Below are 58,092 nucleotides of genomic sequence, written 5' to 3' on the forward strand. Positions count from 1 at the left end.
AATTTGAACTATTTTATTCCCTTTCTCAAAAACTTCTTCTGCTGTGTCGCCCCATACAATGATGTCAATGTACTGCAAATGTTCTGGAGCTTCACCCTGTTCCAGTGTGGTCTGGATCAGTCCATGACAAATGGTGGGGCTGTGTTTCCACCCCTGGGGCAGTCGATTCCAGGTGTACTGGACACCCCTCCAGGTGAAAGCAAACTGTGGCCTGCACTCTGCCACCAAAGGGATTGAGAAGAACGCATTGGCGATATCAGTCGTTGCATACCACTTGGCTGCCTTCGACTCCAGTTCGTATTGAAGCTCTAGCATGTCTGGCACAGCAGCGCTCAGCGGTGGTGTGACTTCATTCAGGCCACGATAATCCACTGTTAGCCTCCACTCTCCATTAGATTTTCGCACTGGCCATATGGGACTGTTAAAGGGTGAGCGAGTCTTGCTAATCACTCCTTGAGTCTCTAGTTGACGAATCAACTTATGGATGGGAATCACAGAGTCTCGGTTAGTATGATATTGCCGTCGATGCACCGTTGTGGTAGCAATCGGCACCTGTTGTTCTTTGACCCTCAACAACCCTACCACAGAGGGGTCCTCTGAGAGACCAGGCAAGGTGGATACTGTTCAATTTCTTCTGTCTCCAAGGCAGCTATGCCAAAAGCCCACCGGTATCCTTTTGGGTCCTTGAAGTATCCTCTCCTGAGATAGTCTATGCCAAGGATGCATGGAGCCTCTGGGCCAGTCGCAATGGGATGCTTTTGCCACTCATTTCCAGTTAGGCTTACTTCAGCTTCCAGTACAGTCAACTCTTGGGATCCCCCTGTCACTCCAGAAATACAAATGGGTTCTGCTCCTCTGTAATTTGATGTTATTAAGGTGCATTGTGCACCAGTGTCCACCAGAGCCTTATACTCCTGTGGCTCAGATGTGCCAGGCCATCGAATCCACACAGTCCAATAAATCCGGTTGTCCCTTTCCCCCACCTGGCTGGAGGCAGGGCCCCTCTAATCCTGATCATAGTATACGTTACTCACTTGTTGCAAAAATGATTTGGAAGTCCCTTCAAGAGGATCGGAGGTTAGATCAGGCCTTCTATTCTGTCTGGGGAACTGTCTGCTGGAAACAGGAGCTGCACTTTTTCTGGAGGGATCCCCTTTTGTGTTTGTTCTTCCTTGCAGCTCACGTACCCGTGTCCGTAGTGTTGAGGTAGGTTGTCCATCCCACCTCCTCATGTCCTCTCCGTGGTCACGCAGGTAAAACCACAGGGTGCCTCGTTGTGTGTACCCCCTATACTCTTCCTCTTGAGTAGGGAAACGCCTGCTCCTAATAGCTGAGATGCTGGCCTGTACAGGTGGGGAGTAGGACATACTCTCTTCAAGTTGCTGGACCTTCTGGGACAGTTTCTCCACAGCTGAAACGAGGGGGGAAGATAGGCTTTCTTCATATTGACGGAGTCGTCCAGCCACCTCATCCACCGTTGGTCCCTCTTCACCTCTCCATTCCATCACTGCCAAGGAGTTGGCATATGATGATGGTGCGCTCCGTACAAACTTCCGCCATATGGGCCTTGTGCACTGGACTTCATCAGGATCTGTGGGTAACTGCGCATTATCTGGGTCAAAGTAAATCATCTCTCGTACGGCTAATTCCCTTAGGTACTGGATACCTTTTTCCATGGTGGTCCACTTGCTTGGACGACATACAACATCTTCACTGAAAGGATACCTTTCCCTTACACCTGCCAGGAGTCGCCTCCAGAGGCTGAGGGCTTGTGTCTTTTTCCCAATTGCCTTGTCAATGCCTGCCTCCCTAGACAAGGATCCCAGCTGCTTAGCTTCCCTGCCCTCTAATTCCAAGCTACTGGCCCCGTTATCCCAGCATCGGAGCAGCCAGGTGACAATGTGCTCACCAGGAAGTCGACTGAAATCTTTTCGCATATCTCGCAGCTCACTCAGGGACAGGGATCGGGTTATTACCTCTGGTTCTGTCTCTTCCTCCTGTTCCTTTGATGGCCCTGGTTCATCATCATCCTTTACTATGCGAACTGATTTCTTGGTGTATTTCTTCTTCTGTATAGGAGCAACCGATACTGGCACAGGTTGGTTGTCCGGTTCAGCTGCAGTGCCTGCCACTGGGGTTTGAGTGGCTGCATTGCCTGTCACCAGGTTTGAGTAGCCACAGTGCCTTCCACTGGAGTTAGAGTAGCCTCATTGTCTGCCACCAGAGTTGGAGTAGGCATAGTGCCTGCCACCGGGGTTGGAGTAGGCTCAGTGCCTGCCACCAGAGTTGGAGTAGGCATAGTGCCTGCCACCGGAGTTGGAGTAGGCTCCTTGTCTGCCACCGGGGTTGGAGTAGCCTCCTTGTCTGCTGGTCTGGCTTTCCCCTCTTTCCCCTGAGGGTCCTGCATAGTACTGAGCAGTGTTTGGTAGATACTGGCCAGGGCCCAACACAGTGCCATAAGTTGTGCCTCTCTGGAATAGCCACAGCATTTTCCTTTGAAATATTCTATTACTTTATCAGGGTCCTGTAGTTGTTCAAGGGTGAAGTCCCAAACCATTGGAGGTGAGAAGTTTTCTAGATACCTGCCCATGTTCTCCCACATCCCATGCCACCCCTGACTATCTGGCCTTGGGACAGATTTCTGAGTGGTAGTCTTAAACAGCTGTTTTACCCTAAACAAGACTTGAAAAACATTCAGGAGACATAGGAATAGGAACACGCTGGTTTGAGCTTCCCAAGGATATTCAAAATTCTCAAGAGGTGTTATACCTGACCCAAAGGAGAAAAAGGAGGCAAAAGAGCTGGGGAAAGTATCTCCCCCTGTTTCTCCCATAGATTGGGTGTGATTATTGATAACTTCTGAGAGACGGTAACCAAGGTATGGACAGGACAGCAATACTACATAGAAACCCCAACAAAGCCACTTCAATAGTGATGTTGCCATATCATAAGCTGATATTGCACAGGACAGCAAAATTATAGTCCTGATCCCTCTCCCTGAGATAACAAACAGCATCACAGGGAGTACATACAGCATATAAGAATTTACATAACACAGCCATGTAAATAAACGAAGCAACATTGTAAACGGCAACTATTTAACTAATAGGAGAAATACATATAAGAAATCCGTTTTAACAAGCTCTGGTCAGATCTGTCGTTATTACAACCCTTCGAGCCCCATGTTGGGCGCCAAAAAGGACTGTCGTGGTTTGGCCTCAGCCAGCAACAGAGAACCACACAGCCACTCACTCGACTCCCACAGCCGTGGGAAAAATCAGCAGAAAAGGGCAAAACTCATGGGTTGAAATATTATAATTTAACAGAACAGACAAAGGGAAAAAAGAAAGAAAAGAAAGAAAGAAAAAGAATAAAACCAGTAAAGGAATACAAGAAAGCGACTACAGTACCGCCGCAAAGCGCACCGACCGGACCCGCACCTCCGCAATCCACCCCCAGTGGCGACTGACTCCCCCCCCCCCCCCCCCCCCCCCCCCCCCCCCCCCGGCTAGCTCCTTTTATAGCGGGGCATGGGTCACGTGGTATGGAATACGTGCCTCCCCTGCCGGCTCCTTGGAAATTAACCCCATCCTTGCCGGAACCAGGACAGTGGGTCAATGAATTAGATGTGGGAAGAATAATACAATTTTGCTGAGCACAACATTATAACAAGAAAAACAAAGAAACACACACACACACAGCAAAAACCTGAGAAGACAGGCTGGGCCTGTAATGAGTTACACTCTGAATGCTGTGCAGAAGAAAACAGGCAATCTATTGCTTCTGAAAAACATCCAACCATCATTTTTCTGAGCATCCTTGAGCTCCTGGTTCCTCATGCTGTAGATGAGGGGTTCACTGCTGGAGGCACCACCGAGTACAGCACTGACACCACCAGGTCAAGGGATAGGGAGGCGAGATAGACAGGGGCTTCAGGTGGGTAAACGCTGATGTGCTGACAAACAGAGGCCATGAGGAGGTGAGAGAGGAACATGGAAAAGACTTTGTGCTGCCCCTGCTCAGAGGGGATCCTCAGCACAGCCCTCAAGATCTGCACATAGGACACCACAATGAAAACAAAACATCCCAATGCTAAACAGATACTAAGTACAAGAAGCCCAACTTCCCTGAGGTAGGAGTGTGAGCAGGAGAGCTTGAGGATGTGGGGGATTTCACAGAAGAACTGGTGCAGGGCATTGCCCTGGCAGAGGGGCAGTGAAATGCATTGGCCGTGTGCAGCACAGCATAGGGAAAAACACTGCCCCAGGCAGCTGCTGCCATGCGGACACAAGCTCTGCTGCCCAGGAGGGTCCCGTAGTGCAGGGGATGGCAGATGGCAACGTACTGTTTGTAAGCCGTGACAGTGAGAAGAGAAAACCCTGCTGCAACACAGAAAAAAAAAAAAAAAACAAAAACAACCAAACACCTGAAGAGCACATCCTGAGTAAGAGATGGCCCTTGTGTCCCACAGAGAATTGGCCATGGCTTTGGGGAGAGTGGTGATGGAGCCCAGGTCAAGAACAGAGAGGTTGAGGAGGAAGAAGTACATGGGGGTGTGGAGGCGGTGGTCGCAGGAGATGGCGCTGATGATGAAGCCATTTCCCAGGAGGGCAGCCAGGTAGATGCCCAGGAAGAGCCCGAAGGTCAAGAGCTGCAGCTCCCCAGTGTCTGCATATGCCAGGAGGAGGAAGTGGGTGATGGAGCTGCTATTGAACAGCTACTCTGGGCATGGCGTACTGCTGAAAGAGAAGACATTGACAAGTTAAGGGAGACATATTTGAGCCCATCCTGTGCTCTTTCCCAACAAATCCCCTGATAATTTTTTCTTTGGCATACTTACCTCCATTTCTGGGAGGAGATGTGTTGAAGGACATTTGTCTGAGCAACATGTGCATGGTACAAGGACTAAAGGACAGCAGTAAAATGATGAGGCTTCTGGGTCAATACTTCCTTCAGTGAAAACCCTGACACAGTGTCCCAGCCTTCCTTTCCACAAAACCCATCCGGAGGGGATGATGGCCACAGGGCCATGGTCTCATTGCAATTACAGAGACATGGTGGGATAGCTCGCAGGACTGGAATGCTGTCACGGACGGCTATGTACTGTTTCGGAAAGACAGGCCAGCAGGGTGAGATGGTGGAGTTGCTTTCTACAAGACAGAGCAACTGGAATGTCTTGAGCTCTGCCTGCAGCTGGATGAAGAACGTGTTGGGAGCTTATCGTTAAGAATTAAGGGACAGGCTATGTGGGAGACACTGCTGTGGGTGTTTACTACAGACCACCAGATCAGGAAGAGGAAGTTGATGAGGCCTTCTACAGAGAGCTGGAAATAGCCTCCTGGTCACAGGCCCTGGTTCTCACGGGGGACGTCAGCCACCCCGATATTTGCGGGAAAAGACACAGCCAGGCACACAGAGTCCTGGAGGTTTCTGCAGAGCATTGATGAGAACTTTCTGACACAGTTGGTGGGGAAACCAACGAGGAGAGGTGCACTGCTGGACGTATTACTGACAAATAAAGAAGGACTAGTTGGGGATGTGAAGGCTGGGGGTAGCCTTGGCTGCAGTGACCATGAGATGGTGGAGTTCTGGATCCTGTGTGGAAGAAGCAGGGCAAAAAGTAGAATTCCAAGCCCGGACTTCAGGAGAGCTGACTTTGGCCTCTTCAAAGACATACTTGGAGGAATCCCATGGGCAAAGACTCTAGCAGGAAGGGGGGTGCAGGAGAGCTGGTTAATAGAAAAGCTCCACTTCCTCCAAGCTCAACATCAGTGCATCCCTATGAGTAATAAAGTAGACAGAGGAGGCAGGAAATCTGCATGGATAAGCAAGGACCTTCTGGAAAATCTCAGGTGCAAGAGGGAAGTTTACAGAATGTGGAAGAAGGGACTGGCCACTTGGGAGGAGTATATAAACATTGTGAGAGTATGTAGGGGTGCAACGAGGAAGGCTGAAGCGCACGTGGAAATAAACCTGGCCAGGGATGTCAAGGACAATAAGAAGGGCTTCTCCAAGTACATCAGTAGTAAAAGGCAGACCGGGGAAAATGTGGGCCTGCTACTGAATGAGGTGGGTGCCCCGGTGACGGAGGATGCAGAGAAGGCAGAATTACTGATACCTTCTTTATTTCAGTCTTTACTGGTAAGGCCAGCCCTCAGCAATCCCAGACTCTGGAGTGAAGAAAAGGATCTGAGAAAATGAAGACTTTCCCTTGGTCGAGGAAGATCGGGTTAGAGATCATTTAGGCAAACTTGACACCCAGCGCCCTGATGGGTCACTCCCAGGAGTGTTGAGGGACCTGGCACATGTTATTGCGAAGGTGCTCTCCATCATCTTTGAAAGGTCAGGGGGACAGGAGAGGTGCCTGAGGACTGGAGGAAAGCCAAAGTCACGCGAGTCTTCAAAAAGGGCAAGAAGGAGGACCCAGGAAATGGCAGGCCGGTCAGCGAGACCTGGAAAGTCTGGAGAGCTGGGTGGAGAGGAACATAATAAAGTTCAAGGGTAAGTGTAGGGTCCTGCACCTGTGGAGGAAAAAACCCATGCACCAGTAAAGGTTGGGGGTTCACTTGCTACAAAGCAGCTTTGCTAACAGGGACCTGGGAGTCCTGGTGGACAATAAGTTGACCATAAGCCAGCAATGTGCCCTGGTGGCCAAGAAGGCCTATGGTCTCCTGGGGTGCATTACAAAAGAGCGTGGGCAGCAGGTGGAGGGAGGTCTTCCTCCCCCTCTGCTCTCTCCCTGCATCTGGAATACTGTGTCTAGTTCTAAATACCCAAGTTCAAGAAAGACAGGCAACTGTTGGAGAGAGTCCAGTAGAGGGGGAGCTGAATGTCCCTCCGGCCTCAGGAACACTGCTGAGAGCTGAGATGCCTCATCGACTTGGCTCCATCCCTGCCCTGCACCAGTGGGCATGATCCCCGGCCCGTCACTGCCTCCGTGCTCTGCCTGGCAATGCGGCAGGAATGGGGGTTTCCAGAGGGGAACACGGATACCTCCTGTAGGTCTGCACACCCTGGCAGAGCAATTTCCACCACAGGGATCAGTCTGTCCAGGGTTCAGAGAGGGACAGTCGGTGATGACTTCATTGTGCTTCAAACACTGCTCCCCAGGAGAGACCCCGCTGCCTTGGAGGAGCTGTCAGCCCTGGAGGCGCAGGGACACCTCGAGGGATTGGGGCAGTGTGGGGAGGAGGCAGAGAAAGCCACAGCTGGTCCTCTGCTGCTGAGCTGGGCCGGGCTGCTGGGCCGGAGGGAGCTCCTGGCAAGCGGGCAGCGCTGCAGAGAGACAGCTCTGCCCAGGAGCAGCTCCTCTGCACAGCGCAGCAGGGCTGAGGGCACTGCCTGCAGGCAGCGAGGGCAGAGCAGGGAGGCAGAGAGAGGTTAAAGGCAGTCTGGAGAGGGAGGATGCTGAGGGCGAGTGGGGGGAGAACTCTTCCCAAAGCAGAGCAGCTGCAGTAGCTGGAGAGATCTCCAACAGCTGGCACCTCCCACAGCCCGTGGGATCTTTCAGGAGGACGCTCACACTTCTCTGCTGTGGAAGAAGAGGACATTCTCTAGATTGGGCTTCCCTGCTTCACCATCAGAGGCACAGGGCATGACTGTTGCCTTCTCCCAGGACCAGCCAAAGGACTGTGAAGGTGGGTGTGCAGGCAGGGGTTGGCAGGGCTGTCCTTGCCAGCAGGGTCCCTGCACCCCGGGGGCTGTGTGCCGGGCCAGGGACTCTGCCGCCTGCCAGGGTCAGCTCTCCGCCTGCCAGGGCAGCTCCCCACAACGCTGTGGGGAGAAGCTGTGGGTGGAAGGAGTGACTACTGGCAGGGCAGGGTCCTTCTGCTTTGAAGAGGGTGCTGTGTGGGTCAGGGCTCTTTACACCTCCAGATGACCTCTGGTCATTCCTGGAGGGACTTTTCAAGATGGAGTTCCCTTAATATGAAGTTAAATTTCTTTTGCTGTTTCTTCTCTTGGTTGGCTGGGTGGGCAGTGGCACATGTCCAAGAGGACTTTCAAATGAAAGATCAAAGGAGGGACCCTGTAGAGATAAGGAGCTTTCCTGAGTCTGTGTCTTTGGTTTCCAGCTCTGGGGGCTACAGACAGCACCAGCATCCCTGTTCCAGTCTCACCGGGATCTGTGGCACCTGCTCTTTAGCCCCTGCAAAATCTCTCACTGAGATCCCCAAAATTGGGTAAGTCCTTTGGGTGTTTATGGAAGCTGTGAGCTGCCCTCCAGGATGCCAACCTGTCCCATAGCACCTTTGTGTTATCGGAAAGCCCCACAGAGAAACACAGAGACTCTGTGACTGAGGAAATGCTGTTGGGTGGGTGAAATGAGCCGTGGGTGTCCTTGGCTAGAGGTGGGCTGCTGAGACCTTGAGAAAGGGTGAGACATTTCATAGTCTGAGATGGATCCTTCTGCTCTCAGCAGTGTCTGATTGCATAATAGAAGAGGGTAATCCCCCTCCATCTCATGACGGTGCAAGATGGAGGGACAAACCATCTCCCCTGACTCTGCTCTCTGCCCCAGGCAATCCTCATGTCTCACAGCACTCACTCTGTTCTCCTGGAGTGAAGCAGAAATGCTGAGGGTTTCTGACATCCCAGAACAGTGCCCAGCTGAGATGGGGGAGCTTTAAAATACCCCAAACCTCTCCAACTGCCTTCGGCCATCCCTGTTCCGTAGCAGTGGGTGTTCAGATGTTGAGAAGCCCATCTGCGTAAGAAGTGGATTCATCAGCCAAAGCAGAACACCAGGACTGGCTCCTGCCGCCACTCTCCCTATGAAGTCCCTGCTGCAGAGCAGGGCTGACTCCTTGGCAGCCACTGGGCAGCGCCCTGCTCCTCACGGCACAGGCAGCCAACGCCAAATAGAGCTCCAGCCATGGACGTGAGGAAGGGAGTGTATGCAGCCGGGACTGAGCCCACCGAAAATGGCTTTGATTTTGCTTACAGAAGTCTGCATTGACTTGCTCTGTTTCCCTCCTTGAACAGGTCCCCCTGCCCAGAGGCAGCAAATGTGCAACAGCAGCTCCATCACCCACTTCCTCCTCCTGACATTCTCAGACACTCGGGAGCTGCAGCTCTTGACCTTCGGGCTCTTCCTGGGCATCTACCTGGCTGCCCTCCTGGGAAACGGCCTCATCATCACCGCCATCGCCTGCGACCACCGCCTCCACACCCCCATGTACTTCTTCCTCCTCAACCTCTCTGTTCTTGACCTGGGCTCCATCTCCACCACTCTCCCCAAAGCTATGGCTAATTCCCTCTGGGACACCAGGGACATTTCCTATGCAGGATGTGCTGCACAGGTCTTTTTTTTTTCCTTCTTGTTTGGTGCAGATTTTTCTCTTCTCACAGTCATGGCCTATGACCGCTACGTTGCCATCTGCCATCCCCTGCACTACGGGACCCTCCTGGGCAGCAGAGCTTGTGTCCGCATGGCAGCAGCTGCCTGGGGCAGTGGGTTTCTCAATTCTCTCCTGCACACGGCCAATACATTCTCACTGCCCCTCTGCCAGGGCAATGCCCTGCACCAGTTCTTCTGTGAAATCCCCCACATCCTCAAGCTTTCCTGCTCACACTCCTACATCAGGGAAGTTGGGCTGATTGTGGTTAGTGCCTGTTTAGCCTTTGGGTGTTTTGTTTTCATTGTGGTGTCCTATGTGCAGATCCTGAGGGTGGTGCTGAGGATCCCCTCACAGCAGGGACGGCACAAAGCCTTTTCCACATGCTTCCCTCACCTGGCTGTGGTCTCCCTCTTTATCAGCACTGGAGTGTTTGCCCACCTGAAGCCCCCCTCCATCTCCTCCCCATCTCTGGACCCAGTAGTGGCAGTGTTGTACTCGGTGGTGCCTCCAGCAGTGAACCCTTTCATCTACAGCATGAGGAACCAGGAGCTCAAGGATGCCCTGTGGAAACTGGCCCAATGGACATTGTTTCACTGACAATAACCTGCTGCCCCTTCTCCGCACATTGCCAAAGGCTTATCTTAGGCTGTGAGTCTGCTTTTTTCTCTTGTGATAATCCTGGTTATAGATGTTTTTCTGAGTTTACGCTGCTTGTTTTGAGGCTTGATCCTACTGTGTCTGACCCTTGCACAGATAACAGCTCTTTAATAAAAGGGCACCTCCCAAGTGCCGTGCCTGAAGGATGGGCTGTTCCTCCAAAGTACCTTCCAAGAACATATTCAAGGAATCAATATTTTAATGAATCTCTTCTCCTTGTGTTTTCAATGTTTCTGGAGCTAAGCTCACGGTACTATTGGGTTCCACTGCACCAAATATTCTGGATTTAAAAGCACTCTTCTTGGTGCCCAGTGGAAGGGGAGATGGTCCATGAGCTCCCATTATCTCCTCAGTCTTCTTCATGTATGACAGGACTTATGGCATATACCGAATGTTCTGGAAATGCATTTTTTAGGGGGAGGAGAGGCAGGATTAGGGACTCGACACGTGCCCTTGCGCTGGAACAGATGGAGACTCTGAAGGTGAAACACCCTCAAAGGTAAAGTCCACCAATATAAAGCACTGAATCAATGTGTCCACGCACAAGGACGCTGCAGTGCCGAGGGAGTCAGCAGGGACTCATCAGGCACAGGGAGGGGAGAGTGGGAGACACAGGAGGTGCCTGAGGGAACCCCAGGGCCAGGACTGCTGTGCTGTCCTGGGGCGTGGGGCTGACTGGGGAGACAAGGGGGCAAATTCAGTCAGGGCTGGGGATGAGGCACAATATGAATTCCGGAGAGGCAGAGAGTGACCAGCCTCTTTTTCCTCATTCCCTCAGCACAACCATGAGCCCCGGGGCTGATGGGCAGGCTGACCTCCTTTTCTGCCCCCCAGGAGCTGCTGTGCCCTTGGGAGGATCTGGGGCTGTGCGGTGAGTGCCCAGAGCTCTGCATCAGCCTGCGGCGGGCAGTGCTGTGGGGCCAGCCTAGACTGGGCTGCTGGCCTGGGTTGTCCTGGGGAGAGGGCAGGGGAGGTGGGCAGAGCTGGGGAGGGCTGGTGAGTGCTGGGAAGTGCCTTGGAGAGGACAACGGCAGTGTTAGAGCCCTTTCCAGGGAAGACTGAGGCAAAGAAGTCGTTGAGTATCTCAGCCTTCTCCATGTCCCGGGTGACCATGTCTCCCGGTTCCTTCCTGGGTGCGCCCACGTGTTCCCTAGTCTTCCTTTTGTCACCCACATACCTATAGAAGTCTTTCTTGTTGCCCCTCATGCTCCTGGACTGATTCACCTCTACCTGGGCTTTAGCTTTCCTAACCTGATCCCTGGCTGCTCAGAAAATACCTCCCAGGCTACCTGTCCTTGCTTCCACCTTCTCTAGGCTTCCTTTGTCTCTTTGAGATTGACCAGGAGCTCCTTGGTCATCCACACAGGCCTCCTCCTGTCTTTGCCTGACTTCCTCTTTGACGGCATGTATTGCTCCTGAGCTTGGCAGAGGTAGCGCTTGGATATTAGCCAACTTTCATGGGCCCCTCTTCCTTCCAGGGCTTTGTCCCAATGTAATTCACCAAGCAGATCCCTGAAGAGGCCAAAGTCTGCTCTCCTGAAGTCCAGGATAGAGAGCTTACTGTGTGCTCTCCTAGCCACCTTAAAGATCCCAGACTCTGCCACCTCAAGGTCACTGCAGCCAAGGCTGCCCTCGACCATGACATTCCCCATGGGCCCCTCTTTCTTGGTCAGGACAAAGTCCAGCATGGCACCTCTCCTCATTGGCTCTGCTGTCACTTGGAGAAGGATGAAATCATTAATGATTTCCAGAAACCTCCTGGATTGCCTATGCGCTGCTCTGCTTTCCTTCCAACAGCTATCAGGGTGGCTGAAGTTCCCTCTGAGGACCAGGGCTTGTGAATGTGAGCCTACTCCAATCTGTCTATAAAGGGCCTTATCCACTCGGTCTTCTTGGTACCCCCATGTACTTTTTCCTCTTCAACCTCTCTGTTCTTGACCTGGGCTCCATCTCCACCACTCTCCCCAAAGTCATGGCCAATTCCCTCTGGGACACCAGGGTCATCTCTTATTCAGGATATGCTACACGGGCCTTGCTGTTTGTCTTTTACATTTCAGCAGAGTTTTCTTTTCTCACCATCATGGCCTATGACCGCTACGTTGCCATCTGCCAACCCCTGCACTACGGGACCCTCCTGGGCAGCAGAGCTTGTGTCCACATGGCAGCAGCTGCCTGGGGCAGTGTTTTTCCCTATGCTGTGCTGCACATGGCCAATACATTTTCACTCCCCCTCTGCCAGGGCAATGTCCTGCACCAGTTCTTCTGTGAAATCCCCCACATCCTCAAGCTCTCCTGCTCACATTCAGACTACCTCAGGGAAGTTGGGCTTCTGGTGCTTAGTGTCTTACTAGCATTCAGGGCTTTTGCTTTCATTCTCTTTTCCTATGTGCAGATCTTGAGGGCTGTGCTGAGGATCCCCTCGGAGCAGGGATGGCACAAAGCCTTTTTCATGTGCCTCCCTCACCTGGTTGTGATCTCCCTGTTTAACAGCACTGCCATGTTTGCCTACCTGAAGCCCCCCACCATTTCCTCCCCATCTCTGGACCTGTTGGTGTCATTTCTGTACTCAGTGGTGCCTCCAGCAGTGAACCCTCTCATCTACAGCATGAGGAACCAGGAACTCAAGGATGCCCTGTGGAAACTGATGACTGGTATCTTGTCAGCAGCAGCAATGAACTGCCCATCTTCTACATATCACACATGATGTAACTCATTACAGGCCCAGATTGTCTTTAGTACTTTTTTTCCTTTCATTTATTTGGTTTTTAGCTTTTCTGGGTTTTGTTAATGCTGTCAATAAAAGTGAAGAATTCTCCTTTATCCTATTGCTATGTCAGGATCTGTCTGTGTTGTCAGAACCACAGACTTTGTGTAAATAAGAAGCTCTTCTCTCTTTGTTTTTAAAAAACTGAAGGACCCTACACTGACTTGTTTGTCTGAGATCCTTTTCCCGAGAACTTCTCTGGAGGTGCAGGGGCCACGTCTGTGTGCTGAGGTGAAGGGGGCAGGAGCCACCCGACCTGGGTCTGCCTCCCAGCCTGACCAGCATGGCCCTGGGCACCACAGCCCCCAGCTCTGCAGAGCCGCACCACCAGCTCGGGGGCTGTGGGACGCCTGAAGAGGGGTGCAGGAACGGCTGGCCAGGCCAGCATGGATGAGCTCTCTCGGGAGAAGGCTCTGAGGGAAGATGGGCTGTGGCGGGAGAAGAGCAGGGCACCGTGTGTGTGCAGGGCAGCCATGGCAAGAGGAACCCTTTGCTCTGGTGGGACAGCTCACGGCAGGCTGCCCTGTCCCTGGGGCCAAAGGACCTTCCTGAGGGTGCCCTGGGCCAATTCTCTCATGCCATCCTGGAAGGATATTTGGCATGGGGGGCTGCAAGCTGCCTGGGGTGGATATCTCCTCAGCATGAAGGCTGGCTGGACCATTGCCAATGAGGCTGCTCTGCTGGTCTGTGCTGGGAGAGAGCAGGAGGTGGCCGGATTCAGGGAGGGTGTGGGCTGGCAGGGCTGGCAAGTGCCCCAGAGAGGAAAACCTCAGGGAAGAGCTGAAGTGGGGGAGTGTGCAGGGTGGGGGCACATAGCAGTGTCCTGGCACAGCCGGGCTCCTGCGAGAGACATGAGGGACCAGCAGAGCAGGGTCTGGGCTGTGCCTGTGCTCACTGGACACCCCGGGGAAGGTGTCCCAGCGCCATCATCACAGAATCGCACTATCACGGAATTTCCTAGATTGGAGAAGACCTGTAAGATCACATAGTCTAATCATTAACTTAACACAGACAAGCCCACCACTAAACCATGTCCCTCAGCACTATAACTACACAACCCTTAAACACCTGCAGGGATGGGGACTCCACCACTGCCCTGGGTAACGCATTCCAATGCCTGATGACCCTTTCAGTAAAGAAATTATTCTTAATATCCAGTCGAAACTTCCCTTAGCGCAACTTGAAGCCATTTCCTCTTGTTCTAACACCCGTTACCTGACAGAACAGGTGGACCCCCACCTCTCTGCAACCTCCTTTTAGATATGTTTAGAGAGCGATAAGGTCTCCAATCTGCCTCCTTTTCTCCAGGCTAAACAACCCCAGTTTCCCCAGCCGCTCCTCATAAGATATGTGCTCCAGACCCCTCACCGGTTTCATTGCCCTTCTCTGGACACGCTCCAGCGCCTCAATGTCCTTTTTGTGGTGAGGGGGCCGAAAGTGAACACAGTACTCAAGATGCGCCCTCCCCAGTGCCCAGTACAGGGGGAAAATCACCTCCCTGGTCCTACTGGCTACACTAGTCCTCATACACTCCAGGATGCCATTGGGCTTCTTGGCCACCTGGGCACACTGCTGGCTCACGTTCAGCCGCTATCAACCAACAACAAAGGTCCCTCTCTGCTGAGCAGCTTTCCAGCCACTCCTCCCCAAGCCTGTAGCATTGGCAGGGGTTGTTGTAGCCAAAGTGTGAGACGCAGCACTTGGCCTCATTGAAACTCCTACAGTCTGCCTTGGCCCATGGGTCCAGTCTGTCCGAATCCCTCTGCAGAGCCTCCCTATCCTCAGGCAGATCAACACTCCCACCCAGCTTAGTGTCATCCGCAAACTGACTGAGGGTGCGCTCCATCCCCTCATCCCGATCATTGATAAAGACGTTAAACAGGACTGGCCCCAGCACAGAGCCCTGGGGGACACCACTCCTGACCGCCCGCCAACTGCAATTAACTCCAATCACCACCACTCTCTGGGCACTGCCTTCCAGACATTTTTTTACTCAGCAAAGCGTGTGCCCATCCGAGCCATGAGCAGCCAGTTTCTCCAGGAGAATGCTGTGGGAAACAGTGTCAAAGGCTTTACTAAAGTCCAGATAGACAACATCCACAGCTTTTCCCTCATCCACTGAGCGTGTGACCACGTTGTAGAAGGAGATCAGGTTAGTCAAGCAGGACCTGCCTTTCATAAATGCCTTTGCTAATGTGGCACTGAGTTCAAACTCTCTGTAATAGATTTTATCTCACAGTGAGGGACCGCAAAACTAGAAAGGGCTACTGCAAATGTGCCAAGAGAATTAGAAAAAGCCATTAATGAAGAGGCAGACAGTATGACAGCCTTAGAGGAAGAAATCAAATTATTATCAAAAATGGTAATATAGAATGGCTTAGCTCTAGAGCACCTTTTAGAAGTACAGGAAGTAGGTGTGTTCTTGAATAACAGCTGCTGGGGTTTTTATGTCAGTGATATATAGCGGCCTTCCAGTATCTGAAGGGGGGCTACAGGAAAGCTGGGGAGGGACTTTTCACAAGGGTAAAGAGTACGTTAAAAAAATGTAGGGGTAGGACGAGGGGGGATGTTTTCAAACTGGAAGAGGGGAGATTTAGAATAGATATTTGGAAAAAAAAAATTCGCATGAGGGTGGTGAGCCCCTGGCCCGGGTTGCCCAGAGAAGCTGTGGCTGCCCCATCCCTGGAGGTGTTCAAGGCCACGTTGCACGGGGCTTGGAGCAATCTGATCTAGAGGGACATGTCCTTGCCCAGGGCAGTGGGGGTGGGACTTGGTGATCTTTAATTTCCTTTCCAATCTAAACTATCCTATGAGTCTTAGATTCTACCATTCTACTCACACCACTCAAGCTGCACCATCTATTTGATGCTGTGCACTTCCCATACTGCCTCTACAGGGGCAAACACTCACAGAAATTTTCCTGCTCCAACCAGATAAAGCATTTTCATCGTGTTGTCTGTAAAGTCCAATTCCAGATTTACTGCCCTTCAGAGTTCTGTTGGTTCGGAGCATCCAGAGAGCCAGACCAAAAGCTGCGTGGTGGGTCATTATGGTCACCGCCATCACCCACAAACCTTCCACTTTGACTGCAGAGAGTGTCCCTCAGTTTACAGACCACAGAACAAAGTTGGGATGAGGCTGTTCCTTCAGACGGCTTCCCAGACAAAATGCTGTTTGAGTTGAGCCAAGTTTGTGTCAGGGACAATTCCTGGAGGCAGCCAACCAAATATTAAATGAACACAAGTTATTTGTGGATGGAATTCCGTGTGCAGGAGCAAGGACTGCCTTCAGTCTAACAGTACAGTTTCCTTATTCTTACCGTGCTTTGGGCCACACTGGCCACTGCAGCAAACAACAGATGCTATCCCCTACCTCTCTCTCTAGGGAGAGGAAGAAGAGAGAGCAAGAGACTTGTGAACTTAACAGGAAGTCAACTACTTTAATGCAATATTAATAATAAAATAAAAAAGAAATAATGACATACATACTAAACTGGATCAAGCTCCCAGGATGATAATCACGTCAACAGCAGGCCTGGGGAAAGTCCCAGGCTCAACTCTGGGACGGATGGGAACTGCATTCAGGAATGCACAGATAGGCATCAAAGTCCAACAAACAACCAGAGTCCTCCGAGGACACCAGCCACTAAAGAAAAAAAGCTGACCCTTTGATCCCTCAGCTTTTATACTGAGTGTGAGGCAGATGGGATGGATTACCCTGATGGTCAGTTTGGGGTCATCTGTCCTGGTCTCTCCTCCCGACAGGTGCGACTCCTCTATGCTCTTCTGCTCCTGACCCTCCAATGGGGCAAAGAACCAAGTCAGCTGGCCTTGGGGGTTATACCAATAAGTATGAGAAAGAGAATTCTGCAGACCATTCCTTGGCATACATTACAACTAATCAGGTTTCATTGCTCTGAACAGTGTCACCACAATATGCTGTTAATTTCAGAGAGTTCAGTTAGTTCCAAGAGGCTCAGCTGCAAAGTAAAGTTGCTGAACAGAAGAGGGGTTCTGTTTCACCTCAAACCAGCACAGGTGGGCTGTTCTTTTGGGAGGGTATAAGGAGAATAAAAGAGAAGCACTTGTGATTTCAGGGAATGACAAGAGAAGCAAAGGATGCTGTTGGCTGTCTTTACTGATGGCTCCTGTTTTACCAAATGAAACCCCAGGACCACCAGAGCTTTTCCTGTGGAGTTGCTACCCAGCCGCACAGCCCCTGCCATTGACAGCGATGGAGTCACTGCGAAGGTGCAGTAGAAGAAATGAAACAGTTTGTGATGCTGCAATGGATGGGCACATAGTTCTCAGAACAGACAGGATGGAAGGCTCAGGGGTGGGGTTCCCTCTTGTGGCTCCATCTCTGGAGAGAGATGAGCATTAGGAGGGCTTTCGAAGAAGCTGCACAGGTTATGGGGAACTCATTAGCAAAAGCTCAGAAAAACATGGCTTTGTGTTTGAAGAATTAGTGAAGACAGAGAGTCATGAGTAAAGCTTGGGCCAGCACGGGGTGGGAGTGAGGTGGGGAAGCAGGGGTGGTGGTTGAAATCTGCAGAGAAATGGGCACAGGCAGAGGAAAGTGTAGGACAGCCTGTGGTCAGGATGCCCCTGCTCCCCCAACAGAACTGAAATCCTTGTCCTTTCCACTATGGCTGTGGACTCTTCCACTGGAGCCCCTGAGAGCACTCCAGTTCCTCACATACACACTGCTTTGCTGCCTCCTCCCCCACCCTCCAGACAGCCCGAGACGTTTCCTACATAAACCCCCTCATCTCACTGCTCCAAGGAAGAGCCCTGAGCATCCCTTGAAGGAAGGAGTCCCCATTGCCAGGGTGTGGGGGTCAGCGCTTGAATATCCTGCTTGATGAGACACGGCAAGGGCTTTCACAGACACTTTCACATTTCATTTCCAACTGGAAGCAGTGCCTCTGGCTTTCTGCTTCAGGGACAGTCAGGGATGGCCCTCAGTGGGGACCGCTGACGCCCTCAGAACCTTGGAGGCTGACTTGCACTGCTCTAGAGACCACTTCAATCCACCCTCAGTACCTGCAGTTCAGGAACTGGGCACCAGAGGGCTCATTAACATGCAAAATGCCATAACGAGCAATGGCTCTGGGCATAATTTTCTTATTATACAATTCTGCTGTAGTTAATTAAAGGGATTTCAGAAGAGGAAAGGTTTCAATAGTAAACAACAAGAAGAAAGGATTTATTTTTCTTTCTGTTTCTTTATTTGTCTGCTTCATTCATGTGTCTGTCTTCATTGATATCAGCAATTTCCAAATGACACTGAAACTGGACCTCTCCAAACGGAGTCTGACTGAGTAGGGCAGTCAAGACCCTGTATGTCAGACACTCTGTGGGCAGCCTTTGTCCCCACCTCCAACCCCGCCTTTCTCTCATCAGCCACCTGGGACTTACAGCACCTTTCCTCAAATCTGAGCTTTCTCTGCTACACTCTGGAGTTGCAGGTTTCAGCCCTTTGGCACCAGTTTCCACCTGTTTCACTTGGGGAATGAACTGCACCCACACACAGAATTTTCTTTGTAGCCCAAAAACAAGCCCAAAGGAAGGCATGGTTGAATAGAAAAATACAATATACAAAATGCAAAATACACTCCTCTGCTGTACATTAAGTCCACCTTACCTCCGCTGAAGTCCACTCTCCACAGTGGATAGCCTTAGACCAAAGGAAAACACATTTTTGTGCCAAACTGGGATCCCACGAACACCAAAGCACTCCCTGCCCTGGACTCGGTTCACATGGGCTCACAGCGAGTCACACGCTAAGGTCACGAGCTCCCTCCATTCACAGAGGGAAGCAAAGAGACAAAGTGAACGGCGTGCTCTTTTGAAGGGGTCTGGGTTACGGGAACATCTCCAAGCAGACTCTGCAACATCCGCACCCACTCCTTGCCCATCCTCCTCCAGCGATGGACAGCTTGGGTGCAATTGTCCAGGCTTCCTTTTCTCCCGGAGGGAGAGAAATCAGTTGTCTCAGCTGAGATGCTTTGGCCTACCTTGACTGTCCACCAGCTCCAGCTCCACAACTACCACTTGTAAAAAGTCCCTCTCCAGCTTTCCTTTAGGCCCCCTTCAGCTACTCGGTCTGCTATAAGGTCTCCCGGAGTCTTCTCCAGGCTCAACAACCCCAACTCTCTCAGCCTGTCCTCACAGCAGAGGTGTTCCACCCCTCTGATCACCTTCGTGGCCTCCTCTTTTCCCACTCCAACAGATCCATGTCCTCCTTATGCTGGGGCCCAGCAGCTGGATGAAGCACTGCGGGGTCTCCCCAGAGAGAGTAGAGAGGCAGAACCACCTCCCTCGCCCTGCTCACCATGCTGCTGGTGATGCAGCCCATGATGCGGTTGGCTTTTTGGGCTGCCAGCACACATTGCAAGCTCATCTTGAGCTTCTCATCCACCAGCACCTCCAAGTCTTTTTCTCAGGGCTGCTCTCAAGCCATTCTTCACCCAGCCTGGATTTGTTCACAGGATTGCCCTGACCCACATGCAGGACCTTGCCCTTGGCATAGTAGAACTTCACGAGGTTTGCACAGGCCCACCTCTCAAGCCTGTCCGGGTCCCTCTGGATGGCATCCCTCCCCTCCAGAATGTCGACCGCTCCACACAGCTTGGTGCCATTGGCAAACTTGCTGAGGGTGCACTCCATCACAACATCCATGTCACCAACAATGATGTTAAACAGCACCAGACCCAGTATGGACCTCTGAGGAACACCACTCGTCACTGCCCACCATTTGGACATGGAGACCTTGACCACAACTCTAATTTTCTTTCCAGTGGCTGCTGTGTTTCAGATTTGGTAGGAAAAGAATGTCAGTAATGCATATTGTTTTAGTTGTTGCCAGGTGTTGTTCATATTTTTCAAGGACTTTTCTTTCAGCTTTCCGTAGAAGCTCAAAGGGGCCGAGAGAGAATGATGGAATGGGCAATGAAATATTCCATTCCACAGAGGTCATGCTCAGTATTTGGATGGGTTTAACCAGGGGGCGGGTACGTGCAAACGCTGCTCGGGAAGGCACCAATTCACTGAGTGGTGACAGTGACTTGTATTGTCATTAGTAGCAGTAGTAATATTGTTGTTGCTGTTGTTGTTTTCCTTTTCTGTTATTGTTCTATTAAACTCTCTTTACCTCAACGCATGACTTTGGGTTTGGTTTTTTTTTTGTTTGCTTATTTGTTTTATTTCCCTTTCCACTCTTTTTCACCCTCTTCTCCCTTTCCTCCTGGGGGAAGGGGGAGAACTGCACCAGTGGGTGCATGGTCCTAGCTGCTGGCTGGGGTTAAACCACGACACCTGTGCTGAGGCCTCCAGAGCTGGACGCAGCACTCCATGTGGGGTCCCACGAGAGCAGAATAGAGGGGCAGAACCACCTCCCTTTCCCTGCTGGCCATGCTTCTTTTGATGGAACCCAGGACACGGCTGGATTTCTGGGCTGTGAGTGCACATTGTCGGCTCATGTCCAGCTTTTCATTGCCCCATACCCCCGGGTCCTCCTCAGCGGGGCTGCTCTCAATCCCTTCATCCCCCCGACCTATACTGATATGGGAGGTTGCCCCAACCCATGTGCAGGACCCCGCACTTGGCCTTGTTGAACTTCATGAGGTTCAAATGGGCCCACTTCTCCATCTTATCCAGGTCCCTCTGGATGCCATCCCATCCCTCAGGCATGTCAACAGCACCACTCAACTTGGTGACTGCATCTTGGGTGATTTCTCACTTTGTGGGGCTCCATTCCGTGCCCACCCCAGGCAAATGCTGCTTGTGGAGAGCCCAGGGGATCTCCAGGAAACTCCATTTCCCCCTTGAGAATAAAGTTGTCTGTCACGGCTTGTATGTGACAACCTTGGCTGTTGTGACCAGCCATTGCTTCCACTGTCACTACAGGCTGACGAGTGAGTCCTAAATCCAATCCTCGAGCTCTAAAAGAACCCAAAAGCAACAGTCCTTTTGGGGATGCCATTGCTCAGGCCTTCTCCTGAGACCAGCTTTAGAAGAAAGGACCAGTGTTTCTGCATAGCACAAAGCAGATCCCATTTTGTTATAGGGATGCTGTGAGAGTTTCAGTCCTGACCTGGTGTTAGACACTGTTACAGAGGCACCAGTGGAGAGATAGTGGGTTAATGCCTCTTTTGAAGTGGAAGGCATCGAAACCTTTCTGCAGGAAAAGTCTAAAAAAAAAAGTAAGAATGAAAATAAGAATGAAGAGAAGAAAGAGAGCTCAGGACTGGCGTAGAACATCCTATGAGTCATCTGTGGAGAGAGATGGTAATTTTATTGCTGCTTAGAAGGTGACCATGAAATCAGTTTCTGAATGGAATCTTTGAGCTCCTGGTTCCTCATGCTGTAGAGGAGGGGGTTCACTGCTGGAGTCACCACCGAGTACAGAAATGACACCACCAGGTCCAGAGATGGGGAGGAGATGGTGGGGGGCTTCAGGTGGGCAAACACTCCAGTGCTGATAAAGAGGGAGACCACAGCCAGGTGAGGGAGGCACGTGGAAAAGGCTTTGTGCCGTCCCTGCTCAGAGGGGATCCTCAGCACCGCCCTGAAGATCTGCACATAGGACACCACAATGAAAACAAAACACCCCAATGCTAAACAGGAACTAACCACAAGAAGCCCAACTTCCCTGAGGTAGGAGTGTGAGCAGGAGAGCCTGAGGATGTGGGGGATTTCACAGAAGAACTGATTGAGAGCATTGCCCTGGCAGAGGGGCAGTGAAAATGTATTGGCCGTGTGCAGGAGAGAACTGAGGAACCCACTCCCCCAGGCAGCTGCTGCCATGCGGACACAAGCTCTGCTGCCCAGGAGGGTCCCGTAGTGCAGGGGATGGCAGATGGCAACGTAGCGGTCATAGGCCATGACTGTGAGAAGAGAAAACTCTGCTCCGAGCAAGAAGAAAAGCAGAAATACCTGTGCAGCACATCCTGCGTAGGAGATAGCCCTGATGTCCCAGAGGGAATTGGCCATAGCTTTGGGAACAGTGGTGGAGATGGAGCCCAGATCAAGAACAGAGAGGTTGAGGAGGAAAAAGTACATGGGGGTGTGGAGGCAGTGGTCGCAGGCGATGGTGGTGATGATGAGGCCGTTTCCCAGGAGGGCAGCCAGGTAGATGCCCAGGAAGAGCCAGAAGGTCAAGAGCTGCAGCTCCTGTGTGTCTGCGAATGCCAGGAGGAGGAAGTGGGTGATGGAGCTGCCATTGGGCATTTTCTTCTTCTGGGCACAGGGACCTTTTCAAAATGTAAAGACAGTGACAAGTTAGGGTAGAATTCATAGAATCATAGAATGGTTTAGGTTGCAAGGGACCTTGAAGATCACTGAGTTGCAACCCCCTTGCCATGGGCAGGGACACCTCCAACCACACCAGGTTGCTCAAAGCTCCATCCAGCCTGGCCTTGAACACCTCCAGGGTTGGAGCTTCCGCAACTTCTTTGGGACACCTATTCCAGTGCCTTAACACCATAAAAGTGAAAAATTTCTTCCTAATATAAATCTACCTTCTTCCAGTTGAAAGCCATTCCCCCTCAGCCTATGTCTACATGCCCTTGTAAAATGTCCTTCCCCAGCTCTCCTGTAGCCCCTTTAGTTACTGGAGGGCCACAATAAGTTCTCCCTGGTGCCTTCTCTTCTCCAGGCTGAGAAACTCTAACTCTCCCAGCCTGTCCTAATCGGAGAGGGCCTCCAGCCCTCTGATCATCTTTGTGGCCATCCTCTGGACCCACTCCAACAGGCCCATGTCCTTCTTTTGTTTGGGGCTCCAGAGCTGGAATTCTCTGAGTATAATCTATTCAATTTCTCATAAAACACCCCCAAACCACTTTTACCTTTCCAGGAAGACCTTTTGTGATCTGAGATTGGTGCTGTCTGAGGGTGCCCCAGAGAACAGGAGGTTCTGCTGTTGGCTCTGCAGGACTCAGACCCGCCCTACAGCAAAAGGAAAATAGGAACTTGGGGTGATCTCAGATTAAATCCACTTTTGATAGCAAAGAGCTGTTCAGCATTGTGGCTTCCAATGCACCTGGCTGCAGAGCAGAGCTGTGGGGATGTTGTTGTGTTCGTACTGTTTTAGTTGCCCCAACACACCTTAGGAGTGTTTTTAAGACAGAAATTCTGCTGCACTTTGTGGGTCCTGAGACACAAACGGGCTGTCATTGCAGGGGGTTGACTAGGTGACCCGTAAAGGCCCCTTCCAACCACACCATTCTAGGAGTCTACAATTCTGTGGCACTGGCGAGAGCAGAGGAATGTGCCTTCTAAGTGCATCTCTCTAAAGCCCTCAGCCCCTCTAATCGTACCTGAGGAAGACCTCAGCTCTGCCCTCCCAGCCATGGACACAGAGGGCTCATTACAGCTGCCCACAGACAGCTGCCCAGCAGCGTTTCCATGGCTTTAGCACCACGATGTCTTCTCTGTGGGACTGCTAGATAACACAGAGATGCCGTGGGAGAACTGTGTCCTTCTGGAGGGCAGCCTGCAGCCCAGCAGGACCCCTCAAACAAAGAATCACTTATCTTAAATTTGCTTATCCTGAAGGCACGATCAGGTCATTCCAGCCGCATACACTGTGATTCCCAGAGCGCCAAAGGCAGACAGGATGCAAGTTGGCTGCTTTTCCTCCATGGACATACGTGCACGAAAGTACGTGCAGTGTTGGTGTCTCAGCTGCGCTTCAATCCTTAGCCCCCCCCACCAGGGAGTGTAACAGTAAGAACAAGGGCAGACGGGAGAAGAGGGAATGCCAAAGTACCTCTGCCAGGGCAGGCAGGTGAGGGAGACACAGTCGGACACTTGAGCATATCTCCTCTGTGGTGGTCAGGTTGCTGGAAAGGCAACTCATGACCAAACCCGCATGACACGAAGGGCAGAGGCTCTGCTGTGTGAGCGAGGGGACCAGGGGTTGCTCCAGGGAAGGCATCTGCACTGTCGGGGAGGGCAGGGAGATGCCTGTATCCCCCTTCCCACAGCATTTCTGGGAGCCCGCCTCTCTTCCTCCCTGCCCATGACTCTCTTACCTGGAGCTTGTCTTGGCCAGGACCTGTTTCTCTCTCCCCATATCTCCTCCCTCTTCATGCTCACAGACCCCATTCCGCCTGCTGCGTGCACAGCTCTGCCCTGCAGACCCCTCCTGGCATCAGGGCACTGCCCAGGGACATCTTCGTGTGCAGGGGTTAATGAGAACCTCAGACAAGTCCTATCAACAAATGGGGTCTCAGAGCCTTGTGCACGGTGGAGAAATCCATTCCCATCTCTCCCTGCCCATCCAGCCGACCAAGAGGAGAAAACTCACAGCACAGACTTGTTCCCCTGCAGGTGAATAGTTCCTTGACATTGTTTTTCAAAAGAACCCTCTGCAAATGTCCTTGGGGTGATCTGGAGCTGGGAGCAGTCCTCAAACCTGCAGTTCCCTTGCAAAAGCAGAAGTAATCTGCCTCACTGGCGGTCACTCCTTCCACCCACAGCTTCTCCCCACAGTGCCGTGGGAGCTCCCCGGGCAGGCTGAGAGCATACCCTAGCAGGCGGCAGAGCCCCTGCCCCGGCACACAGCCCCCGGGGTGCAGGGACCCTGCTGGCAAGGACAGCTCTGCCCACCCCTGCCTGCACACCCAGTGTCACCTCCTGCAGACGTACCCAGGAGCAGGCAGCCATCGTGCCCTGTGCCTCTGCTGGTGGGGCAGGGAAGCCCTGCTCTGGAGCACGTCCTTCTCCTTTGCCCCAACCATGGAAGGTGCCAGCTGTAGATGGTGCCAGGAGCTGCAGCTGCACTGCCCCGCAGCCAGAGACTTACTGTGCCGAGGGCTGTGGAGATGCCTCCCCTGGTGAACACTCTGCTCTGCCCTCGCTGCCTGCAGGCAGTGCCCTCAGCCCTGCTGCGCTGTGCAGAGGAGCTGCTTCTGGGCAGAGCTGTCTCTCTGCAGTGCTGCCCGCTTGCCAGGAGCTCCCTCCATCCCAGCAGCCCGGCCCAGCTCAGCAGCAGAGGACCAGCCCACGGTGGCACTCTCTCTGTCCCCTCTGGGCTCCCTGGAGGTGTCCCTGGGGCTCCAGGGGAACCCGCTGGAAAACAGCCTGATGCAATCCCTGATGTTCCCTCCCTCAGCTGGGCAGAGACACTTACTTCCAGCTGTGTCCTTTCTCCCAGCAGAAGAAGAGCTGGCCATGAGTACCCCCTCTTCTTGTCCCATCAATAGCACACACAGGGCTTTGCACACCAGGATTCCTTATGGCAAGTCACCGCTTGCCTGGTGCCACAGCTGGGGGGCTTCAGCCCAAACGTGCAGCAATGATCTCAGCCAGGGGCACAGAAAGGACGAGCTGGAGCCGTTCCTGTGGTAGACAGAGCTGTGACATGGTGGCAGAGCTCATTCCAGCTGGTCTTCAAGGACAGCCTCCTCCAAGCTCTGCTATAGTCCAGAGCACAATTCAATCTAACCCCGAAAGGCAATTCAAGGGCACCAGAATGAGTGTTTACTCCTTCAGGAACAGTTCAAGGAGAAACAAAGCCACTGCGTGGCCACTGCTGAGTTTCATAAGAACTGGTGCTGATAGATCTGAAATACCCCATGTCCTTTTTGCCTCAGTCTGCCCCAGCAAGGTCTCCCAGGCCTCGGGCTCAAGGATGGAACCTGCAGGAGAACCACCAGCAACGACTGGGGTCAAGTCCTCGAGCAAACACAATCCTTACCAGTCTATGGACAGGAGGGGCGGAAGCTGAGGGAGCTGAGGGGGCAGCCAGTGTCACAGTGGTCACTCTGTGATTTGGAAGATCACAGAGACTGGGGGTATTGTCTGCTCACTGGCAGCGCCCAAAAAGTGCATGCCCCAAAGGATTAGCAGGAGAGCTGAAGGCTGTGCCCCAGAGCATGTCCACTCAGGGCCTTTTTCTGTGTGTTTGAAACAGAAGGTGACGGGTTTTACCCAAAGCAGATCGCACCTGGCCATCCTCTTTGCTTTCTGTGCTGAAAGGACAGGATTGCTGGGCAGAGAGAGCGGTAACTTTTACTGGGAAGTCAGAAGGGCATTCAGCATCACCCCCACCTTGTTTCTAACTGAGGACAGTAGAATCTGCATGGGTAGATAAGCAGGTGGGTAAAAAAACAGCTGAACTGCTGGGCTTGGAGGCACGTGGTTCCTGCATGGTACTGTGCCTGGAGGTATCTCACCAGTAGGGTTCTGCAGGGGTCGATATCGTAATATGCCCTGTTTGAAATGTTTATAATGACCTGGAGGACATAAGAGTGAAAACTGAGTAGGAGGGTGGTGCTGCACCGCAGCGGGACCCTCCCAGAGGATCTTTGATCTCCATGTTTGGAGGTTTTCAGGTTTCAGCTCCACAGTCACAGCTGACCAGAGTCTGAGGTTGGCGATTTCCCACCCTTTGGTGGGAGGCTGGACCAGAGACCCCAACAGACCCTTTCCCTACAGCCCTTCCCTGAGCCTGGATGTGAGGGTGGCTACAGCAGATGCTCATGGGACAATTCAGGGTGGAACTGTCCTGTGATCAGTGGGTCTCTACTTCGACCTTTAGTTCCAAGCAGGGCTAGTTCTGAGGTCAAGCAGGTTGCTCAAGACACAGCAGCGTCCCTGTGCAGACTCTGCACACGAGAGCCCAACATCGAAGCCACCATTACAGACACGAGGACAAGGCATTTGACCAGCTCGTTAAACCCAGAAATCAGTATGCCATGCCTCCTGAGATTCCCACAAGCACCTAAGATTTTGTCCAGGGAAGTGGGGAAGTGTGATTCCTCTTTCAGTGTCCTGCCTGTCTCCGGCCCCATGTGGTACTTTAGGATGTGAAGAGAATCAAACCCAACCTTTGGACTAGATTAGTTTCATTTTCCATGCTGGAATGCGGGGCAGATGAAGGCAGCTCTGAGCTCTCTGCTGCACAGCTCGGACTTCCGAGAATGGAAACGCAGGTAATCTTCTGGTGTGATCACCGATTTGCCTGCCTTTGTGCCCTTTCACTAACCTGGGATCTATCCGTTGGCCTGAGAAACTACTCCCCTATTCCACCTCCCTCTCTTCATAAAAGGAGGGAACAAAGATATGGAGCATGGATGACTTAAGGACACTATTGTAATCTTTACATTATAGGAGAGAGAAAAGATAGTACAACTAATTCCAAACTATCCTTCAGATGCATTCTGATTCTTCCTTCTTTCCAAAGCTCAGCCACCTTAGATCTTGAAAGGACTGCCTCAAATCTCTGCAACGAAAATCCCACAAGCCTTCTCTCAGAGAAGTCCTTTTAGCACAGGACACCTCTGCCCGTCACTTCTGCCCTATGCCCAAACTCTGTTTTGCAGTTGGGCGAAGTCAAGGTGTCAAGGTACTCCCTTGCAACATCTTCCCTACAAAAGTTGTCTTCTCTTCATGCTGATCCCACTTGCATGGCCTCATGTTATGTACAGCTCCATCCTCCTCTTGCAGAGCTCCACTGGGTGACCAGTTTTCCGTTTCTTTCCTGCCCATTCACCTTCACAACCTTTTTGTATTTTATGCGTACCAAATATTATCTGAAGCAACACATTTATTGCCCCCAGCTTCACCCATTTCAAACTGCAGGCTGAGCTATTTCTCCTCTTTGAGCAGACATTGTGCAAAGCTGCTCCAGGTATGGAAACTCACTTAAATGCAGCACATTAATTGGGGCTCAATCAAATATAAAAAACGTATCCTGAGCTAGTTTTTCAGAGGCAGTTTCAAAGTGGCAAAGCAGATTCAAAGTTTCTGAAGGAACTGGGGGTTTTTAACCTGGAGAAAAGGACGCTGAGGGGAGACCTTATTGCTCTCTACAACTACCTGAAAGGAGGTTGTAGCCAGGTGGGGCTTGGTCTCTTCTACCAAGTAACAAACGATATGACAAGAGGAATTGGGCTTGAGTTGCACTGGGGGAGATTTAGATTAGACATTAGGAAAAAACGTCTTGACTGAGAGGGTTATCAAGCATCGGACCAGGCTACCCGGGAAGGGGTTGAGTCACCATCCCTGGAGGTATTGAAAAGACATGTTGGGATGGTGCTGAGGGACATGGTTTAGTGGTGGACTTGGTTAACAGTTGGACTCGATGATCCTAAAGGTCCCTTCCAACCTAAACGATTCCATGATTTTATGATTCTATGATTCCATGATTCTATGATTCCATGATTATATGATTCCATGATTCTATTCTACATAAATTCTGAGAGCCAAGTTACAAAGAAAGGCAAAAATAGGTGAAGCTGTATTTTCTAGACTCACTAATTCTCTGTCAGTAAAGAGAAGGTCCCACAGCCTGTGGCACGTTTTCATTAGTTGTCCCTATGGGAAGTTTTGTTTCTTGGGTCTCTTGGCTCGAGCCTGCTGCGTTCCTATTTCCAGCAAGGGCAAAAGTTCCCGTTCAGGTATCAAACTTTTGCCCATCCTGCCCGGAGAGCCAGGACAGTTGTGTCACACAACATTCAGTGTCAGAGTGAAGATGGAAAAGAAGTGTGAATTGAAATGATTTGTCCTCCAATGGAAACTCAAATCCTGAGCTGGCTGGACCACATTGGCTGCAGTTAGACATAAGTTACCTGAGACAAATGTGAGTTCAGACCTGGTTGGCAGAGTTTCTCACAGCCCTCACTGAGGAGAGCAGGGTGTTGCGAGAGGGGAGCACATATCTGTTCCTCAAATCCCAAGGTAGTGCCCAAACCATCTTTCCCTTGGCCTCTGGCATCTCATGCCTTGAGATGCAAGAAATGCTGGGCCTTCTGTCAGTAATCCTCCAACAATCCTTCAGGCGGTTGTGTGAGTTCCCTATCAGTATCTAAAAAAAGTAACACCCTCCCCCAAAACTAAACAAACAAAAGCCCCACCAATCACAAAAGAACAATCCAAAGTCACCCACAAACATTAATCTGCCTAAATCTAAATGCAGCAGTTTGCATCTTGGACAGCCGCTCTGGGCAGTGCCAGTGAAATCAGTATTTGCAGCGTGAGCCGTGATACCCCATCCTCAAGAACAAATCCAACGCAGTTCAGAGGAAGGGTGGTCTTTCAAAAGTCACTGTGTGTGTCCCCAGGTGGCATGGACACTGCTGATTCCCCACTCCAGAGCGGCAGAGGCTGGAGCCCCTTTGCAGGATGGGCTTCTTGCCAGGAAGCCACAGCTATGGGGGTATTTCACCTGGTTCTTACTGTCCCTTAGCTCAGCATCCATTTCCGTGTATTTCACTCTTTTCTATGTCTACTCTTTCTACATGTCGGAATGACAGAAAAGCAAACATTTCCTAAAAGTTTGTCATAATGTCCTTGCTATAGACAACCCTGCCCATCAACCCTAGAGGCAGCCAAGAACATTGCCATGAGCACCAAGAAGATCCAAGAAGCTCAAGGCCTCTTCTGAAGGGCAGCAAATTCTTGCAACCAACTGTGATTTGAGCCTGGAAGTGGGAAGGAATTTTCGTCTGTGCTTGGAGGTGGAATAAGTGTGTTGTGGCAGTATGTCAGGGCCGAAGGCCCTTGCGCAAATCAGGGATGATGGAGACATTTCCATCTTGTGTGCATGCCTCAGGGCAGGAAATGGGGCATGCCCGCTGCTGGGGGTGTCTTTACTCAGTCATGCCTCAGGAGCTGACCTTGCTCTCTTGTGCAAGAAAGAAGAAAATAGGAGGACTGAGTTTGCCATACCTCAGTCAGCCAGTGGGAAACAAAAAAGTAATGACATTGGGAGAGGAGGGTTGGAGAGGGGGAGGCAGATTAGGAGAAGGAAAGAGGGGGAAAAGTGATGATTGCTGTGTTCAAACATTGGGAAGCCAAGACCCAGCTTGTTTGCCTGTCTTCTGAAGATGGATCTTGGTTTTTCTTTTCGGAGGGGGTGAACCTGTCAGACTAGCTTTCACAGTTGTCCTCTGCTAGGAAGCCCAGAGAACACGAGGGCTGGCATGCATCTACTGGAATTTAGACATGTCCACTAGCGGGGCTTGATTCAGCTGCCCACTTCTCACTGCCAATAGAGAGGTGCCCTGAGGAGTCCCAGGCATGCAAGAATGGCAGCCCTCAGCTTGGCTGGGTAACGGAAGAGGAAACAGCATGTTTAGCGTAAGTTTTCTCCCACTCCTGGGCAGGTGTGGCATTTCACAGCTCCCACCTGCAGGATCACAATCGTGTTTACTTTAAAGAAAGAAGCAAGCCAGGAAAGATTTGACACTCTTCAACACCAGACCTGTATTTCTTTAAGACACAAATTCCCCTCTCCCACTTCTCATTCCACAACCAGTCCACAGATTCTGCACTTCTAAAGATGGACCTGGGACACAAAATATGCACTTACAAATTGTCCATGCTTGGTCAAAGGAGACCCACAACCTGTGTCTTCCTGGTGGATCTCAACTAGTATGAGCTCTCGAGGCAGGCCACAGTTTTTCTGAGTGCATTTCCTAGAGCCCCCTTGACCTCTCTGTTCCGCAGGCTGTAGAGGAGAGGATTGACCATGGGCGTGAGGATGGTGTAGAAAAAGGAGAGCACTTGATTGAGCTGCCTCAGTGAGGCTGTCCTGGGTATCATATAGACAACGACGAGGGTGCCATAGAAAACAGTGACCACCATGAGGTGAGAGGAGCAGGTGGAGAAGGCCTTCTGCCTCCCCATGGTGGTCGGGATCCTCAGGATCGCAGCTATGATGCAGATGTAGGATACCAAAGTGACTACAAACGGGACGACTACATCCAGAAAACAGATTATGAAAGTCACCAGTCTAAGCACGGTGGTGTCACTGCAGGCGAGCTCTGGCAACGGGGCAAAATCACAGAAGAAGTGATCAATTGCATTGGGACCACAGAAGTGTAACTTGGAAAATTGTCCAGTGACTATGGTAGACATCAGTAATCCTGCTAGCCAGGACCCAGCCGCCAGCTGGAGACAGAGCTTCCAGTTCATGAGGCTTGCATAGAGTAGGGGTTGACATACGGCCAAGTACCGATCATAGGACATGGTGGCCAGCAGGTAGCACTCAGCACCTGCAAAACAGCCAAAGAAAAAGAACTGCGTCATGCAGCCTTGAGCAGAAATGGTTCTGTCCCTGATTAGGAAGCTGGCCAGCAGCCTGGGCAGGATAGTGGAGGTATAGCAGATTTCTACACTGGATAAATTCCCCAGGAAGAAGTACATGGGAGTGTGAAGATGCTGATGTGCCACCACCAGCACAACAACGAGGATGTTGCCAAACATGGTCACCATGTAGATCATGAGAGAGAGGATGAAGAGAGGCACCTGAAGCTTGGGGACATTACTCAATCCCAGCAGGAGGAACACCACTGGTGAGGTCTGGTTGTCCCATTCTTTTTCTCCATGAGGTGCTGTAGGACTTTCTTTTCCCCATGAGGCAGGAAGGGAACCTGGGGAAGGGCACGCGTTTCTGTGTTTTTTGTGAAAATGAACTGGGAAGAAGTCACTGCCAGAGACAACATGGAGGTTTTCCCCCATTTGACTGAATTCCGACTTGGTTTAGGGGCACTATTCCTGGCGAAAGGGCAAGAAAAGGTTCTTTGAGAGGGCCAAACTGCTCTTCTTTGAAGAATCTCCTCTGATTAGAGAGGTGAGTTGCCGCATCGAGGTGCCTATTTCTGTGGAATGAAAGAGAATGTTCATTTGGTCACATTAGATTGTGATGCGTGAAGTTATTGCCAGGACTACCCAGCATAGGTTTAGCCAAATCCTGCTTTCAAGCAACAGAAAGATGGGACAGGGAGGAAAACTCCATCATGCAAAAAAGCCTTTAGGGGAACGCATCGTGCCATAGACAGCTTCTTTCCACTGAGGAAGAATGGACACCGAAGAGGGCTAGAGGTCTCAACTCCCTGAAACATTTGCTTTCTGATGACGCAATTCTGTCCCTGGACAGTCCATCTCTTTCCACTGACCAAGAGTGGCCAGGACTTACTAGCTTGGTAGCTGAAGGCACTGCAAAGGGTCTGTTAGACAGGACACTCACAAGCAGATATGAACTTGGGAGAGAAGGGTGGGAAAAACGGGATTCCAGAGAAGAGGTACCTGAGGTTCTAAGCCAAATGAGGAAAAGCGATGTTGCACAAGGAGGAGGCAAAAAGGACAGGGGTGACGATCATTTGCTGGACATCTCTTCCTCCTCACCTTACATTTCTGGCTGCATTTGGGCTGCCTCCCTGCAGCAGCGCAGCACCTGGACCTCAGCATTGCCACCTGAGTGCTCAGGGCTCCCTGTTCAGCACTGCAATGAAGACACAAGAGTTTCCTGGGGGTGAGTGGGGGCTGAGGCGGTGCAGGATCCTCATGAAGCACAGGTTTCCAGTAAATGCCTGATACGCACCTGGTTGCCTGCCCAGGCTGAAAGAGAAAGCCCACACCACCTCTCTGGGCTTCCATAACACTCGGGTCAGACAAAACACTGTCCCTGATGATGCTCTGCCTCAAACTTCACACATTTGACAGAGAGTTGGAGATGGCCAAGGCAGGCACCTGGAGAGCCCAGAGAGTTCCTGGCACAGAGGAGCCCTTTGACTCAGTGATTCAGCACACCTACACTGGGATGCATTGTTCCAGAAGGTGCTTCCATGGGGAGGGTACCCCAGAGTCGGTGCTCTCAGTAAATCACACCCCATGCAGATGGCTGAGAGACAGCTGTGAGAGAGCTGAGGCATTGAGGTGAAGCCCTAAGACACAAGCAAGATGGAGAAAGAGACAGAGAGAGAATAAGAGTTGAGACATTAAAGGACGTGTGTTGGCACGCTGGCCCCATACGCTCCTCTCCAACCTCTTCATGTCCACGGAGGTGTCCGAGTGCCCATCAGCTGATGCCCCGCAGCTCTGTCTCTGCACTGACAACCATGCTGCCTGTATCTGTTCAGTGGCATCAAGGACTCAGGGAGGGTATCCAGAGGAAAGAGTGAGCTGGAATAAGAAGACATGCAGGACAGGGCTGTACCAAGACACATGGCCCCACTTCCTAGTGGCCGCTGTGCAAAGAGCCATTGGCACATTAATGACACCCACCTCAGCAAGCCCAGCACCTACCTGTAGTCCCCAGCAGGATGTCACAGCCCTTCCTCTGAGGGGAATGGAGCATGAAAGGCAAGGTCGGGGGGCTATCTCCTGCCTCTTCCCCATTCCACCCTCCCCTTTCCAATTCTGCCTGCAGACCCTGACCCATGGCTTAGTCGCTGCTCTGTCCTTGCACTCACCTGTCACCATCTCCTTCTGAGAGTCTTCAGCAGCACTTGAATATCCCCTTCTCTGCAGTGCCTCCTGGGTTTATAGAAGAGGCTCCTGAAGGTTCCTGCTGCAGCTCAACTCTCTGTGTCACAGCAAGTGAGCCCTGTGCAAGTGAAGCCCCGGGGGGATGAAAGCCCTGAGCTGCCCTCCCTTGGACCTCTGTGCTCTTCGGAGGCGGGGAAACAAGCCGGGGAATGAGCTGTGATCTCTTCCAGCTCACGGAGCAGAACTATAAGGAGATGCTCCTCACAGCTTCTCCTTCTAGACTCCATGAATGGTCGGTGGGGAAGAAGGAGTGATTTACTCCAAGCTGAGGAGACTGGGAACGTGGGACAGGATAAGCCCCCCACAGGGGTGCCAGGCTCTGCCCATTAAGGAGAGGGGAAACCCAAACCTTCCCCAGAGGCCATGACCTTTATTTGCTGTTCAATATATTCATTGATGATCTGGATGAAGGGATAGAGTGTACCATCAGCAAGTTTGCTGATGACACTAAACCGGGAGGAGTGGCTGACACGCCAGAAGGCTGTGCTGCTTTACAGCGTGACCTGGACAGGCTGGAGAGTTGGGCAGGGAGGAACCTAATGAAATTCAACAAGGGTAAATGTAGGGTACTGCATCTGGGGAGGAATAACCCCACGCATCAGTACAGGTTGGGGGCTGACCTCCTGGAGAGCAGCTGTGTGGAAAGGGACCTGGGAGTCCTGGTGGACAACAGAATGACCATGAGCCAGCAATGTGCCCTGGCAGCCAAGAGGGCCAATGGCATCCTGGGGTGCATCAAGCAGAGTGTGGCCAGCAGGTCGAGGGAGGTCGTCCTCCCCCTCTACTCTGCCCTGGTGAGGCCGCATCCGGTGTACTGCGTCCAGTTCTGGGCTCCCCAGTTCAAGAAGGACAGGGAACTGCTGGAGAGGGTCCAGCAAAGGGCTACGAAGATGATTAGGGGATTAGAACATCTTTCATATGAGGAAAGGCTGAGGAACTTGGGTTTCTTTAGTCTAGAGAAAAGAAGACTGAGAGGGGATCTTATTAATGCTTTCAAATACTTAAAGGGAGGATGCCAGAGGGATGGGAGGAGTCTTTTGTCAGTGGTGCCCATTGATAGAACAAGGGGTAATGGGCACAAGCTTGAACATAGGAAGTTCCATCTTAACATGAGGAGGAACTTCTTCACTTTGAGGGTAGTGGAGCACTGGAACAGGCTGCCCAGAGAGGTGGTGCAGTCTCCCACTCTGGAGACGTTGAAAACCCGCCTGGACGCTGTCCTGTGCAACCTGTTGTATGTGACCCTGCTCTGGCAGGGGGGGTTGGACTAGATGATCTCCATAAGTCCCTTCCAACCCTAACTATTCTGTGATTCTGTGATTCTGTGGTGGGGGCTAAAGTGAGCTCAGCTGCTGATCTAGAGTGACAGTTAGGACTCCACCCTCCTAGAGGAATGGTGCACAGGGTTCTGCTTGGCTCCAGCTTTAGGTTAAGGGAGCTGACTTAGGTTAAGCTCTGCTGACTTGCTCCTCATGACAGGTGGACCCCTCAGGTCTCTCCTCTGAGTGCAAAGGGAGAGAAGGACCCTGAGACATCATTTAGGGTAGCAACTGCACAGAGCATTGTCTCCAGTGGAGTCAGACTTGGTGGTCAGGGCTGTGTCCCAGTAGGGTCTTGAAAACTTCAAAGAGTAGACATTCCATAGCCTGCCTGGACTACTTGTTCCAATGTCTGTCTGTCTGATGTTCTTCCTGTTCCAGGTCAGAATCTCCCCTTTCAGGTTATAGAATCATAGACTCCTAGGATGGTTAGAGTTGGAAGGGACCTTAAAAATCATCTTGTTCCAACCCCCTGCCATAGGTACCTTCCACCAGTCCAGGTTGCTCAAAGCCCCATCCAGCCTGGCCTTGAACACTTCACAGGATGGAACAGCCACAGCTTCTCTGGGCAACCTGTGCCAGTGTCTCACCACCCTCAGAGCGAAGAATTTCTTTTCCCATATCCAATCTAAATCTCCCCTTTTCCAGTTTGAAGCCATTCCCCCTCGTCCTATCACTACATGCCCTTGTAAAAAGTCCCTCTCCAGCTTTCTTGTAGGTCCCCTTTAAGTACTGGAAGGCCACTGTAAGGTCTCCCTGGAGCCTTCTCTTCTGCAGACTGAAGAACCCCAACTCTCTCAGCCTCTCTTCATAAGAGAGGTCTCCATCCACCTGCATCATAAGAATGGAATCATGTAGTTACCAAGGCTAATGGTTTCTTCAAAAGCAGAGTCCTTTTGTAACTGTAAGGTTGTAGCCGTTCCTGGTGGGGGTCTCTGCAGATCCATCTCTGATCACACATGAAGCCTTGGTCCAGATGTTCCCCAGCTGTTGGTGGCTTTCGATGTGTGTGAGGCCAGAGCGGGGGGATGAGGGGCCCATGAGCAGCCCTCCCTCGGCAGATCCCACCACCTTTCAGGCACACTAGCTGAAGGGGGGTTTAGCAGGTGGGTGGGACAAGACAATCTCCAGAGACCCCCTCCAAAACCCTACCGGTGTGATCCTGGGATTCTGTGAGTGATCTGGTTTGAGCCAGTGCACCTGAAGGAATTTTTTCCTGGATGATATTTACGTTCACTCTTGGCTCTAGTTAAGGTCTGACCCACGCTTTAACTCCAGGTGAGCTTTTCTGTCAAAAACAAGAGCATTTTTCCTTTCCCACTTGGGTTCTGATAGTGACTCCCAGAAACCCTGGCCACCTTTTTCCTCCACAAGACAGCTTGCTTCCAGACACCGCTCCCCTGACTGAAGAGAGCTGAGGTTCCTCACTGGTGCCTACCTCAGGCTGGTGGCAGCTGAAGAAGTGTGTCCTGATCAACCTGTGCAGGTACAGTCTGGAGAGTCAGGCCCGGCAAGGAGTCAGAGCCCATTTTGCCAAGTTGTACCATGCTGTTCCTCCAGGAGTTCCTCAGCTCTTGCAACGTTGAGGTCTATGGTCAGCAGGGCCCTGTGAGCCTTGTGCAGAGGGCAGGAGAGAGCCAGTCAGCCTTCTCCAGCCCATGAGTCTCTCTAGGAGAAGACCCAGGTCTGCCTTAGGCACTGGTTCTATCCAGCTCCTGGAACCTGGTCATGGTCTCCTCATTGCCTGCACCCAGGCATTGGAGTCCTACAGGCCCTGCTCCAGTTGCTGGAAGACAGACCTCGTATCCTCCTCACCGGTGATTCCAGCTTGAAGTTCACTGCCATTCACACATGCCCACTAAGAACAGAGGATGCGCCCGCACAGAAGGTAGTTGGAAATTGGCTCCAATGAGAACACGGGACACAGGCTACTGCAGGGCTCCATCAGAGAAGCCTGCTGACTAGAAACCTGTTTCCACTCACACGGTCCCTTTTTCCCCCTTTGCTCTGTTTTCCTATTTTGTTGCCAAACCACTTTCCTGCTGGTTCTGTTTTCCTTTACACTCAAAAGGAGTTTTCCAGGGCTACACACAACAGGGACTTATCCGAGAGTGCCGATTTCAGGATGTATATAGCAATACACGGATTATGGTGCTGTAGGCATCCTAGTCAAGGGAAGGCTTAAAGGGAAATTGCAAGGAGACTTTTGCAATGGCTGCGTGGGTCTGTAGAAGAGATGCTTCTGAAATGATCATAGAATCATAGAGTGATTGAGGTTGGAAAAAGCCTTTAAGTTCATCGAGTCCAACTGTTAACCTAACACTGCCAAGTCCAGCAGTTAATTTTGAAGGTGACTCATTTTGGCTCATTTTGGAGCTGGTTAATTTTGAAGGGGGTGACTCAACTCAATCCTTTGGTTCCATGTCAATCCCCTCTCTCAGACCAGTGTCTCCTCTTGTCGATGTAGATGATGAGTTGGGAGGGTCCCTGGACCACCCAGGGGATTAATGACTGAAGAGCTCTGGCTGCACACTTGCACAGGCTTGATGCCCAGCTACACCACCATGAGAAATGTAACAGAATTCATACAGCTTTTGCCAGAAATATCAGTTCCTAGCTGGCAGTCCAGAATACCCATGCAAGCCAGCAAGGCTGGAGAGGCATTTCCTGAGTCTGAAGACAAGTGGGCTGGATCAGTATTTGTTTCATGCCACTGGGTAAAAACACAGAGAAAAGCAGAATCCTTACGGAGGGCAGTTCTGGTCTCCCATTTCAAGAAGGAAGAGGAAGCCCAAGAAAAGGGAAGGAAGGGTCAAAACCACAACATGGTATTAGTTACCCTTGTCATGCATTCAACTGACTGGATACTCAAAATGGATCCTCACAACCATACCACATCTTTCCTGAAGACCTTTCCAGTCATTCCAGAGTGGAAAGTCCTCCTTTTCACACCGCTGCTGGTGTTTTATCTGCTCACTGTCACGGGGAATGCAGTCACCATTGCCATCATTTGACTCTGCCGCTAGTACCACACCCCCATGGATCCCTTCCTCAGCATCTTGTCCTTCTTGGCCATTTGGTTCACTTTGGTCATTCCCCTAACATGTTTGGCAGTCTCTGTGGCTGCTTACAAGTCACAGACCTTCTCCTCTGTCTTCCTGGGCCCAGCTGAGTTTAACCTATGTGCTGGGATGTGTTTCCTTTGCTGCAGTGCCATTTGCAACCCCTCATACTACTCTGTCCTTACGAACTCCTGGTTGTGCTCCATGCTCATCTTTAGCTGCTGGGGAATGACAACTCTATCCATGCTCAGCCCACCAACTTGTATGCCATCGGACCCTCTGTGCCCAGTGTAGAGACTGCTTCTTCTGCGGCATTGTCCCTTTGCCGGGAGCAGCCCGCGTGGGCACCAGCTACTATGAAACATTAGCGTTGCTCTCTCCTCTTATTTTCAGATAATTTAGGTGTCACCCAACAGAGTAAGAACACACAACTCTTTGGGTGTTTGAACTGACCCAGAAAATGGAAACTGGGACTGTGACCTCTGTTGCACTGACTCACTATGCTCATCCTGCTGTAGGTGACTGAGCCTGAGCCTCATACAGCCAGTGGTTTAACCTCAGAAAGTTTTGCAGGCAAAGCCAGTGCAGAAATTCCCCTGTGCCAGACTAGAGGCAAAGAACAAGCCGGGCGATTGGGTTCTAAGACAAGCCTGAGCCCTAAGCTCAAATGTCCATGCAAGCATGGGGCACCGCCCTATACTGAACTTCCCATTTTACTCCTTGGGTGAGTGCTACCCATTCTGCCCTGGGACAGAGCCTGCGGGGACAACACAGGCTGTGGAGAAGCTTTGCATCCCTGCTTCAAACCCACCATCTCTTTCCGTCCCTCTCCTCCCCTTGCATTTTGAATCATCCTAACTTTGGGGGTCATCTGCTCTGCTTCTTTCTATGTCTAAAAGCAAGTGCAAAGATGAAGGGGAAAACATCAGTCTTCATTGCATGTATTTTTTCTTGTGCTTCTTTCTGTTAGATGTGTATTTTGATGTAAAAAAAAAACAACAGTAAGTTAATGAGTCAGAGATTTGAGACTTGAATAATGAGTTTCATGTACTTTGTTGCAGGTGCCTATGAGAACTTGCTTCCCCAAGGCTCCCTCTACAGTCAATGGAGACATGAGAAAATGCTAGAGACTGGGTCCTCCCAACCCATAACTGGCATGCCAAAGAAAGATTACAAATCTCTTCCAGACACTCTTCTCTTGCCCTGCATTTAGGTCAGGATATTTGGTAGTAATAGCAATGAGCCGCTGTTTGGAAACCACTGCATTTCGGCCCAGACGAATGTCAGAGGAGACCGTGTGACAGAGTGTGTGGAACCATGGTAAATTTCAATCATTATTTAGAATACTGAAGAAGACAAGTTCTATGTGGTCCCTATTCCACCCCCTCCCCCTTTCCTGAAGAAACAGAGAGCCAGAATCTGTGGAAGAGAGCAGGGGATTACAAAAGAGGTGCTTGATATTACTTGGTTTGAAATCAACAAATCCTCAGGGATTCCTAGCCCAAAAAGGCAAGTACTGAAAAGTACAAAAAAGAGCTTTCAACATACACATTTGATTTGATTTGATTTGATTTGATTTGATTTGATTTGATTTGATTTGATGGTTTAGCATTTGTGCAATAGAAGAGATGAGTTTGGCACATAGGTATGACAGATGTTTGCAATAGGTCTGAGCGAATTTGGAATTTCCCAGGAATGGGCTGAAATGGCTAAAAGCCTCTTTAAAATCTTCTGTTCTGCAGAAAGAACCCTTTGTGAGTGTTTGAAAAAGGTAGAAAGAAGACGACAAATACTCTGGGGACTCTAACTGAAATGTAAAACATAAAAGCCAGGGTGTGAGAAATGCTTGGAGGACTATCTCTGTGTTCTATAGGAAGACTGCAGGAAAGAAAAGGCGTAGAAGAGGAAGGACAGACCTTGTCATCCAGACCATGAAATTATCACACTTGGCTTTGTGCTGTGTTCCTGTCTTGGCAGGATGAACTGAAATTCAGCATGGGACCAGAAAATGAAACTGCAGTTACTGAGTTCATCCTCGAGGGTTTCTCGGGGCTTGATCAAAGACTACAGCTATTTCTCTCTCTGGTCCTTCTGCTCATATACCTGACAACAGTGATGGGGAACACAACCATCATTTTCCTCGTGTGTGTGGATCACCGCCTGCAAACCCCCATGTACTTTTTCATCAGCAACCTGTCCTTCCTGGAAATCTGCTTTACGTCCTCCACGAGCATCAAATTGTTTGTGATCCTGGGTTCTGGTAGGAGAACAATCTCACTAAGCAGCTGCTTTGCCCAATCCTATTTCTATTTTGCCCTGGGCTGTACAGAGTTTGTTCTACTTGTTGTCATGTCCTTTGACCGCTATGTTGCCATCTGCCAGCCTTTGCGTTACACTGCCATCATGAAGCCTCAGCTCTGCGTCCACCTGGTTCTCGCTGCTTGGGTCATGGGCATCACACTCTTGACTTACCGTCCGGTCCTCCTCTACAAGCTGACTTTCTGTGGCTCAAACAAGATCCATCATTTTTTTTGTGACAACTCCCCCTTATTCAAATTGTCCTGCTCTGACACCAGCCTGATTTGGAAAATAGACTCGGTTTTATTATCGTTTGTTGTTCTCAGTTCCTTATGTTTAACTCTGGCATTTTACATAGGCATCCTTTCCTGTATTCTACACCTCCCAGCAGCCTCCGGCAGGAAAAAAGCCTTTGCTACATGTTCTTCTCATCTCACCACCTTGGCCATTGTATACGGGAGCTGCATTGCTCTCTATGTGCATCCTTCAGGAGATGTTTCCTTGGAGGCAAACAGAATGGTAGCTTTGCTGAACACTGTCCTGTACCCATTCTTAAATCCATTCATCTACAGTCTTAGAAACAAGGCTGTGATACTGGCCCTGAATGAAGCCATTGCCCGTGCAACACGATAGCTTTTGCCTCAATCACGATGCCTTTCTGGACAGCAACTCCAATGATCTGCTCTCCTATGTTAAATAATACCAATGAATATGCATGTAACCACCAAACACAGATGTCTCAGGAGATTTATGTTCTCATTGGATTGATTTAGGTTGAGTGATAAGAAGCTCATCTGCAACTGAAGAAGGCACAAGCAATGTCAGGGGTGTAACTCACTTAATGTCCTGCTCCCCGACCCACCACAGCAGAGCCACCAGCTCATCAAGAGCCCATCTCCAGAAATCGAGAAGAGCACAGAGGCACAGTGGCAGATGGAAACCCCAATTACAGACTCCTGAGGAAGGAACAGCTCAGCTCAGCTCCTTCCAGGGCTGCCCTGGAACAGCCATCAGCCCCAGGTGTGAAATCCATCAAGAAGAATCACAGAGAGCAGCTCTCTGGATCACCATTTGGACTACGGGGATTGTTGCCTAGGGCTGTAGGACACATTATGGGTACGCTCCTTTTGATGCAGCCCAGGATGTGGTTGGCTTTCTGGGCCAGTAGTTCCCTGAGCTGCACTTTTGGCCTCCTTCAAAGTTGGGTCCAACACTTGATTGTCCTCTCTCACAAGACCTCTACAAATCCAATGACCTTTCAAAAATTACATTCCACAGAATTATAGATCTTCCCCTGTGACTTCATTGCCACTATTCTGCCTGTTAATAAAGTGGTTTTAATTTCCCTCAACTTTCAGACATGTATCACCTGTTTATATACAATGACCATTTCTAAAGTCAGCTTTTCAGATGCAGACTGTCTCGACAAAAGCCTTTTCTATTGCACTCCACTTTTCTCCTGCCCTTCCTCTTTGGTCATTCAGATTCCTGTCACCTATCCAGCTGCTGCTTTGAGCTTCAGGGAGTTACAAGTTTGCCTGTCTTTCAGTTGTCTAATTATCTCCTTTAGCCAAGTCTGTAACTACGTTTATATCTCTCTTTTTGTACCTGTCCATCTAAAGCATTTCTGATAAGATCATCCCTTGTAGCAAAGCAACCTCATTAGAGGCAGCTTGTCCTGAGCATCTGGTTGCAGAGGGTGTTTTATTGTTTATCAAACTTGATCATGCTTTACTTTTCTCTGCTTGCAAAGAGGAAAACTCCTCCTGCGCCTGGGTGCAGCCAGGTCTCTGAGGAGCGCAGGAGGGAGATGGTGCAATGGAGCTGTAACACCCAGCTGCAGACTTCAGTGGAGAAGTCTGAGGTAAGGAAAAGTGATGCAAATCCCAGTTGGACAATGACAGGGATGGGGAGGACAGGGAGGTGAGGAGCAAAGCTGTCCATACAGTCTCAGACCTCAGAGGACTGCTTTTCCTGGCTGTCCAGACCTCCTGAGGAGACCCTCTGCATCAATATCAACTGCTGACTGCTTCTATCACCTCTTCTCTAACTGAAAAGCTAATAAAAAGAACCTTTGAAATAAAAAAAAAATAATATTTTCTATTAGGTTCTCTTTAAAATCTTCCTTCTAAATTACAGTATGAAACATCTCCAATTAGCTTTATTGAAGACTTGAAGAAAATTACAGGGAGAGAAATAGCTCGTTTGGACTTTCTGTACATTAACGAGCCCCATGGTGTATTTGGCCCTGACTCCATCAACCTCAGACACTGAGAGGAGACTGAACAAAGTGCTCCAGAAGTCCAAGTCAGAAGCAAAGTACCTTGAAGCCTTGATTGGCCCCACTGAGGGTCCTTACTGCCAAAGTCTCCCCATGGGCTCGTTAGAGGAGATAACTGGAGGCTGTGGCTGCAGGTAGGCAAAGGCACTGTGCAGGTGGCTGTAATGCTGAGGAAACCCTTGGTTGGTTTGATGCAGCAGAAAGGCCAACCCCTGACCCCCAGGCCCTGGGAAGGCAGGTCCTGCCCCTCACTGGTGGCTCAGGGCTCTTCCTGGGGGTGGTGGGGTGTGAGGGTGAGTGAGGCTGAGTGTAGGAAAACCGCACACCACCTCCCGGCTTCCCCGAGCAATGGGGAAGAAGAAACCAAGTCCAGAGCCTCACCATAAAGTTGTGCCTGTGTTATGGTTTGAGAAATCCCTCACAATTTATTGTCCTTTAGACAATCACTCTGTCACCCGATGACCCCTGCCCACCCAGGAAGGGGAATCAGGCAAAAAAAAACCCAAACACATGGGTGGAAATGTCAACAGATTTAATAGACAAAGATTGGATAATTTACATTACTAACGCCACAGAACCAATACGGATCCAGATACCAATACAAAATATACAAAGACTACACTCAGCCAACGATATCAGTCAGAAGCTGTGCACTCCCAGCAGTGGACAGTAAATGTGGGACACTGCGAGCGCTACAGCTTCGGGAGGAGGGGGAGGGCTGGGGGATCTGGCACTGGGGAAGAAGTTCTCAGGATGGCAGTCATCAAGGGAGAGAATGAACTTTGCAGCAAACTTTCTAATCTATATTGAATGTGATGACGCTCATGGTATGAAATAACCGTGGTGGCAGCTTGGGTCAAGTGCTGAGGTCTCCCTCCTGAGGTCCCCACAACGGGCGACCTCGAAAACGCTGAGACCTCGAAACTCACACACCACAACTGGCTATAAAGTAAATATAGTCACAAATTCAGACACTAGAGTCCTCTAAAAGTGCAGTCTCACTCAAATTACTGTTATATTTGTCTTCTAATGTATATATACACACACACGCAAAAATATAATTCTCTAAAGTGATGAACTATTCCTTTAAGAGGTCTGTTGAATTTCTGTCGTTCAAAACGAGGAGTCCCATCTATCGTAATTGTCAGCAGAACTGCTACCCTGGACTTCCAGAGGGCAGACTTGGGGCTTTTCAGGAGCCTGGTTGACAAAGTCCCCTGGGAGGCAGTCCTCCAGGGCAAAGGAGCCCAGGAAGCCTGCATGATTTTCAAGAAGGAAGTCTTAAAGGCGCAGGAGCAGGCTGTCCTCCTGTGCCGAAAGACAATCTGTCGGGGAAAAAGACCGGCCTGGCTGAACGGGGAGCTAGGGTTGCAACCTAGTGAGAAAAAGAGGATTTATGGCCTTTGGAAGGGCAGGCCACTCATGAGGACTACAAAGAGGTAGTGAGGCTATGTGGGGAGAAAATTAGAAGGACCAAAGCCCAGCTAGAACTAAACCTGGCTTCTGTTGTCAAGGGCAACAAACAAAGTTTCTATAAGTGTATTAGCAATAAAAAGAAGACTGCGGATAATCTCTATCCTCTAGTAGATGGGACCGGTAACATCGTGACCAAGGATGAGGAAATGTCTGAGGTACTTTATGCCATCTTTGGCTCAGTCTTCAGCAGTAGAACCAGTTGTTCTCTGAGTGCCCAGACCCTTGAGATGGAAGACAGGGATGGGGAGCAGAATGCAGCCCCTGTAATCCAAGGGGAAATGGTGAGGGACCTGCTTCAGCACCTGGAGGTACACAAATCTATGGGGCCGGATGGGATCCACCCAAGGGTACTGAGGGAGCTGGCGGAAGTGCTCACCAGCCCACTATGCATCATTTATGAGAAGTCCTGGCTAACCAGGGAGGTCCCAGCTGACTGGAGGTTGGCAAACATGACACCCATCCACAAGAAGGGCAGGAAGGAGGATCCAGGGAACTACAGGCCGGTCAGTCTGACCTCGGTGCCTGGGAAGGTCATGGAACAGATCATCCTCAGGGCCATTATATGGCACATGCAGGAGAATAGGGTGATCAGGCCCAGTCAGCATGGGTTTGTGAAAGGCAGGTCATGCCTGACAAACCTCATCTCCTTCTATGACAAGGTGACCCACTTAGTGGATGAGGGAAAAGCTGTGGATGTTATCTACCTGGATTTTTGCAAAGCTTTTGACACTGTTTCCCACAGCATTCTCCTGGAGAAGTTGGGTGCTCATGGCCTGGACCAGGTGTACTCTTCGCTGGGTAAAACACCATCTGGATGGCCGTGCCCAGAGAGTGGTGGTGAGTGGAGTTCAATCCAGTTGGTGTCCAGTCACAAGTGGTGTACGCCAGGGCTCGGTGCTGGGGCCGGTTCTCTTTAAGATCTTTATCAATGATCTGGGTGAGGGGATCGAATGCACCCTCAGTAAGTTCGCAGCTGACACTAAACTAGGCGTGAGTGTTGATCTGCTTGAGGGTAGGTTGGCTCTGCAGAGGGAGCTGGACAGAGTGGACTGATTGGCCAAGGCCAATGGTGTGAGGTTCAACAAGGCCAAGTGCTGGGTCCTGCACTTGGGTCACAACAACCCCCTGCAGCACTACAGGATGGGGGCGGTGTGTCTGGAAAGCTGCCCTGCAGAAAAAGACCTGGGTGGACAGCTGGCTGAATGTGAGCCGGCAGTGTGCCCAGGTGGCCAAGAAGGCCAACAGCATCCTGGCCTGTATCAGGACTAGTGTGGCGAGCAGGACTGGGGCAGTGATCATCCCCCTGTACTCGGCCCAGTGAGACCCCACCTCGAGTACTGCGTTCAGTTTTGGGCCTCTCACTACAAGAAGGACATTGAGGTGTTGGAGCGTGTCCAGAGAAGCTCTACAAAGCTGGTGAGGGGTCTGGAGGACAAATCTTATGAGGAACGACTGAGGGAACTGGGGTTGTTTAGCCTGGAGAAGAGGAGGCTGAGGGGAGAACTTATCACCCTCTACAACTACCTGAAAGGAGGTTGTAGAGAGGTGGGGGCTGACCTCTTCTCCCTGGTGACAAGTGATAGGACCAGAGGAAATGGGTTCAAGTTATGTCAGGGGAGGTTTAGATTGAATATTATGAAACACGTTTTCACTGAACGGGTTATTAAACATTGGAATAGGCTGCCCAGAGAGGTGGTGGATTCACCATGCCTGGAGGTGTTTATAAAAAGGGCAGATTTGGTACTTAGGAACATGGTTTAGAAGTGGTTTTTGTCAGGGTAGGTTAATGGTTCGACTTGAAGACCTTAAAGGTCCCTTCCAACCTCAGCAATTCTATGATTCTATGATTCTACAACATGTACTGCTGAATGGTGTTACTGCTGCCTGGGCATTTCCCCTTGTTGAACTCGGTGAAGTTCCCCTCTGCTCCTTTCTCCAGCCTGCTGAGGACCCTCAGAAGGGGAGCACAACCATCTTGTGTAGCATCAACTCCTCTCAGTTTCATATCATCTGCAACCTGCTGAGGGTGAACTCTGCCCCACCATCCAGGCCATTAACCAAGTTGTTAAAGAGCGTTGGTCCCAGTGTCGACTCCCCACGTACAGACGTAGTAAATGACCTCTAGCTGGATTGCGTATCTCTGGACACAACCTTCTGACCCCAGGTGTTCATCAAGCTTCCAATCGACCGCCCTTTCACTGAACCATAGAATCATAGAACCTATGATAGAGAACTCCTATATTATTTTCTGTGTTCTCTCTCTAATCATAGAGATCTCCAGTGACAATAATGGCATTGTTCCCCTGTTCAGCCCCACATTGCCTGACAGAATTCAGGGCAGCTACTCAATTTCATGTTCAAACCTTGGCCCAGAGAGCTACATGAGATGCCAAGGCTGGCATGGGCCACACGGGACCTACGAGAAAACAGTTCCCATTGAGGGTGGATGCATCACAGATGCCCCAGACAGCATCGCAGAGAGTGCTATTTGGTGTCTGTTCTGTTGTCTGATGCCGTCACTCAGAGGCATGAGCCAAAGGTATCTGTCACAAGGTCTATTCAGAGGCAAGGTCTGACCCTTCTCTATCCCACAGTGACACGCGTTGCATGGACATGAAGCACACTACACAGGCATCCTCACTCACTCCCTTGGTGATACAGTCAATGAAAAGACCAATAACTTGAACAGTGTGCCCGGATACATCTTGACTTAAGGAGAGCATCGTCCAGGCCCAGCAATGGTCCATATCAAAACTCAATTGAAACTCAAAAGGAATTCCAGGGCACCAAGATGAGCTTTTGCTACTTCGGGAACAGTTAAAGAAGCCCAAGGATAATGTAGCAGCACTGCTGAATTTAGTAGGAGTAGGTGTAGATAGATCTGAGATACTTGATGTCCTCTTTTCCTCGGTTACCACCAGCAAGGTCTCCCAGGCCTTTGTGCTTTGAGGGAGGATTCTGGAGGAGAACAACCTGCAGTGGATGGGGAACAAGCCAGGGTTCACATGAGCCAACTGCACACTTACCAGTGCGTAGGACCAGAGAGTTTGCATCCAAGGGTGTTGGTTTTTTTTTCACCAGGAGGTGCTGCTCTGTGATGATCCCAGAAAGAAAGGCACTCAGCCTCCATAAGGGACCTTTGAAACTCTTCTGACATCTACCCAGAGAAGCCTCCAGGTGCATGAGCAGGTTCCCATGAAGAACCGTAAGTATCCTGGCATTCAGTGGCCAGGCAAAGCAACGGGGTGCCAACAGTCTGTAGGAATCTGGGATGACTTCTTAACACAGCTGCCAGGTGGGCCAGGAAGGGTGATGCTCACCTAGCCCAGGTACTGGCCAACATGGAAGAGCTGGTCAGGGTGTGATCATCAGCGTGAGCCTTGGCTGTCATGACCAGGAAATAGTGGTGTCCCAGGTGCCAAAGAGGAGTGAGGAAGGCCAGCAGCAGAGCACAGATGGGCAGGCTGCAGAGAAGATGACTTTCATGTGCGTGGGAGACTGATGCAAGCGGTGCCCTGGGAAGCAGCTCTGAAGGGTGAAGGAGCTCAGGAAATCGCATAGGCCTTACAGGACAGCCTCCTCCAAGGGCAGGAAGGATCTCTCTGAAGAGCCATGAAGAGAAACGTCCCTCTGAGGAGGCTGCTGGTGTAAAGTGAGTGAGCGCCAGGGCCAAAAGGCAGCAGGCAGGAGGTGGAAGCAGGGGCAGCTGCCAAGGAGGAACTGAGAAGCCTTGGCCCAGCATGGAGGGAGGGTGTCAAAGCCAAAGCTGCCATGGGCTGGAGAGTTGCAGTGCTGGGGAGCAAAAGCCCAATGAGCTGATGCAGGCTTGGAGGGTCATGGGGAATGAGTCAGCCTTTGCCGGGAGGCCTGTGACAAGTGGGCACTGCAGAGGTTTGCATCTTGAATGCATGCCTCAGCCTAGGAGAGGGGGGTGCCTCCTGCAAGGGATGGTGCGGGGGCTGTGCCAGTCCATCCATATGGCTCTGGATGGTGCCGACTCTACTTGAAGTCATTCCTCTAAGCCAAGTGCATTGACAATAATGCAAAAGTGGCTAGTTAAAATCAAACATGTTATTCCCTTTGTCTCTCTTCTTTGACATCTTTTCACTTTGACTACACTCCCAAAATCTCTTTAATGAGCCACATCAGACCTGAAGACTAAAGGAAAATTAGGCCCCAACTTGGTTCCTTCGGGTGTTTTTTTGTGGGAATGAGCCCTCTGGTGCCGAGTTCCTGAACTGCAGATCCTGAAAGGCTGACCAAGCTTCTGGAGAAGCAGCAAACCTGCAGGTTTCTGAGGGTGTTGGCAGGCCCTGCTGACGTCCCTCACTGAAGAGACCATGGAAGGAATGAGCAGACAAGTTTGCCATCCCTGGGAGCTGGTGAAGCGGGAAGTTGTAGGAAAATGAAATGTGAAGATCATTGTTAAAGCCCTCAATGTGCTTCGTCAAGCAGGATGACCAAGCCCAGATCCCAACCATCGTGTAAGAGCATAACCACATCAGCTGAATCAAGTGAATACTTTTGATAAAGTGTCAATGTTTTCCCATGAGATCGAATTGAGGAGTTTTCAGGATGTGCATTGATAGCAAGAGGAGACCTATGGACCTTCCCCTCTATTTGCTTTGTCAGGACTCCCTCTCTCAGGCTCTGAATTTCATCTCCCTCATCTTTCACTTATTTCCACCTCTCCTAACTAAACCAACCATGTCTGAAGCCACCTTTCCAGCAGTGCATCTGCACAGAAGCACTTGTGATTGCTCTCTAGATCTCTCTTCCCCTTCTTCTTCGATCATTCAGACACCTCTCAACAATCCAGTTGCAGCTTTGAGCTTCAGGCAGTTAAAAGCTTGTGGGTCTTTCCAAAATCTGTGGCTATCAGTCTTCAGGAACCTCTTTAGTTTTGTTGATTTTATAATTTCCATCTGTCTAAATCATTTTTTGCATGGTTATGCATTGTGGAAGGTGAACCCCATTGGGGACAGCTTGTACTTGACATAGAGTTTTTGAGTGTGTTTTGTGAGGCGAATCTTATAACTGTTATTTGGTTTGTTAGAAATAAGGACAAGTCCCCCTTTGGCTTTGTGCCTCCAGGTCTCTAAGGAAAGCAGTGGGCGCTGGTGCAAAGGAGCTGTAACCTCCAGCTGCAGGCTGCGGTGGAGAAGTGTGATGTGAGGCAAAGGGAGGAACGCCCCAGGTGGCTGAGGAGAGACGTGGTGGTGTTGGGGAGAAGCGGAGCAAGGTTGTCCATGCTGTGTCAGACCTCAAGGGACAGCTTCTCTGACCAGTCCAGATCTCCTCAGGAGAGACCCTGGATCAACATCGATCAGAGAATGCAGCTATAGCCTCTCCTCCATTTTGAAAATAAACAGTCTTTTTTCTTAGAAGCTCTTTGATACCTTTCTCCATAAGTACACTGGGAAACTGTCCAATTAACTGTACAACAGTAGAAGAAAATGGCAGGAAGAGACATGTTTTTTCAGGACTTTCTTCACTGTAACAAGCCCCATGGCATTTTTGCTGCTGAGCCCTTGAACCTCAAGTACTGAGAGGAGATTGCACAAACCTCTCATGAAGAAGTCACAGTCAGCAGAGAAAAAGCACCTTCAAGTATGACTGAGCCCCACTGAGGGTGGTTACTGACCAACATCCCCCAGGGACTCGTTCGAGCAGACAACAGGAGGTCATGATTGCGGGTAGGCAAAGGCCCTGTGGGGGCAGCTGCGCGGCTGCGAAAACCCTGCCTTGGCTTTCTGAAGCACAAAGGCCGAGCCCTGAGCCCCAGGCCCTGGGAAGGCAGATCCTGAGCCAAGGGTTTGGGTGCACCCTTGAAACATCTTTGTCGATGTGGTGGTCACACTGCTCCCACATTTATGCACCCTTGCGTGTTCATCTGACGTCCAGGTTGTGGTGTGCATGGGTGGGGACTAAAGAGAAAGGAGCCCCTTTGTCCCAGTGTAGATCTCGTTCGGGGGTTGGAGCCTGACAGAACCATCCAAGGGGCAATGGGAAAGGGCTCCTGCTGCTGCAGGAAATAGAATGGCTTCCAGAGGATGGGGGATACAAGCCCACCAGGCAGTGATGGGGACCACACAGCATGCTGAGTGCCACACCTCCCATCATGACCCCCATCCAGGACAGGGGTTAGGGGAGCAGGCATCTTGGCTCTGCTGGGCGTCTTTTCAGTGAGTCCAGAAATCCCAAACCAGGGGAGAGAAAAGCAGAGACATTTCACTGCTGAGAAGGCAAAAGCTGTCTGAAACCTTGGGAACACTACTGCAGGCATCCCACTGCCTAGGGAAGAGTCCAGGAAAGTTTCCAAGAAGAAGAGACCTCACAGGCACCTAACACAGCTACAAACCTGATCCTTGCTTAAAAAGATATTCACAAAGAAATGACTTCACAAACACAGATCCCGGTCACGGGCCTTCTACTGGCCAGTCCAGTGTCCAAGCAGTGGTGACCTCACAAGCAACCTCTTGCTGCTGGCATGTTTCATACTTGGGACCTCACAAGTACCAAGCCAGGTCATCAACCCTCTGCTGCCCTAAGAGGTGCTCTGAAACACAGCACGTCCAACACCCCTGAGCTTGCTCATGGTCTCTCAGGTTCTCCGGCAGCAGCACCCTCACAGTTGGCATCCTGGCCATACCTGCTGCTGACCTGTTAAGGACTCAGGCAGAAAGGACCTGCAAACACCAACCTCACCCATGAGGCTGGTGCTGGCCTCTCAGGCACTCAGAGAGCGCTGACCTCCAAATTCATATCCAGGTGATCTGCCTGCTTCTGGCCTGTCAGAGATTGTGGCAGCACTGACCTCAGAATTAACATCCAAACCATGGGCCTGCTGCTGGGCTGTCTGGTACTCATGAAGGAAGGCCGTCATGGGCACTGAACCCAGCCTTGAGCCTGGGGTTGGCCTGCCACCTGCAGAGACAGCAGTGGCCCCAAAATGAGCATCCAAAGCAGACGCCGGCTGTTCAGGTATCTGGGACTCTGGCAGAGGTGACCTCACAATAACATGCCAGGCCTTGGGCTGCTGCTGGCCTGTTGCCTTCTCAGGCAGAAGGGACCTCACAAGTATCTACCCTAGACATAAAGCCTTTCGCTGGACTTTCATGTCCTCACAGTACCATGTAGATTGAGAGAGGTCTTTGGAGATCATCTACTTCAATCCCCTGCCTAAAGGGAGTCGGCCAGAGCAGGTTGCTCAATAGCATGCCCAGGTCTGTTTTGAATATCTCCATGAATGGACACTCCACAGCCTCTCAGGGCAGCCTGGGCCAGTGTCCTGCACCCTTGGTGCCACAACCTGTTTTCTTAATTCAGGTGGAATTTCCTGGTTTTGAGGCCTGGGGCCTAAAGCACGTGCCCTGTGTTGGAACGCTGAGGCAGGTGGGCTTCTTCAACCTGGTGAAACTCCTCCAGCGAGGGTCATCGTCGTCACTAGAAGTATTGGAGAGAGACTGATGGGAAATGATAGGTATAAACACACGGAAGGATTTGGCTGAAGAGCCCATTAGACTGCTGAAAGACAAGGGCGGGCTTCTAACTCTCAAGCAGCACCTGGGTAGTTGAGAGGGATCAGACTGAGCGAGCAGTAAGGGGAAGGGGAAACTGGAGAGCAATGGGAAGGGCATCGGTCCGGCTGGTCTGCTGAGAAGGTGCCTTTAGACCCGGTCATTTTGTCAGGACAGGTGGAAAGCGTCAGGAGATTAAATACACAGGATCATGTTCCTGGCAGACTTCAGCTCTCTGACCATGGACATCCAGGACCACCTGTAGAGGCCCCGACATAGCTGAGTTGTTGTCTGGGACAGGCCAATGTCACACGGGACCTGCAGGAGACCAGAGCCCCTTGGGAAGCTGTCAGGGCAGCTGCACGGGCACCAGGCGTCTGTGTCCCTGTGACTGAAGACATCTGTGTTTGTGTAGCTGCACCCACCCAGGCTCTGAAGATCCCTGTCTGTCCTAGTTTGAGGTAAAACAGAACCATTTTTCTGTTCAGTAATTATACTTCCCAGTGAAGTCTCTTCTAACTACCTGCACTCTCTGAAATTAACGGCTCCTTCTTCAGACTGTGTCTGTTTCCAGAGTCACAATACCGCAATGGTGTGCAGAGAGGCTCTCGCTTACGCTCATTGCTATAACAGCCAAGGGCAGCTCACTTGGTTATGTGCCACGTTGGAGGGTCAAAACCAGAAGAGCGTAGAGGGGTCCCACCTGCGGGGAGGAGCGGACAGGACAGGTGACCCCAAACTGACCAACAGGATCTTCCACCCCATCTGCCCCATGCTCAGTGTAAAAGCTGAGTGGTCAGAGGGTCAGCCCTCTTTCTGCAATGGCCGACGTCTGAGGAGGACTCTGTCCATCTGCCTTTGACCCTGATCCATGTGTTCCTGAATCCAGATCCGGAATACAGTTCCCATCCATCACTGAGTCCATTCTGGGCCTTTCCCAGTGCCCGACGATGATGTCATCATCATCCAGAGAGCTCAATACACTTTACATACAGTATATCTGTAACAGTATTTCCTTTTTAATTATTATTATATTCTTAATATTTTCACAAAAGTAGTTTAGTTTTTAAACCCAAGTGTCTCTTTCTCTGTCTCCCTCCTCTCCTTGGAGACAGAGGTGGTGGAGAGTGTCTGTCTTTCCTTTCAGTGCCCAGTGCGGCCCAAAGCACAACACACCCTCACAACTGGCATTCAGGCCATGTGCCTTCTGCTGGCCTATCAAGGACTCAGGCAGGAGATGGCCACAGAGCAAACCTCCCCCATGAACAGGAGCGAGTGGCCAGTGCTGGAAGGAGCCGAGGGGAGAGGCTGGGGGTGACGAATGCCCTGGGCACCTTCCCAGTCTGCCCATGGCACCGAGGGCACAGACCGGCCTCCTCTCTCCTGCACCCGCATGTCTCAGCTCCCTGCCACGAGACCGGGCTCTGCACCACACACTCCAGTGGGTGTGTGTCCTCTCCCGGGCACGTCCAAGGCCAGCCCAGCCCCTCCCAGGCTCTCCCCAACTCCCCTGCCCTCTCCCCAGCCCAGCCCCGCAAAGCAGTCCCCTCTGGGCTGGCCCCATGGCCCACCGCCACAGGGTGCTGCAGAGCTCTGGCTGCTCCCCCACAGCCACAGCCCCTCTGAAGGGCACAGCAGCTGCTGGGGAACAGAGAGGGCTCTCAGCCTCCCCATCAGCCCCATGGCTGGAGGCTGCACGTGGCAGGAGGACATGGAGGTCCGTGAACCTGCAGGAGCCCTGATCTCGGGCCAAGGAGGTGCCCACAACAGGCGGCCTCTGCCCCCTCAGTGCCAGCCCCTCTCCCCAGGCCGGCACAAGAGTCCTGCTCCAGAGACGGAGCAGCCTGCCCCGAGTGGGTGCTGCAGAAAGAGCTTTCTCCTTCTCATGGGTTCCTCCCTGCAGGCACAGAAGTGCTCCCTTGCTCTTCCCCCTGGACACCCCTTCTCCCCAGAGATCCTTTCCCCAGGTTGACGTTCTTGGTTCCCACCCTGTGCTCCCTGCATGGCCCTGAGCTGGTGGTGCTGCTGTGCAGAGGGAGGGGGCTGTGGTGCCCTGGGGCCATGAGGTGAGCCTGCACTGGCCATGCTGGTCAGGGTGGGCAGCAGACCCAGCCAGAAAGGGATGACTGCTGCTGAGCCCCGTTCCATCTCCCCTCCTGGCTCAGGAAAAGAGGACAGGGCTGAGTAGGACCAAAGGGTGTCTCCAAAGGCACAAAGGACAGGACAGGGCTGCACTGGATCCAGCCCTTGAGGCTTTCCGAGAGGGTGTCCTGAACTGCTCTCGTCTTATGTCCCTTTTCCTACTGGGTCCTCACAACCTGTCATTGCTTTGAAGTTTCCTTCTTAGCCTATGGGCTCCACAGGTTGACATTTTCAACCTTGGATGGTCACTCATTTTATGAGGTGCCGCTCACTGCCCACTCAGACTCACACACTGTCCATGCAGATCCCCTGAGCTCTCCATGCACCTCCCAGTTCCTCATCTTTCATCAGCCCCACTGCTGGTGGGGCAGCGCCAGTCAGATAAGTCAAAGACCAGTTGCTGTCTGAGTGGACATGTGCAACACAAAGGGAGGTCTTCACCCAGCCCTTGGGCCCTCACAGATCCCCCTGGGACTCTGAGCCTGTCCTCCTGAACCCATCAAGAACACCAGAAGAACGACAGTGTTTATAAGGGACCAGCTCCCTGGGTGCATTGGAAGACACGTCCAGACTTCTAACCCTGCCTTGAAAAATCCCTTTAGTGACCGTGCTTCCATCAGGGAGGCCAACTCTGACGCAGTTGTTCACACGGACTGCTCCTGCCTGCAGCAACAAGAATGCCACTGTAGAGACAACAGGACTGTCACAAGTAACATGAGACTTTAGGAGGAGTAGAAATGCAATGGCACCGCAGGACAGTGTGGATGTCAGGAGAGATCAGCACCATAAAGGCTGTCTCCTGCTCCTGTCCTTGGCATTGGCTCAGGGGAAGCAGCAGCCCCGACTCGCAGGCAGTAGAGATGGGGCTGAGACCACTAATTTTTTGCTGCCTTCTTTATTGAGTTTATCTAAAGAGGTAGCCCAAATGCAAATGTGCATGTGGCCTTTGTGCCAAGAGAAAAAGAAGAATGAGGCCAAAAACAATAATATCACAAGTCTAGAAGAACAAAGAAATGCAAAATAAGAAAAAAAAGGGGAAAGGGGAAAGGGGAAAGGGGAAAGGGGAAAGGGGAAGGGGAGGGAAGGGGAGGGAAGGGGAGGGAAGGGGAGGGAAGGGGAGGGGAGGGAAGGGGAGGGAAGGGGAGGGAAGGGGAGGGGAGGGGAGGGGAGGGGAGGGGAGGGAAGGGAAGGGAAGGGAAGGGAAGGGAAGGGAAGGGAAGGGAAGGGAAGGGAAGGGAAGGGAAGGGAAGGGAAGGGAAGGGAAGGGAAGGGAAGGGAAGGGAAGGGAAGGGAAGGGAAGGGAAGGGAAGGGAAGGGAAGGGAAGGGAAGGGAAGGGAAGGGAAGGGAAGGGAAGGGAAGGGAAGGGAAGGGAAGGGAAGGGAAGGGAAGGGAAGGGAAGGGAAGGGAAGGGAAGGGAAGGGAAGGGAAGGGAAGGGAAGGGAAGGGAAGGGAAGGGAAGGGAAGGGAAGGGAAGGGAAGGGAAGGGAAGGGAAGGGAAGGGAAGGGAAGGGAAGGGAAGGGAAGGGAAGGGAAGGGAAGGGAAGGGAAGGGAAGGGAAGGGAAGGGAAGGGAAGGGAAGGGAAGGGAAGGGAAGGGAAGGGAAGGGAAGGGAAGGGAAGGGAAGGGAAGGGAAGGGAAGGGAAGGGAAGGGAAGGGAAGGGAAGGGAAGGGAAGGGAAGGGAAGGGAAGGGAAGGGAAGGGAAGGGAAGGGAAGGGAAGGGAAGGGAAGGGAAGGGAAGGGAAGGGAAGGGAAGGGAAGGGAAGGGAAGGGAAGGGAAGGGAAGGGAAGGGAAGGGAAGGGAAGGGAAGGGAAGGGAAGGGAAGGGAAGGGAAGGGAAGGGAAGGGAAGGGAAGGGAAGGGAAGGGAAGGGAAGGGAAGGGAAGGGAAGGGAAGGGAAGGGAAGGGAAGGGAAGGGAAGGGAAGGGAAGGGAAGGGAAGGGAAGGGAAGGGAAGGGAAGGGAAGGGAAGGGAAGGGAAGGGAGCTTGTCCATGAGCCTCAGGCACTGAGAGAAGATTGAACAAAGTGCTCCAGAAGTCCAAGTCAGAAGCAAAGTACCTTGAAGCCTTGATTGGCCCCACTGAGGGTCGTTACTGCCAAAGTCTCCCCAGGGACTCGTTAGAGGAGATAACTGGAGGCTGTGGCTGCAGGTAGGCAAAGGCACTGTGCAGGTGGCTGTAATGCTGAGGAACCCCTTGGCTTGGTTGATGCAGCAGAAAGGCTAAACCCTGACCCCCAGGCCCTGGGAAGGCAAGTCCTGCCCACTGGTGGCTCAGGGCTCTTCCTGGGGGCAGTGGGGTGTGAGGGTGAGCGAGGCTGAGTGTAGGAAAATTCTGTGACACCTCCTGCCCTCCCAAAAAGGGTCAAGGAAAAAACAAAATCCAGAGTCCCAAAAGAATCACAGAATCATTTAAAATTGCAAAAGACCTTTAGGATCATAGAGTCCAACTGTAAACCTAACACTGCCGAGTCCACCACTAAACCATGTCCCTGTGTGCCACATCTGCACATCCATTAAATACCTCCAGTGATAGTGACTCAACCACTTCCCTGGGCCGCCTGTTCCAGTGCTCGGAAGCCCTTTAGCTGAAGAAATTTTTCCTAATACGCAATGTAAATCTCCCCTGGAGAAACTTGAGGCCATTTCCCTCAAGTCCTCTCTCTCATTACTTGGGAGAAGAGACCAACCCCCACCTTGCTACAACGTCCTTTCAGGGAACCGTAGAGAGTGAGAAAGTCTCCCCTCAGCCTCCTCTTCTCCAGGCTGAACAACCCCAGTTCCCTCAGCCGCTCCCCACAAGACTTGTCCTCCAGACCCCTCACCAGCTTCATTGCCTTTCTCTGGACATGCTCCAACACCTCAATGTCCTTCTTGTCATGAGGGGCCCAAAACTGAACACAGTACTCGATGTGGGGCCTCACAATGCAGAGTACAGGGGGACGATCACTTTCCTAGTCCTGCTCACCACACTCTTACTGGTACAAGCCCGGATGCTGTGGGCCTTCTTCGCCACCTGGGTACACTGCCAGCTCATATTCAGCCACCAACACCCCCAGGTCCTTTTCTGCTGGGCATCTTTCCAGCCACTCTGCCCCAAGCATGTAGCGCTGGGTGAGGTTGTTGTGACCCAAGGGCAGGACCCGGCTCTTGGCCTTGTTGAACCCCACACCATTTGCCTCGGCCCATGGATCCAGCTTGTCCAGATCCCTCTGCAGGGCCTTCCGACACTCAGGCAGATCAACACTCCCACCTCAATTGGTGTCATCTGCGAACTTACTGAGGGGGCACTCCACCCCCTTGTCTAGATCGTTGATAAAGATATTAAAGAGAACCGGTCCCAGTACTGAGCCCCGGGGAACGTCACTTGTGACCGGCCGCCAAATGGATTGAACTCCATTCAGCACCACTCTTTGGTCCCGGCCGTCCAGACAGTGTTTTACCCAGCAGAGTGTACACCTGTCCAAGCCATGAGCAGCCAGTTTCTCCAGGAGAATGCTGTGGGAAAAAGTGTCAAAGGCTTTAATGAAGCGCAGGTAAACAACACCCACAGCCTTTTCCTCATCCACTAAGCTGGTCACCTTGTCATAGAAGGAGGTCGGGTTTCTGAGGCAGGACTTGCCTTTCATAAACTCATGCTGGCTGGGTCTGATCGCCTGGTTGTCCTGTATGTGCTGCATGATGGAACTCAGGATGATCTCCTCCGTAACCTTCCCCAGCACCGAGGTCGGACTGATAGGCCTGTAATTCCCCAGGTCCTCCTTCTGGTCCTTCTTGTAGATGGGCGCCACGTTTGTTATTTTCCAGTCAACTGGGACCACCCCAGTTAGCCAGGAATGCTGATAGATGATGGAAAGTGGCTTGCTGAGCACTCCCGCCAGTTCCCTCAGTACCCTTGGGTGGATCTCAAGCGGCGCCATAGACTTGTGTATTTCTAAGTGATGTAGCAGGTTCCTCACATTTCCCCTTGGATTGCAGGGCTTCATTCTGCTCCCCAACCCTGTCTTCCAGCTCAGGGGGCTTGGTACCCAGAGAGCAACTGGTCTTACTCTTAAAGACTGAGGCAAAGAAGGCATTAAGTACGTCAGCCTTTTCCTCATCCCTGGTCACTGCGTTTCCCTCCACATCCAATAAAGGATGGAGATTCTTCTTGGCCCTCCTTTAGTTGATGATGTATTTACAAAACATTTTTCATTGTCTTTTATGGCATGGCCAGATTAATTTCTAGTTGGGTTTTAGCCCTTCTACTTTTCTCCCTGCATAACCTCATGACATCCTTGCAGTCCAACCGAGTTGCCTGCCACTTCTTCCAACTGTCATAAACTCCTTTTTTCCCCTCAGTTCCAGCCAAAGCTCTCTGTTCAGCCAGATCTTCTTCCCTGATGGCTCGTCTTTTGGCACATGGTGACAGCCTTCTCCCGTGCCTTTACAAGTTCCTTCTTGATGAATGTCCAGCCTTCCTGGACTCCTTTGCCCTTCAGGACTTCCTCCCAAGGGACTCTGTTAACCAGACCCCTAAACAGGCCAAAGCCCACCCTCCGGAAGTCCCAGGTGGCAGTTCTGCTGACCCCCCTCCTGACTTCACCAAGAATTGAAAATTCTGTCATTTCATGATCACTATGCCCAAGACGGCCTCCAATCCTCACATCCCCCACATGCCCTTCTCTGTTGGCAAACAACAGGTCCAGCGGGGTGCTTCCCTCCTCTGCTCCCTCCCCACCTGTGTCAGGAAGTTATCCTCAACACACTCCAGGAACCTCCTGGGCTGCTTCCTCTCCACTCTATTGCATTTCCAGCAGACATCCAGTAAGTTGAAGTCCCCCACGAGGACAAGGGCTGACTATCGTGACACTTGTCCCAGCTGCTTCTAGAATATTTCATCTGTCTCTTCATCCTGGTTGAGTGGTCTATAACAGACTCCCACCATGATATCTGCCTTGTTGGCCTTAATTTAA

General features: G+C 51.3%; 4 protein-coding genes across 4 annotated transcripts; 2 read left to right on the top strand and 2 right to left on the bottom strand.

Moving 5' to 3' along the window:
* Nucleotides 1–9,005: 9,005 nt before the first annotated feature.
* On the top strand, nucleotides 9,006–12,699 carry LOC309685618 (olfactory receptor 14I1-like; the record flags this gene model as incomplete). The annotated part of the gene is made up of 2 exons (XM_082501356.1): nucleotides 9,006–9,324; nucleotides 12,053–12,699. 2 exons carry the CDS (start codon nucleotides 9,006–9,008, stop codon nucleotides 12,697–12,699), a joined length of 966 nt encoding a protein of 321 aa, XP_082357482.1.
* An 8,357-nt stretch (nucleotides 12,700–21,056) lies between these two features.
* Nucleotides 21,057–21,992, bottom strand: LOC309685619 (olfactory receptor 14C36-like; the record flags this gene model as incomplete). The annotated part of the gene is made up of 1 exon (XM_082501357.1): nucleotides 21,057–21,992. One exon carries the CDS (start codon nucleotides 21,990–21,992, stop codon nucleotides 21,057–21,059), a length of 936 nt encoding a protein of 311 aa, XP_082357483.1.
* Nucleotides 21,993–30,140: 8,148 nt separating this feature from the next.
* Nucleotides 30,141–32,934, bottom strand: LOC309685620 (olfactory receptor 8A1-like; the record flags this gene model as incomplete). Its single annotated transcript, XM_082501358.1, has 2 exons — nucleotides 30,141–31,144; nucleotides 32,931–32,934. 2 exons carry the CDS (start codon nucleotides 32,932–32,934, stop codon nucleotides 30,141–30,143), a joined length of 1,008 nt encoding a protein of 335 aa, XP_082357484.1.
* Nucleotides 32,935–39,417: 6,483 nt separating this feature from the next.
* On the top strand, nucleotides 39,418–40,353 carry LOC309685632 (olfactory receptor 6E1-like; the record flags this gene model as incomplete). Its single annotated transcript, XM_082501370.1, has 1 exon — nucleotides 39,418–40,353. One exon carries the CDS (start codon nucleotides 39,418–39,420, stop codon nucleotides 40,351–40,353), a length of 936 nt encoding a protein of 311 aa, XP_082357496.1.
* Nucleotides 40,354–58,092: the final 17,739 nt, after the last annotated feature.

Source organism: Vanellus vanellus (assembly GCF_965231255.1).
Source record: "Vanellus vanellus genome assembly, contig: HAP1_SCAFFOLD_147, whole genome shotgun sequence".
Taxonomy (NCBI): Eukaryota; Metazoa; Chordata; class Aves; order Charadriiformes; family Charadriidae; genus Vanellus; species Vanellus vanellus.